Source organism: Protopterus annectens, chromosome 2.part0 (genome assembly GCF_019279795.1).
Source record: "Protopterus annectens isolate FY-2018-M chromosome 2.part0, PAN1.0, whole genome shotgun sequence".
In the NCBI taxonomy this organism is placed as follows: domain Eukaryota; kingdom Metazoa; phylum Chordata; order Ceratodontiformes; family Protopteridae; genus Protopterus; species Protopterus annectens.
Window position 1 is genome coordinate 1,469,935,009 of NC_056728.1, and position 72,089 is coordinate 1,470,007,097.

Consider the following 72,089-nt stretch of genomic DNA (forward strand, 5'->3'; position numbering starts at 1 on the left):
TGCATTTAAGTTACCTGTAACACATTGCATTTAAGTTACCTGGCACTTGCTCACTAAAGCAATTATATAAGTCAGCTCTAAAAAATTAAAAGCACTACACCCTCACAAACTCCCCTTGAGTACCTTGTTCCCCATTGGCCCTTTTTTCAATTATAAAGGAATTCCCAATACTATTCTAGCATGTCCAAAGGTCAGTTGTCAATCTCCTCTCTCTAGCTGGTGAATCAATCTTGAGGCAATGTTACAACTGCCTCATGTACACAGACAACCCTCTCCTCCTCCCAACAAATTCCAACACATGTGAGAGATGCAACCATATAGCCAAACTGGAGGCTAAGCTCTCTCAACTCAGTACTGGTGTAACCAGTCAGGAGGAGAAGGAAACCACACTCACTACAATTCCAGTCTCACATAGACCTACCATGACAACAAACCAAACACATAAACACACAAAACATACTAAATAAAATCTGCCTAAGCAGCAGAGACCTCCAAAGCAGACACAACAGTCACCTAAACAACACACCTGATACACTTGTAATAGGTGACTCTATCATCAGGCACACTGCACCAGGCTGAACAAGGAGAAGGACATAACACAAGCACTCAGGTCACTCCAAGGCAAGTACAAATATGACTCAGTCATTGTCCATGCTGGTGTGAATGACCTGAGAGGAGCTCTCTGAGCATGTAGCCCAGGTCACCAAGAATGATGCCACAATATGAAGACAAGATGATCAATTTCAACAATTGGCTTAAGTGTTGGTGTCATTCAAAGGGGATCAATGCCTGTCAGCCTGGGATGACATGTTGCACCTGTCACATTGGCAAAGGCTCTTGCTACCCCCATAGTGCCTTTTTGAAAGGCTCAAAAGACAAACCCACCTCCATAGGTATCACAAGGGATAAGAAACTAAGAGTAATGCTACTCAATGCCAGAAGTCTAAACCTCAAGATGCACACTCCAAACTCTCCTTAGCATGGAGAACATCGATATCTGTGCAGTAACAGAAACCTGGTTTAAGGCGAGCACCCCAGCACTACCAGGTTATACCTCATACCATGCTTTCCACAAAAGGAGGGGAGTATCAATATTTGTCAAAGATACCCACACCTCCAGGTTGGTGGCAGCATCAGAGACTATCCATGTGCAACTAACTGTGGGTAAAACTGCCTTCCAGTTTATAGCCTGCTACAGACCACCCTCCCAAACACAGGAACCCCACTTGGCCTTCCTGAGAATACTGGAAAATATGAAGGTCTCTCCAAACACCATTATATTGCAACTACCCAAACATATACTGGGAGTATTACTCTAGCTCCAACACCCTAGCCCAAAGGTTCCTAGAATTTATAAACTCAAATGCTATGGAACAACTTGTTACCACTCCCACAAGAGGGGAAAACATACTGGACCTGATCATCACCAACATGGGGACACTATGCTCCAGACCAGAAGTGTATCCCTCACTGGTAAGATCAGACCATAAACTAATCTCACTGGATATTCACATCCCGACCCCACCCCGCTGCCCAGAAAACCACAGTGAAAAACTTCAAATCCTTCAAAGCCCCGGCCTGTGGAAAATATGGCCCAGACCGCAGAATCCTTTATAAACGCATTCTATGAACACCTTCAGGAATGCATGGATCATGCAATCCCAAATAAAACCAAGACCCAATCCTCCAAAGGCAGACGTCCTGTCTGGTGAACCCCAGCCATAAACAAATTATACAATAGAAGGAGGAAGCTACTAAATGACAGAGCAAAATCCCAAACATCTCTGATCAGTATTAGCAAAACACTCATAAAATCGTCTAAGGCCAGCTTCGAGAGAAAAATTGCACAGGACACTAAGGATAATCACAAGGCTTTCTTTAGTTATGTTAGGAACCTGGGTGGGAATTCCCAGATATGTTCAGAATTAGTCCAAAATGACAAAAATACACCGAGCCCACAGACATTGCCAACATCCTGGCTGACAGGTTCAGTGCAAACTTCTCCCTCTCCCCACCAAAAGGACAAATATCTATCCCAACAGAGTGCTGCCCTGACATCTCAGATGCAAAGCAAAACACAGCATCAATGGGACCAGATGGTGTCTACATGAACTCCAAGAAGAGCTAAACCCAAACATAAAACTACTGTTCAATCTTAGCCTTACTACAGGATATGTACCCAAAGAGTGGTGTACAGCAACAGTGGTCCCTCTCCACAAAGGTGGTGATAAGCCTGACTAGCTTGGTCTGCAAAGCTATGGAAAGGATCATCATGGACCTCATAAATAAAGATATTGGGGACCTACAGACACTGGATCCTACCCAGTTTGGCTTTGTTAAGGGCAGATCCTGCCTCTTAAACCTGGTTGATTTCTTTGAAACAGTCACCAAGGCCATTGACGAGGGGAAGGTGATCCACACAGCCTACCTGGGCATTATAGATAAGCTCACCAGCTTAAATATAAACCCCTATGTCACTAGATGGGTTGCAAACTGGCTCAAGGACAGAACCTACATGGTTAGAATTGCTGGAGCCATGTCAGACTCCAAACCAGTTACAAGTGGCGTCCCACAAGGCTCAGTCCTGGGACCTCTGGGCCTCATAGAAACAGACAACTGGTGCCAGAGCCATGGCAAAAGTGTATAGTCATCCCTTTGGCAAAAACAAATTACCACATAGGTGGTAATCCATTAAGTACAGAAGAAGTCATTAGGGACCTGGGGACCCAAGTTGATGAAAACATTTTATATAGCCCACCTAATCATGAAGGGATTCACATCTAGATCAGGCTCAAACAGATGCCATAGAATTAATGGACATGCTGCACCTCAGAAAAAGACTTGAACCTCAGCACTGAAATAAATAGGACATGCTGGAGGGACAGATTCATAACCCAGAGGCTCCCTTCACTCTGGAATAAAATCCCAGTCCAGGTTAGGCAGAGTCCCACATTGACTCTCTTCTGTGTCACTGTTAGACAGAGGCACAGTATACTAACCTCAAAAAAAGGCATAGCAAAATTAATTTAAAATGGGTGGCGAAAGCCAAACACACTCTGGCTAGGCTTATAAATGCCCTAGGGCAAATAGCCTAGTATGAACCTATGAACCTATGAACTTATAACCATTGCCCATGACATTCCCTTTGCAGGTCATACGGGCATAAAGTCTACCAAGAATGATATTATGCAGAACTTTTACTGGCCTGGGACTAACAGAATGCCAGTGGTATGTTGTTTGAAGACAACAAGGGTACCAAACTACCACAAGAGGTTATATCCTATCTTAGTAGATGTGAAACAGGCCACTGCTAAGAGAGACTCAGCCTCTGACCAAACCATTATGAAGCCTGCAATGGCTAAAGAGGAGCACTACTTCCTTGGGCAGTCTACTCCAGTCAGAGCTTTAGAAGGGCATCCCATTCCAAATACCTTTGGCTAGAGTTAACATTGACTGGGAGGGTGGAAAAGGAAGCAAGCAAGTAGGTGTGTTTGAGGATATCTATACAGATGTCCTGATAGGGAATGATTTTGATAATGCAGTACCATGTGTGCATGCAGTTACATGCAGTCAGGCTTGGAAGAAATGACTGGTGAGGTGGCTACTTTGGGGAAGGAACTACCTTGTAGCAGTGACACTGAAGGTGAGCCACAGCTGCTGGTGGGTACTGATGTTCTATTGGACAGAGTGACTGCAAGGGCAGAGGTGAGTAGTAGCACCCAGGTTGACAGTGAGGCACCACTGTCAGAGGATACAGATGTCCTGTGGAAAGGGAGCTGGGAAGGCTTACAAAGACAGAGTTGAGACAGGCTCAACTCTAAGACCCTACATTATAAGTCTTGAGAGAGGTAGCTAGGGAGATGCCTAATTCTCAAGAAAAAGAGGATTCTGTGTACAGGACCAAAGGGTTACTGTATAGAGAATGGACTCCTGAGGGAGGGCTAGAAGATGAGAGAATACAGCAGTTGGTAGTGTCTAGAGCCTACCATCTGGCACTTATAGCCATGGCCCATGACATTCCCTTTGCAGGTCATACGGGCATAAAGTCTACCAAGAATGACAGTATGCAGAACTTTTACTGGCCTGGGATTTCCAGGGATGTAACAGGATACTGCAGCAACTGTGAGCAGTGTCAAAAAATAGGCAAAGTAGGAGACAAGGTCAAAGCTATTTGATGCCGTTACCTGTGATTAAGGAGCCATTTCAGAGGGCAGCTATGAAAATTGTGGGGCCTCTGAGTACCTCAAGTTCAACAGGGAAGAAGTATATCCTAGTGGCAGTAGATTATGCCACCAGATACCTTGATGCAGTGGCTCTGTCCTCCATCGAGGCAGAAAAGGTGGCAAATGCTTTGTAAGAGATTTTCAGCATTGTAGGTTTCCCAAAGGAAATACTGACTGACAAAAATGCCAATTTCATGTCAGACCTGCTGCCTTGTCTGTGGAAGCTAAAGACCACCCCCTACTATCCCCAGGCTAATGGTCTTGTGGAGAGGTTAAACTCTACAATAAAAAACATGCTATGGGCATTTGCAGACCAGTTTAAGAGGGAGTGGGACAAATATTTGCCCATCTTTTTTTGCTTACAAAGAGGGGCCCCAGGAATCCACAGGTTCTCACATTCTGGGTTGCTGTATGGGCATAGGGTGAGTGCACTTCTAGATTTAATTTGCGATGAGTAGGAGGGTTAATGTGAATCCCACAAGGAGTGTCTTGTGGCATATGTCCTAAACCTCAAGACAAGGCTTAGGGAACTCATGGGCTTGGCCAAGGAGATCCTGGCAGATGCCCAACAGCAGAAAAAGATCTAGTATGACAGGAATGTTTAGCCAGAGAGTATGCAGTGGGTCAGCAGGTTATGGTTCTCATTTCTGTCAGGCACAATAAACTGCAAGCAGCTTGGGAGGGACCTGTCAAAGTGGTAAGGAAGATCAGTGATCTTAATTACATGATAGAACCACTAGACAGGAGACAGGGTCACAAACAATACATTGTTAATGTCATGAAACCTTACCATGACAGGGAGGCCCAGGTGCTGAATATTTGCTGTAAGAGGCAGGAAGAGTCTGAGGGGGCTCTATGGCTAAAGGGAGACAGCAAGCAAAATCCTAAGTTACTATGGTGGAGCCTAGGGTTGCAGGCATATATGACAGTGCAACACTGTAATGGGGTCAGCAATGCCAAGGTAGCTGGGATCTCAAGACAGGGTATGTGTTAATGTGTTCCTAGATAGGTTCTTCCCTCTCAAACAACATTTCTCAAGGGGCACTTGAAAAACTAGTTTGACTCTTCGAAGGGGGGAGAGGTGTGACAAAAAGTGGTACTGCCAGCACAGCTAGCTGGAATTTTGTAAATATGTATATATAATTTCTGAATATCAAACTGATTTATACAAGATGCTTGAGTTAAATAAGTATTGGAACTGTATAACATACAAGATGCTGGTGTTAGAAATGTGTTAGAACTATATGTCATATGCATATCAAACTGATCTGTACATATGTTTGGGTTGAAAAGGTATTTGTAAAGTGTTTGTGTTTGAAATGTAGCCACAGTGTACCCTACTGGATAGAGAATATAAATGTAAATGCACTATTGTAACTGTTTAAAGGTATATGTTTTAACAGTGGAAACTGGCAGACAGAAGGTTAAACTCAGCCCAGCAAACTTTAAAAAATATCTGAAATTGAATCACTTTCTAGATCACATTTTAGGCTAGGCAATAAAGATGTTATCTCACAGGTTCCAATGCAGCCAGAGACACAAAGTCTGTACTAGGAAGCTTTCTGTATTGTCTTTGGGGTGAACTAATTACTAGTCCAGACTTATGTAGTTTTATGACTTCTAGTACCTGCCAAAGATCTGAGCAAAAGCCCTTGTGTGTGCATTTTTACAGGTAGGTGCTAAGTCCTGCCAGCTTCCAACAATGTGGGTTTTGCATGAAGACTTGTAGTCAGATGACAAGACGTGATGTTATTCTGCAAACTATCTCAGAAGTAATATTTTAGATATTATTTTGAGAAGTCTCTTTGCAAGACAGACAATTCTGTAGTCTGTCTTGGGGCTGACAATGAGAAGAGCCGTTCACCATATCATCTGCCTTGCTCTATTAAGTAAGTAGGGAATAGTAACTCTCTTAGTTACTGTCAGGAATATAGTGTACCTTAGTTTAGATATTGTTTTTCTTGATTTGTCTGAGCCTGTCCTTCAATGTTATTTTTATTTTTTTCTTTGGTTTTGAACCCTGATGTCACTGTGAATATATATTCAGTATTTTCATGTACTTTTATTATTTATTATTAAATATATTTAAACATTTCATTGTGGCTGATCTTTCTAGAGATATTTAAGTTTTGAGACTACTTGCATATTTATTTGGTGACACTGTATAGGTTACTCCTAATAGCTTTGCTCTTCATCAAACTATCATTTGTATTAATATTAATATTAAATTAATATTACACTGTAAAATTGGACACCCTTTGTTAAGGGCATTGAAGTAGCTGGTGAGGGGTTCTGGTGGCAGTGATGACTAGCTTATAGTCTGGGCAGAAGTGGCATAGCTTGTAAACCTGTGCCAGCCTTTCCCAGGTGTGTGTGTGTGTGTGTGTGTGTGTGTGTGTGTGTGTGTGTGTGTGTGTGTGTGTGTGTGTGTGTGTGTGTGTGTGTGTGTGTGTGTGTGTCAGCTACTTGAGCAGGGACACAAAGCACTAGTTGGACAGAGAGACTGTTGGAGAACTTGGCTTGGAACCCTGGCTAGGGATTCAGCTCTATAGCTGTGCCAGTGGGGAATCTGACTGGGAATCTGTGGAAAGAGAGAGGAATCAGCCCTTAGACTGACTGTGCTCCATGTGTGCTCTTAAGGGAAAATATGCTTGATTGTGCTTGATGCAGAGAGCTACATCTGGAAATACTGCGTGTGTACCTGTTATCCTCCCTGTGAATGTCCCCCACTGGTGCCAGGGGTGAGGATTGAGGCACCTTAATTACTGGTCCAGTGGTGGGTCATCACATATTGGTTGGCAGTGGTGGGATATCCACATGACATATTGGTTAGCAGTGGTGGGATATCAACATCAGAACTTGTTTGTGCAAAATATTACTTCTTTTATCCAAAGTTTGTTTTCTTTTGCAGTTATTATAATGTCATCTACAAAAGTTAATAGAACTGGAATTTTTAACCCTTCAATTGTCATATACCCGCTTCCTTCATTTTTTAATTTTTTTCACATACTATCACATTCATATCTAATGTAAAGAGTATCACTGAACATCCCTGTCTTACACCACTCTTTATATGTATCCCTTGGCTTAACCAGCCAATTACAACTATTTTTATTTTATTGTTACTATATGCTGATATACATAATTTCCTAGCTTTCTCAGTTATCCTGTCCCATTATCTCTAAGGAGCAAATGTTTAAACATCCACAATATAACTTTGTTTTTAAGCCTAAGGGTTATGTGGACTGTTACACAGAGTATGTTCTATATTTGGCTACCTGTATGTTGTGCTGTGGTTTCTATGTGGGTAAAACCAATAAGAAGTTTAAAGATAGAATTTTAAGCCACAGTAAAAACATTTATACCCTGACACAACCGGTTTACAGTCATTGTTCTTTAACTATGTTTCACAAACAACAGCAACATCAATCTTGTGGGAATATAGCAAATTTTCCAATAAAAAAGCACATTATTATTAATGCTGCTAGCATTAACAACCATCAAAGATGCATCAAATGTTGCTGTCTGTGAAACTGTTAAACTTTTGGCCTGGCAAAAATCCTGCCTTGTGTTTGTCAGATACTGCAAAATATTTTCTGCAAAAATTCTCTTCTCTGATCTTGGAAAATGCACACCGTCCTGTCTAAACATATGGGTGCTCAAAATTAAGCTCAGATGCTCTACACATTTCCATTTTTTTAAAACAGGACTTTTTAATAGGTAGGAATGTACCCCAAAAATCCTTTCATTCATGGTGATCTGTCTCTCATTTCTGTATGTGGTTTGTGAGAAATATCTTCTAACACCAGTACAAGTTATACATTCTAAGAGGGCTGTAAGTTCCCTGCTAATAGTCAGGGAGTCTTTGTGGATGAGATCCTTTGTACTGATGTGAGTAAAATCAGATCCATATTTCCAAACATTAAGGTATTCTAAGGCTTGTCTCACAGCCTATATTTTTGCTCCTGGCAAACATAATGCTATCCTATGTTCATTATATTCTCTGCAAATGTAAGTATCAATACAATAATATCTGCTCTATTAGTTGTTACAAAGGAATGATCTTCATCATCATTAGTCTAATTAATCTCATTGTATTCACTGTGTATTACATTTGCAAACACACAATTATCATACACCTGGCATTGTATATCCACAGCTTAAGCCATGTTGTGAATGTTTGTCTTTCTCCACTTTCTTTTACAGTAGAGTCCTTCAGTCCTTCCTTGTTCAGTTTTGATTTCTTCCTTTTCTCCTGCTCCTTGTCTTTTTTTTTCTACTGTTTCTTTTGAAAACGTGCTACCTTTTTCCTGTAGACTAAATTTTGGAATAGAAAAATGTTATCATTCCCAGTAATCTGTGTGTTACATAACAAAGCAATGTCCTTTTTAGTATGCAAAGTCCTAGATGCATCGGCAACATTCTGAGTTAATTTCATTGTGTAGCTCCTGCAAACATTATCAGGGCTGTTTGTTTAGGCAAAAAATACTCAATAAGTAGTTGCATATATTTGAAACTGCTTTCTATATTAATTGCTTACCATTTGGCAAATACGTCCAAATACTTAGAGCCATAGGTAGGAGCTACAAAATGAAATTATAGGGGACTATCAAGGAGTGAGATATACTGCAGAGTGGATATGCTGTTTTGCAATATCTCGCTGTATGATTCTAAATTACAATGCTTAAAAACTAAGAAGTTAGAAAGAGACTATATTGACTTTGTCAATTGCCATATCTTTGTATGGCATAAAAAGAATACAAAAGACACTGCTTCCAGCTCTAATTTAAGTCAAAATGTTGCTGATGTATCTAGGACTTTGCATACAGTCCCTAAACATACTAATTCTACACAAGGTAGGAACTTTGATATTCTGGATGGTAACGCACAGCCATCTGCACCAGTTATTGGTCAGAATTCAGTAGCTGAAGAGTATGTGATGTGCACGACGTCAGCGATTGACAATGGAGCACAGGAGGCAGAGAACGGCTTGATAACGATGGCCAAGGGAATCTCAGATACTAATTTTAGCTTTCCTGAACTAACCACTAAAAACATTGAATTGGGAGTGAGACTAAAGCCTAATGTGACTTTTTTACCACTTCTTACTCACTTGCCTTTGCAAGTAAAAATGCTGCAGAACAACAGGAGAAACAGGTTGCTCAGCAACAATCGCAAGAGAAGGAAACTTTCCTTGGACAGTCCTATAAAGAGACAACTAAGGTGGTATTTAATTTCTCTCAAAAGTGCCTGACTTATGTAGAAATTGTTGTTTTAAATAAGGGGTTGTCATTTGTGCCAGCAGTGCTTAGCAAACAGTGTGATGTGGTATTGGGTTTACGTCAGTTTGCTAGAAATGTTAATTTACATTGTATGTTTTCTGATGTAACTAATGGTACATATAACAGTTTTAAAAAACAAGTATGTTTATGCCAGGTTCACAACCGATTGTGGAAGCATTTTTGAAAGTATGTGAAAATGAAATTAACACACATTTTATGTCTCGACATAAACCAGGGCACTTTAATTTGAGTTTGAGAGAGAAACAAGCTTTAAAAAATCTTATAGCTGATAAAGATATCGTAATAAAACCTGCTGATAAAAGAGGTGCAATAGTGTTGGTAGACCACTCGCAATATGTAGAAATCATGAATAAAATGTTGACAGATGAGGCTACATACATAAGTTTAAATCTGAAAAGGGACAAAGAAATTATTAATGATGTAAAAAATGATCTTTTAGACTTCTTTTGACAGGTATTATTTCTAAAGATTTATATGATTATTTTATAGTTGAGTATCCCAAGATTCCTATAATTTCAGGCTTACCTAAAATACATAAGTATGAAGTCAATCCTCCATTAAGACCTATAGTTAATGGTTCAGGCTAGATTACAGAAACAATTTCCAAATGGGTGGAAGGGCAACTCAAACCCATGGTAAACAAGACTGTTACTGTTTTGAGGGATTCTGCACATTTTTTGGAACAGTTATGTGAATATATGGATACTACTGATACAAGTTTGAGTTTTATTTTAGTGATCCTGGATGTACATCATCTTTGTACAGTCATTCCCAATGATGTAGGACCAGATTATATATGTGACTTTAATGCAAGAATAGCACATATGGATAGATTTAGTATGGAACGTATATGTAAGCTAGTGAACATCATATTATATAATGATGTTTTTGTTTTTGAGGAGAAACTGTATTTACAACACTGGGGTATAGCCATGGGCACAACCTGCATGAACAGTTACGCTAATTTGGTCCTGGGTAAGTGGGAGATAAAATATGTTCTAAATGGTATGAATCCATGGTTGACCTATATAGGTCTATATTGCAGATTTGTAGATAATGTGTTTGTTTTGTGGAAAGGGGATGCACAACAATTAAATGTCTTTGTCAGTTATTTAGAAACAACTACATTTGTAAGGTTTACTACACATTCATCTTCAGTATCTATAGAGTTTTTGGATATTTTATTGAAGGTAGATGAAGAAGGGAAGCTATATAGTACCTTACACCATAAACCCTGTTGGAAGAATGCCCTATTAGAGAGAGGAAGTATGCACCCATAATATATTTTTAAGAACATCATGAATAATCAGTTATCGAGAACATCTAGACTTTGTAGAAAGAAGAGTGACTTTTTACCTCAGTTGGAAAAGACAGAAGTGCATTTAATAGAGGGGGTTATAGGACTAAAGATGTTAGGAGGGTGTCAGAACAAGTTAGATCTATGAGAAATGGAAAAGGCAGACATTTGTATACTAGAAATACCAGGGAAGTAAATAATGGTGGTTTGGTAAACACATCTAGAATTAGAATACCGTTCACATTTAGTACTGATTTTAATTACATTAAAGATATAATACAGAACAATTGGAAATTATTACTGTTTAATGATAGAATTAGGAATGTAGTGGGTGAGATACAGAGTTTCAGCTATAAAAAATCGTAACCTAAAAAGTTTATTATGTCATAGGAATACGCATGGTAAGTTAGGTAGATTATACAGCAATAAGCTTGGCCACATCCTTGTAATAGGTGCAAAGATTGTAAATATTTTCACCCCAGTAATGAATTTATACATCCCATTACACATAAGAAATATACTTATACAGGTTATGCATGTTGTTTAAATAAAAATGTGATTTATTTAGCTACTTGCCCACAATGTATGTGTTTCTATATTGGTAAAACAAATAGGATGTTAAAGGAATGTATTTTACAACATGTAGGTGATGTACATAAGAACAAACAAAGAAGTGCAATAGCACAACATATTAATACTTATCCACAATATGGCTTTAAGTTTATAGTATTGGATGTGTATACTCCCACCCTTAGAGGTGGTGACATAATAAATGCTACTGAGGTTAAAGAAACACACTGGATAGTTGACTTGAGGGCAGATATTCCACCAGGTCTAAATGGTTTTATACCTTTAAAACCTATTTTAAAAGCCAGGAGAAGATAATTGTTTTATTAATTACTTGAGTTGTGATGTAATTTGATTAGGTTAGGTGCATGTATTTAAATGCTTACTGTTTTACTTCTGTGTATTGATCTGAAGAAAGCACTCATCTTTTTATTATTTTAATAAATGTATGTGCTTTGCTGTGGTGGTCCCATTGTTGTTCCTGAAGTTCTTACATTAATTTTCCTCTACTGTGGGACTGGTAAACTCCTTGCTGTTGCTTGTTTGCTATAATACTTTTACCTGTATGATATGTCTCTGTATTATACTGCTATTATTGTTACTCTTAATCTAGCACACTTCATTGATCTGGTACTTAAAAAGCACAAGTAGTCCAGGTCATTTAAGGGTGAAATAAATAATGGTGAAAACATTGGTTCTAGGTGACTTGATTACACTGACAAATACTGATGCACTACCCCATCCCCATGTAAAGATTAGAAAGAGGGGTTTGATGATGACAATGACAATGACTGTCTGCTATACACCTTGGTAGCAATATTTGCCACATAGAAAGGTTTAATGAATAGTGACAATTGTGTTAGGGTGAGTGTCTTGTGTTTATTAAGATCCTGGTTAAATGATGGGCCAGTGATGAAAATTCCAGGGCTACTCACTTCCCTTTGGATTGGACTCAGTAGGAACACCGTCATGCTTCCTCTGGTCAGATGAATAGGAATCTGCCATGACCAATGCTTCTCAGAATCTATCAAAATTAGTCTACCATAATACCTAGAAGCCTTTGAACCTCTCATATATATCATTGTAACACTTTGATAGATGCATACATATAAATATAGATCATGATATAGATATAGTATAGCAACAAAAACACCAACTCCCTGAGCCATCTACATATCTGAAACAATCCAGGTGGGTTTCTTGCTATTCACATCCTGGAACATATAACTATTTGATTATGATTATTGAGTCAATCATAATGATCTGTATCTTGATTACAACAAATTGAAATAGCTGCACAGATGAGAGTTATATGATAATTATTTGCTTAGTAACAATTACTTTGTAAGCAATATTTTGTAATAACCATTTGATTATAAGACAATTCGGTGTATACAGATATTTTCCTTATAAAAAAAGTATCCAGGATGTTAAATTAGATTGAAAAAGCAGCAGATACACACACACACACACACACACACACACACACACACACACACACACACACACACACACACACACACACACACAATGCACTTTGGGATTCAGAAAGGCTTAATGTGATAGGGAAGCCTTTGCCTGCACATTTCACCCATTTCAATAACTCTTTCTGATTCAGAGACCATTCTACACATGCGGATGTACCCTTATAAGGGCCTCAGTGTGGAGGGTGATTTTGCAGGTAGAGCTGGATGCTAATGTGGCAGTCTTTTGGAGTAACTAATTCTGATTAACCATATGGTATCCTCTGGAAATGTCCATGGCTCACAATTTGCACGGAATAGTCATTCAGAGAGAATCACTCAGCTGAGTAACAGTTTAATACAAGCTTCCATTTCAGTACAAACCATGAACCTACCATCGCATTGATGCAGAGCTTGAGTCATGGCTTGTAGTGATATACTTAATTATTACTTAATGATACTTAATTAAAACAAGGTTTAATAACATATACACTTATTTAATAAATTAGAGTCTATGCAATCCTCATGCTTGGTGCACCAGATTTCAGTGCAATGACTACTATTGCAGTACTCTAGTTTGTAACTTCATTATAGCCCTTACTTTTCAGAGCCAGTGCTTACTAATAAGATATTACTATTTGAGTTTGAACATCTTGATTTCTCATCCTTTACATGTATTTCCCTATATAAAACATTTACAACTGTTTCTCTTATTGCCCTTCAAATAACCTTCAACTGAATTATCTACATAATAAAAAAGGAACCAGGTTAATTTTTCTTTTTAATCTGTATGCAGAGACTGTCATCAAAAAAAAAAAACATCTATTGCAGTATTTCTTTTAAGAGGAACTCCTTTTTCCCCCACATACAACGACTTTTCAAAAAGTATGTGGGGACTACAGATAATTGCTGGTAGTCTTTTTCCAGTCACTGTTTATCTGGAAACAGTAATCCCAATGATCTGAATATATATATATATATATATATATATATATATATATATATATATATATATATATATATTGTTCTTTTTTATTCTGATTAGATACTCCTGATTTTATATGGAAATCCTTAAATTTCAGGACCTTTTTTGTTGCTTTCAATATTTTGATGTTAAAAGGCATGATCTGTGTGTGTGCGTGTGTGTGTGTGTGTGTGTGTGTGTTGTGTGTGTGTGTGTGCGTGTGTGTGTGTGTGTGTGTGTGTGTTGTGTGCCTGTGTGTGTGGATAAATGAATATATTTTGTTTAGACAGCAGAACTGGAGATGTAATTAAAACAAACAATCAGAAGTTGCTACTTATATAGTAAAAGCATAGAACAGAACACTTCAGAATTTTAGTTTAGAACATAAAGCAATATATTGCTAGAAACTAATAATGCTGGCGTCCAGTGTCATTGGAACAAAATACAATAATATCAAACACCGCACTATACCCTATAAAGACCAGTCTGGATTATGTGATTTTTAGCAATTATTTAGTTATTTATTTGTTTGTCTGCTTATCTATATGTCTGTCTGTGTGAATGTGTTAATTAGGAACATGGACTGGTCTAAAAATCCTTTTCAGTCATAACTTGGGCTAGAGTCAAGGTGAGTAACAGTGATATGAAAAAATGAATACAATCATACAATCTTGAATAAATAAAAATAGCTGAGGGCTCAACAGGAGTACAAAACTAAATGACTGAAACATTGCACGTGTTCAAATATATGATGAAAAATAGTCTTAAAATGAAATAACTGGGAATGCTATAAACTTAAAGGTATATTGTAAGAGCAAAGATAATGTCCTGCTTATATTTACAACATACTCTGCTCTGTGTTCAACGTTAAATGGGATGGGGTCCCATGTATCTGTATCTATACTCATGCAGGATTTGCACACATACAAGAATATTGTCTGAGTAAACTAAATGTATGTTCTAGGCAAAGCAGCAAAGAAACACAGCTCTAAACTGTTCACTAATGACAGGTTATTTACACTTGGGCCAGCTGCAGATTACAATCAGTTTTATTTTTAGTCATTGGATACCTAGTTGAGCCTGATTTATAAAAATAAGGACATGTGAACGTTTGTATAATGAGCAGTTATTTGTTGCAAATGTTGACTCACACAAGTACAGACAGTGTCCATTTATTTGCAGTTTCTCAAAACAAAGATACAGGATCTTGGATTACATGCTGAGCAGTTAATTGTTTTCTTTGCTGACTAAGATCTGTATAGACAGAACTTGGAGTAAAAATCAATTCTTTTTTTTTTTTTTTAATCAGGACAATTGCTTGTTCAAAAAGCATTATTTAAACCATTTAATTTCCATAGTTGCACAGTGCTACAGCATATTCTTTTTATAGTCCCCATCTACATCTTTGAATAGACTTTCTGTCTCTTCATTCATTGTAATTTAGCCTGTCTCAAATTCTTATAGAAAGAGAAATCCCATTGAGATTAAGCCCTGACCCCATAGTCACACATAAGACTGAATACTTAAGGATTCAATTTTAGAGTCATATTTCTCCTTCATTGCAAACATCCTGGAAAAGGGCATTTCTTCAAAGTTTTAATTTAGAGCACAGTCAAGCATAAAAAAAAAAAAGAACCATTAACCAAAATGGTTTATGAAGTGAATTCTTTTTCCTGTGACAACTGCCCTTCATAGGCTTTATGAAGGAATGTGGAATGTGTGTAGCTGTAATGTCATGCAGAAAATGCATTTGAGGTTATTTTTTCCTACTAATAACAAAGTACAGCAATTGTGGTCTGCATTCCTCAAAATAGCCGCTGAATTTTAGAGATGTCACTTTGTCACTGATGTTTCTGCTTGACTTTAACTAAAGCTATGTTTCTAAAAATGAAATGCATATAGCACAGCCACTTCTTTAAATCATAGGTAATACTTAACTTCAAAAAATGTGCTGCTGTTGAACTATCTCTTGGTTCGTATAATTGTGCCTTTTGTTTCTAGGTTGCTTCTATTTTCATATTTAGTCAGTGATTTTTTTATTTTATTCTGCATTAGACTGAAGTGTAATATGTACTTTTATTTTTATTTCAAGTAGTTAATGAATAATTAAGTTACATACATAATATGATAAGTGTCAGATGGAAATAATGTCAAAAATTGAATATCTGCAGTCAGGCCCAACGCAAAAGCTAAACACATACAAATGAAAAGAGCAGTCAAAGACCGCTATTACAAGTAATGAAATGTGATAGCTGCATTCCAAATAAAACAACAAAAGTTTGTTATATTGTAGGGAACAAAAGAGCAAAGAAGAAGCAGGCTATAGAGCGTAGATCTTCTCATGGTCATTTTGGAGAGTATGACTAAGCTGTGTGTTTTTGCTTTGCTTTTAAATTATTCATCAGTAGCCCAGTCCAAATCACATGTTGCTGATTCCCAATCCACCAGATTTTGACTTTAATTCAATTCCACAAGAAAAGCTTGAGTACACAAAGACGTTAAGTGATTCCTAATGGGCAACAATCCAGGAGCTGCTGAGGGACACAAGCCAGTTTCCTTCAGTTTCTGAGTTTCATGCTTTGACCACAAAACCTCAGTGGCATGCTATGATGCATACTATACTTTACACTTATTTTTGTTCAGTTTGATGACTTTTGTTTGGATGTAACAGCATTATATTCCTCACGAGAAACTTTTTGTTTTCCAATCACAGCCACTGCAAGGAGCTCAGCATGCATCCACAGTTATGAGTAAGTCAAAGTTGGCAACAAGGACAAAAATATTGTCTAACTAATCTTTTGACTGCAGTCTCTGTTTTAAGTAGCATATCCTTCAACCTAACATCTGCTAACCATCAATTTACTGGCTATGTGGGCATCTGGGGATACTGCAGTAACTACTTTAACCCCAGATTTATTATACTAGCTTTGGTGTAAAGCAGCCTGCATGTTGTACTTCTGATCTTGTTAACTTTGAAAAAATAAATGAACTCTGCTGCCTGCATTTTGATATGCTTTCTGAATTCTGAAAACATTACTTCAAGTCATTTAGCCATTGCACCACTGACCTGGATCTAGTCATCTTCAAGATAATGACGTGTACTTTTCTTATTAATGAGCATTTAATAAACAAGATTTCTTTTTTTTTTTTTTTTTTTGTTTAGGCTCTTGCAGTACTATAGGATTCTATACTACTGATAGTTTAAAGAATATAGAATATTGAAAATATCTCAGTCCAAAATGTGAAAACTGTAGCTTTAATCCTCAGCTCTGCGGAGTAAGGAGGTGAGCATCACACAGTGCTCCTGAGGACAAAAGTTTGATTATCGGTTTGGGTGGTAGAAGAGTTGGGTGGGGGTGTTGACTGTGAATTGTTATACTGGCTTGCTTCTCCTATGGGGAAAAAAAGGTTACTTCTATTTGGCTGATTTTTCCATGCAAGCAGAAGCTTATGTGACAACAATTGCTGACAAATATGCTATGTGGGTTTGCTATCGCAAACCAGTGATGGTAGCAATCATGATGGTGTGTATGGGAGCATGCACATTCCCACAGTGATGTATTACTCTAATCAATTATCTAGGAGATGCTGGTCTACTTGAAAAATGTCTCCAGCTCCCACCCATCATGATGTGGCTGTCACTGAGAGAAGGAACATTATGTAGTTCCTTGGCAAGGGTGTGATTAGACCAGTGTTCTAGGGACAGTAAAGCCAGAGTCTCAGGGCAAAGACTGCATTTACTGCAATAGGATTGCGTTTTCTGTGTCTGTTTGGATGATGGCTTCCTCCAATCTGTGTTTGATCATAGACAGTAAAGTTCCCCCTGCACTTGAAAAGGAATGGGATTTACACTCATGAAGGTATGACAGTTGGCTGGTGGAAGATGAAAGGGAAAGGATTTAGAAAAAAATAATTGTTTAAAATACAGTGCTATATAAAGATGGAAGTAATATGAAACTTTGGTGTATATACTTTGTTTTGACATGGATGTTGTTATCTGTTGTCCTTAAATATCACTGCCAAGATCAGACATTTGCAGTTCATTCCAGTTCATTCCAGGAACTTGTGCTGTTCCCCATTTTGCTGCCCCCTAACCTTTTTTAAGTTGAGAAGCAAAAAAGATATCCTTTCATACTTTAGGACCAAAAATAAATACAAATAACAAAATGAAAAGTTCTTCTTTTATTTTTCAGTTGTAGCAAACTACTTACTACATTTCTCAAGCACTTTCTACAGTTTATACCACACACAGAACACTAAAGTGCTTCCATATTGACAGCGAGCACAATATCAGCTTTTATTTCTAAATATCCATCAATGCATTAAAGTCTGATTGGCAGCTGCTGATTGCTCCCCCACTGACCTGCACATGGGATGGCTGCACCCTTCATTTCATCCTTGCTATGACTCTGGCTAACATACGTGTATAATAGGTTCATAGGTATTTACTAGATATGCAGTCCAGAAAGGCTATTAAGGAGCCTATCTCAGATTCCCAATTTCCCCAAAGTGCTGTATGTTTAAGTGACATGATCAAGGTCACACAGTAGGTAAATGAACATGGAATGTTTCAAACCCTGTACACTTGCCACAGGAACCAGTTAATTAATAAGTCAGAGCATTAATTCTCTAAACTGTCAATACTAAAATTAATTCAACTAGCTGGTGAGGGAAAAGAACACATTGCTTTCTGCACAAAGCAAATGTTTTACCAGTTGAGCTTCCGAGTTTGCACAAAAAACACTGACATTCCCCTGACCAGAAGCTGAACCTTTTCCTTTTGTTAGGATGCTCAAATACAGTTAAAATATAATAAATGTAACTTCATATTTATGATGAATATTGTTACAAGAACAGAAAAAAATGTGTATTTGTGTGTGTAAGATCAAGGTAACTGTGGATTTTTTTTCTGTAGTAGCCATTAGCCAAATGCGCTGTATAATATCCAGAACCAGAGGTATCTCATGTAGTATCGTGTGAGGTTCCCCAGCCTAACACCCCCTGCATTTCAAAACAGAGAACCAAAAAAGGATGTTCTGAAAGCTGATGCCAAAAAAAAAATATCTTTTTGCATTATAAAAATGATAAGAATCTGCTTGACACAAAAGTAAAAACAGAGTTAAATAAGCTTAAATCATCATGCACACTGAGATCTTTGGACATAAATCATGACCTCAGATGCAATATTGCTGTTCACTTCATAGGTTCATAGGAGGTTACTAGGCTAACAGCCCTAAAGCCCTTAGAAGCATAGCCATAGTTTCCTTAGTTGCCCTAATTGCTGGTGGTTAGGTGAGTGAAGTTTGCAGAGGTAAGGATCTATGGTAGTTAATACTGAGTTCCTCTTAAGAAGCCACAATATACTTTCAGCTTCATAAAACAATGTAGGCACTGCACGTCTGCATCATCAGCACCTGCCAATCATCTGCCTAACGATTTGCACCCAGGGTACCCACCTCTCTCTCCCTGTCCAGATGTGGCACTGTTACTTTCAGAAAAAATCAGTACAATGAAATCTTTGAATTAGCATATCAGAGTATGAGAATAAGAGCAGATGAGATATAAGAAGTCAACACAATCAAATTATATGAATAGATAGATAGATGAATAGATAGATAGATAGATAGATAAATGTGTGTGTGTGTGTGTGTGTGTGTGTGTGTGTGTGTGTGTGTGTGTGTGTGTGTGTGTGTGTGTGAGAGAGACAGAGAGAGAATGTTTATAAAAAGAAATATATCCAGGAGTGGATTGTGAGACCCACCACAGTATGACCTTTTGCTGCCAAGCCAAATCTCATATAAAGAAAGATAGTTATGTAGATAATCTTGAACAGCCAACTCTCAAAGCACAAATGATCAAAAGCATTACTCAAATTCTGATTTTGCTGAAGCCTGTGTATTCCCTTCTTAGAAAAAAGGAAATACTTGATTTCTATAGAAAACTAAGAATTCTCCTGTGTTGAAAATTCATGGAATGGAATATTTATTCAATAGGTTAGTGGCGAAGGCTAAGGATAAGGCATATGAAGAGTTGTACGAAAGGTTGGACACTAAGGAGGGAGAAAAGGACCTGTACTGATTGGCTAGACAGAGGGACTGGACTACGAAAGATGTGCAGCAGGTAAAGGTGATAAAGGATAATGAGGGAAACTTACTTACAAGCGAGGAGAGTGTGTCGAGCAGATGGAAAGAGTACTTTGAGGGGTTGGTGAATGAAGAGAATGAGAGGGAGAGAAGGTTGAATGATGTGGGGATAGTGAGTCATGAAGTGCAATGGATTAGCAAGGAGGAAGTAAGGATAGCTATGAAGAGGATGAAGAATGGAAAGGCTGTTGGTCCAGATGACATACCTGTGGAAGCATGGAGGTGTTTAGGTGAAATGGCAGTGGAATTTGTAACCAGATTGTTTAATGAAATTTTGGAAAGTGAGAGGATGCCTAAGGAATGGAGAAAAAGTGTTTTGGTACCAATTTTTAAGAATAAGGGAGATATGCAGAGCTGTAGTAACTGCAGAGGGATTAAAGTGATCAGTCACAACATGAAGTTATGGGAAAGAGTAGTGGAAGCTAGGTTAAGAAATGACATGATGATTAGTGATCAGCAGTATGGTTTCATGCCGGGAAAGAGCACTACAGATGCGATGTTTGCTCTGAGAGTGTTGATGGAGAAGTACAGAAAAGGTCAGAAGGAGTTGCATTCTGTTTTTGTAGACTTAGAGAAAGCATATCACAGGGTGCCTAGAGAGGAGTTGTGGTATTGTATGAGGAAGTTGGGAGTGTCAGAGAAGTATGTAAGAGTGGTACAGGATATGTAGGAGGGTAGTGTGACAGCGGTGAGGTCTGCGGTGGGAGTGGTGGATGCATTTTAGGCGGAGGTGGGATTACATCAAGGATCAGCTCTGAGCCCTTTCTTATTTGCAATGGTGATGGACAGGTTAACAGACGAGATCAAACAGGAGTCCCCATGGACTACGATTTTTGCAGATGACATTGTAGTCTGTAGTGAGAGTAGGGAACAGGTGGAGGAGACTCTGGAGAGATGGAGATATGCTCTAGAGAGAAGAGGAATGAAGGCCAGCTGGACTAAGACAGAATATATGTCTGTGAATGAGAGTGAGGATAGAGGAATGGTGAGGATGCAAGGAGTAGAGGTGACAAAGGTGGATGAGTTTAAATACTTAGGATCTATAGTTCAGAGTAATGGTGAGAGTGGAACAGAGGTGAAGAAGAAAGTACCGGTAGGATGGAGTGGGTGGAGAAGAGTGTCAGAAGTTATTTGTGACAGATGAGTACCAGTAAGAGTGAAAGGGAAGGTCTACAAGAGAGTAGTGAGACCAGCTATGTTAGATGGGTTGGAGACAGTGGCACTGACAAAAAGGCAGGAGTTAGAGCTGGTTGTGGCAGAGTTAAAAATGTTAAGATTTCCACTGGGTGTGACGAGGGTGGACAGGATTAATAATAAGTATATTGGAGGATCAGCCCTGGTTGGACGGTATGGAGACAAAGCCAGAGAGTCAAGATTATGTTGGTTTGGACATGTGCTGAGGAGGGATGCTGAGTATATTGGGAAAAAGATGCTAAGGATGAAGCTACCAGGTAACAGGAAAAGAGGAAGGCCTAAGATAAGATTTATGGATGTGGTGAGAGAGGACATGCAGGTGGTTGGTGTGACAGAGCAAGATGCAGAGGAAAGGAAGAAATGGAAACAGATGATCCGCTGTGGCGACCCCTAACGGGAACAGCCGAAAGATGATGATGTGGTTAGTGGAGGTACAACTTGGTTAACAAGCTCCAAACACAAAAATGCTTGCAAGTAGAAGTCATCTGCACTTATTAACAATGCTGGTCTCTGACCAACAGCTTTCTTTATTTTGTTGTGAGGAACATTTAGTAACTAGTTAATGGCTATCCTACAACCAAGAAAACTACATAAAACTAAGCCTGAATTACAAATGAGTTGTTTCCACCTCCAGTTTTTACATTTTGTTATTCTATAACACACCGTGTTTGTTCACTGGAACCACTTTACATACTGCAAAGAGTTTCCTTTTTGCATTATGATGTCTTGCAAAGCAACAATATTGTTCTTAGCTTCACTCCATTTATTTTATTCTTCCATGGGTCAATCACCCTTCCTACACATTCATATTCTAGTGAAATGGAAGAAAGCTGGACTAATGTTAGAAGTCCGTGAAAGCTTTACTGGAAATCATTAATTAAATCTGACATTATTTCAAATAATCACCCAAGACTTGCTTATAACCAGAAAATTATTTCTAGTAATTAATTAAAGTGACCATAACTGTGTTTTCAGTAGGGCAAGGGATGACTGCAGGGTAAATTTCATATGTGTGCTAATTGTGAATGTGTCAGAATTTAAAATTGTAAAATTGTTTAAATTGCTTTTACTCATTGAGTCTAAGTTATGGCTGAAAAAAAGGTCAACAGGCCTGTCTACCTACCTAGATAATAAACAGTGACAGATAAAAGAATAAAAAAGTAAGGTTATTAAAAGACAATATATGTTAAAGCATATAATGTGTGGTTTTACATGGTGGTGTACCTTTGTTATATTAGATAAGACATATGAAAGACTTTAGGTCTGTGTTCTCCACCTGACTAGTCTGTACATAAAAGCAGCATTCATGCTGGGGTAGGATATATGTCATATAAGGTTATCTGCTGTAAAAAATGTTAAACCATGTCAACACATGTTTTTAATTTATCATGACTGAAATTGCCCCTCCACATTTCAAACTCTCCTTAATACCTTCATAAAATAAATTATCTCCTTCATAAAATTAGTTCATCAAGCAGTCTTAAAAATTATAGACAATTAAAGTCTTTAACCCGTAATAAAACATTTGAAAAAAATCAAAAAAGTAAACTCTAGCAACAGACAGAGCCAGGCATATGCAAGTTCCAAAATCCAGACAAGAACTCACAAAGTAAAACTGTAAGAATTAAAGTTCAAATTGTAGGCAAACTGCAGGCACAAAAAATCCAACTGGATACGAAACCATATAAAAATCTTTTATTGTAGTCGACAAGAGGTAAGCACTTTCACTGTTCAGCTTCATCAGACCATGAACCAACTACTAACATAACCACTATTTAAAACCCAACCAATTAAGCTGCATCCAATGATTAAGTCACAGTTTAATTTGTTTAATTAATAAAAAGCTCAATGCCATCTCCTAGCATTAATCCTCTCCACTAAACTGCAAAGATTGTTTAGCCAGGTCTTCCAAGGGCAAGTTGGAGGATTGGGTAGTTGAGGAGAAAAGGGCATGTGATCAATGGGGAGTTAGAATGGTCACGGGGATCGCAGAGGCACAAAAGGAAGTGAGGAAGAGTTAAGTATTAGAGAAATGCATAGAGTCCCAACTATTAAGATATACACCTGAAAGCTCTCTTTTCTCCTCAGCACAACGTACATTTTGCCACCAGCATAAAACCATCACTGCTCTTCTTAGCATCATTAACGCAGTCAGTAGTAATAGGAATGTAGGCAGCCTGGATCCAGCTCTCTTTCTTGATTTATCCAATGTCTTTGGTACCACCACAATCTCTTGTCTCTCTGTCCTTAGATTAAGCAGTAATTATCTCCTGTTTCCAAAGCTGCTCTCCAATAGTTCCCAAACAGTTAAGTGGTAGAATTGCTTCTCTTACTTTCTTCCAGTATAATATCAGGTAATATTCCACAAGAATCAGTCCTTGACCCCGTACTTTTTATTGTCTTCATCAATGATTGCCTGACAGTCACTAAAGGTGAAATCCTTGCACAAATACAAATGACTCAGCCATCATCTGCCCTGCAAAAATCTCGACACCCTACAGAAACTCATGCAAAAGTCCTTTAGCTAAACAGTGACTTGGCTATGTAACTGTCAATTATTTCTTAACACCACAGCCAAAAAAAATAATGCTTTACACTCCCAAACAGATTACAACCCAGAAACGTTCTGTTTACAAAACTTTTTAAACAATACTCAGATAGACCTCATCCAATATATTGAATCAACCCTCCAGCTCCCAACTCTTCTACATGCTAAGCAAGCTAGATCAATGCTATAATAAAGTAACTAAATTTGTTGCCTGCCTCCCCAAAAGGACCCCTCACTGTCTTGATCTCAAAGAGATGCAATGGCTAGAATTACCACACTAATATGCACCTTCCTTCGTTGAAGGTTGTGCGTTACGCCTGGCAAGCCAGCACATAAAAATCTACTGCCAATCATTAGCGGACCAGAGTTCCGCTGTGGCGACCCCTAACCGGGAAAAGCCGAAAGACACAAACAAACAAAACTCAAATAGACCTCATCCCACTCAGAAAGTTGTTATGTAAACACATGAAATTTGACTTCCACATGCAGGAAGCAATAAAAAAGAAAACTCACCAAATGCTAATTTTTTTCTACAGGATTTAACCTTACCTGACTGATTATTCAAGAAAATATATTGAATCAACCCTCCAGCTCCCAACTCTTCTACGTGCTGCTCCCATATTTAACAATTTATATTCTACACAGCTAAGCAAGCTAGATCAATGCTATAATAAAGTAACTAAATTTGTTGCCTGCCTCCCCGAAAGGACCTCTAACTGTCTTGATCTCAAAGAGATGCAATGGCTAGAATTACCACACTAACATGCACCTTACTGATCTCAATACCCAAACTCAAATATTTATTTTATTTTACATTTGTTGACCGGGCTAGTCTAACTGGATACATGTCCATTTTCAGTAGAGGCCCAGGAGAAAAGCTCCAAGACACTTACAAAATACAATAAAGAAGGAAATAACAGTAAAGATGCATACAAAATACAATATAAAAAGTAGTAGGAGTTACTACAAATAAAATGTAGTTAGAACAAAAAAATAGCAAATAGTTAAACATTGTTAGAGAAATACTAACTACCCTACTCCAACTGTGCATAGCAAGAACAGTAAACAGCAAGGATAATATCAATGACAGGATGTTATATGCATATATTTATGAAATTCAATAGCAGTTTCATGGTAAAAAGAAACTATAAGGGTAAGACTATGATGTACGGTAGTTATTGGTGAGAAGTAAGAAAGTGAGTCAGGATTAGTGCAGGAACATAACCAGTGTGTATTGAGGTATAGTTTGAGTTTCTTTTTAAAAAGTGTAAGAGAAGACAGAGTTGTGAGTTCAGTGGGTAGTAAATTCCATAGCTTTCCAACAGTATGAGGGAACAGGGAGTCACCTGCTGAGTTGTTGGATCTGCAAGTGTTAAACAGTAGTTTGTTTGATGAGTGTACATTTTTTTTGGATTATTGTAGGGGGTAAAGAGGTTTGAGAGTATTGGAGTACTGGTGGGTTGATACAGGGTCTTGTGGGCTATAGTAAACTGTAGAAATTGGAGATGGTGTAGAAACTCTAGCCAATCAAGTTGTTTTAGATTAAGGCAGTGATGAGTTCTGAAAGGAGAGTCAATAGCAAATCTGGCAATATTGTTATAGGATACTGCCAGTTTGTTGAGGTTGTTTTTAGAAAGATTCATATAAATGGGTGAAGCATAGAGTAAAGCAGAGATTAGGTGAGTTCTGGCTATAGCAGTCCTGGCTACTGGTGTAAGAAAGGGTTTGATTCTATAGAGGGATCCCAGTTTCTTGTTGACCTTTTTTATTGTACTGTTAATATGTCTATCAAAGTTGAGGTTATTGCCTATTGTTATTCCTAGGAGTTTGGTAGTAGGGTCGGAAGAAATAAGAGTACCATTGTTAGATGTAAGTGTGAAATGTATGGGGGTGGACTTACGGGTTGGTGAGAAGAGTAGCAGTTTAGTTTTTTTGGGTTTAGGAGGAGGCAACGGTTTGGGAACCATTCTTCCACAGTATTACATGCTTTCTGGGTAAGGGTCTGTCGTTCGGTTTGAGAAGTGGCCGAGAAGATAATAGTAGAGTCATCTGCATATTGAATGCAGGTAGTATGTGGAATTGCTGACTGAAGGTCATTAATAAAAATGGAAAATAGGAGAAGACCTAATATGGAGCCCTGAGGGACACCAAGGGAGATGGGAAGGAGATTAGAAAAAATGTTGTGCCAGAGTACAGCCTGCTGTCTATTTTTTAGGTAAGATTTGAACAAATTTTTGGCTAAGGGATCAAGTGATAGAGATTTCATTATATGTAAAAGAAGTTGGTGATTAACCATGTCAAAAGCTTTGGATACCCAATGAATACTGCAGAGAAAAGAAAAGTTTTGTTACGGTTATTGTTAATACAATCTGTGAATGATAACAGGGCAGTGGTGGTACTATGATAAGGTCTGAAGCCATGTTGACAGTTGGCAAGTAAGTTGTTTTGAAGAGGGTGGTTAAGAAGTTGCGTATGGATACACTTTTCCATAATTTTTGCCAGAGGAGATAGCAGAGCTATAGGATGAAAGTTAGAGATGTCATAAGAATTTCCACCTTTGTGTAGTGGAATAATGTAAGACATTTTCCAGATGGATCGGATATTTCCTTCACTTATGGTTCTATTGATCAGAATGGATATGGGGTAGGCAATGGCTTTAGCTCCTTTTTGAAGGTATTCTGCTGGGAGTTGGTCAGCTGAAGGGGTGGTAGGTTTTAGTTTTTGGCGAAGGGAGCATATACTGGAAGTAGACACAGGTTGTAAGTGAAATGATGGGGGAGGGTTTGAAGATGGAGTAGGCAGATTTGTGGTATCTGGAGATAGGTGGGTAGCAAGAGTTTGGATGGCATTGGTAAAGAAAGAATTAAAGGCATTGGCAGTGTGAATGGGACTCTCGGGGTCGGAGCCTAGTGGGTTGGGAGTGATAGATTGTCCTGGGTAAAGAAGTTTGTTAATGGTGTTCCAGAACGTTTGAGGTTTCTTTTGATAGGTCTGCTGTGCCTGGAGGTAAAAGTTCTTTTTGTCTAACACAATGGCTTTTTTAGTGTAATTTCTAAGTTGCCTAAAGGTTTGGTGATCTATTGGATTTTTAGTAGTATGCCATTTTGTCCAGGCTTTGTTTCTCAAAAGGATTTTTTGCCTAGTAGCATTGGAGAGCCAGGGGGCTGGTTTAGCTTTACATCTAACAGAGCGTGCTGGGGCATGGTGGTTCAGGATGGCTAGGAATGTGGCATTGAAATAGGCTACTGCTTCATCAAGTGGGAGAGATTTTAGTGGTGACCAATTACATTGATTAAGTTCTGTCTGGAAGAGTTGAAGGTTAAATTGCTTTTTGTTGCGTACTGTTATGACAGTGTTAGGGTGAGATAGGTAAGTTTTATATCTGATAATATAGGTTAGGGAGTGGTCACTTAGGTCATCTGGGAGTGTTCCTACTTTGTAAGTTTGATGAGGATTATTAGTAAGTATCCAGTCCAAGGTACTTTCTTTGTTGTTGGGTTTATTAGTTCTGGTAGGGGAGTTAACAGTTTGTGAGAAGCAGTATAAGTTAATATGGGTGGTGGGGTGTGCATTACTACAGGACTGTCAGTCGATATTAAAGTCTCCTAGGATTATGGTTTCTTGTGGGAGATTAATAGAAAGCCAAATTAAGGATATTTTCAAGGGTATTGATGTTGTTTCCTGGAGGTAGGTATAAACAAATAACATTTATAGCTTTGCAAGAGTTGACCTGAAATTTAGACATAAGTATTTCAGCTCTGTTGTCTAAAGGTGGATCAAGGTCTACAGTGTTAACTTTTAATTCTGCTTTATAGAGGATTGCGACCCCACCTCCCTTTTTGGTGGTGCGGTCTTTTCTAATGATATTGTAACCAGGTGGGGTTACTTCATTGTCTTTAACAGTAGGTTTTAGCCAAGTTTCAGATAAGCATAGGATATCAAATTGATGGACGTCTAGGAGGGTGTGTAGATGAGGAATTTTATTGTTAATACTGCGTATATTGAGATGTGCTATGAGGAGAGAGTTAGAAGGCTTGGAGGGGGCTATGGAGCTAATAGTGTTTGGATTCCATTTTTCCGTGGTAAAGGTATGGTTTGGGCCAGGGTTAGGATGTATGTCCCCATATAGTAGGGCGTGAAGGTATATAATGTGTTTAGGGTAAAGGGGGTTCCTAAAATAGTCAGGTAGTTTTTTAATATTTTGATTGGTATATTTAATGGGTGCTAGTCTATGATATTTGGGAAGTAGGTAGCTGGGTTTGGATATGATGTTTAGGAAGTTTAGAGAGGTAGCTAGGGGTGGTGTAGAAGTGTGTTTGGAGAGGAAGGGAAGGGTGGAGTATAGAGATTGTTCATAGGAGGTTAGGAGACAGGCAGTTGTAAGAGAAGGAAAGAGTGAGAGCAAGAGAAGTAATTGAAATAGGTGTGTGTGGGAGATATGGGCATAGTGGGATTAATAAGTGGGAGGAGAATGATAGGTGCGGTTATTAGAGAGGCACAGAGATGAATATGTTGGTGGAATTTTATTAACAGGAGGAATAGGAGGTAGGTAGTGCTACATATATTGTGTTAAGGGAGGTGGGGGGGTAATGAGTAGATTAGTGTGATTGGAGCAAAATCTTATGGGGGTGTGGCTTTGGAGGAATAAAGGTAGGAGTACTGGGGGTATGTGGGAATTGGGGGAAGGGAAGGGGAGCGGAGTGAGCCCACAGGCGAATGGAGTGGGAAGAGACAAAGAAGTGGTCTGTCGAGAAAGACAATCAGTGAAATATAAAGACTGCAAGTGAGTCTGAAGGTAAGAGGTGTAGGAGAAAGATAAGAGACTTAGCAAGTATAGATTTAGGATGTAAGAGGAGTAAACAGTGATGTAAGATGCCTTAAGGTAAAGAGGATCGGGAAACCAGTGAGTCAAAAGGAAGCTGGAAACTTAGTTGGGGAGATTAGATCAGGAAAAGGTGAAGTAAAGGACAGAAAGCTTAGTTAGGGAGATATGGCAGAGAGAGGATGAAGAAATTAAGGGCAGAAAGTTAATATTAAGGCACCACTTGGTGGTCAGACACCTTATTGCATTAAATAAGTCACCTTAGGGGGTATCAGGCTGAGGGAGAAGGGAGATAAAAAAGTATGGGGAAAGTAGGGTAAAGAAAAAAACTAAAAGTAAGGGGTTAGAAGAGTGCTGTAAGAGGGAAGTAGTTTGGCTGCTGGCTAACCTGACTGGGAAACTTGCCTAACTTAGCAGTGTATTTAATTATTGTTATAGATACAATCTTTCAAGTAGCTGTAGCAACACATACTTTCACTGTCTTTTTTCAGGGAGGTCACACAGGGAGCTGGTAGGTAAATTCTTTACACAGGATTATTTCCCTTGGGCATCAAAACAGGGCACATTCAGCTGTTCAGGTGCAGGGACGTGCAGGAACACAAAGGCTGGTACATATAGAGAGAGAGAAACAGGTACTGAGGCAAACAGTACAATAGGTAGACAGCATAAGCAAAAAATTTACACAGACACAGTAACATGTACTGACTCAGCAGGAAATCACAATATTCTATTTGTGTGTTAAGACATATTAAGATACCAACTTTTAGCAGATACTGTAAAGGGATTAGAGAGTTCTAAAACTATAATGCATAGCTTAATTCCCTTCTTATCGGGTCCTGTACAGATACATTAAGAACAGTATAGCAGGGAGGAGATAAGCTAAGGGGAAGCTAGTAAAAACAGCAATAGTAAATTACGCTACAGAGCTTAGTTGTACAGATACAGCTATTACACGAACAGAGCACAATACTTTAGATGATTATTCTTCACTGGTGGGGAAAAAAATCAAACAGTCGGCTATATACTAATAATTTGACAAGTGTCCATATATGAGTCGCTAAGAAGGATTACACTTTTACAAGGAATACATTGTACTGGTTTTAATGATTATTAGCACAGAGGTAGTATGGACATTTAGTCACTATAGTGGGTGTAAAATAGGTACAACGCGTAATGCTGAAGGCTTGCTAAGTTCTGCCCATAGGACAGAATAGTACCAGAAGGTATTCTCAGCTCCATGGCAATGGAACCGTTTGTAACAGTCCCTTGTGCACTACGCCAATAGGTTCTAGCATATGCAGTACAATAAAGTCTACAAAAAACAAATATCTTTCTTAAAAGACACTAAAATAAAAATATTAGGAAGTTCTAGTAGTCCCATAAAACAGAGCGGTATTCATAGCTCCGCGGCAGTGTAGCCGCTTGTAATGGTCCCACATGCACAACTCTAGTTGGATTTAGCGTGTGCGGCAAAAATAAAGTGTTGAAACAAGTATTTAAATATAAACCCTATAACTGTCTCTCCCCTACCAATACCATCCATTTTTATTTTCCAACCAAATCGCTGTGCTCCACTAACAAATTTCTGCTAACATATCCAAATAAAAAAACTCTGATGATATTGTGTAAAGAGAGAAGAGAACAGAAGAAGGACAGGTGATTTTGTTGATGAAAGGAGTGATTGATAAGATGACAAAGATGGGTAAGGAGGATTAGTATTAGTACAGTGAAGGATGGGGAGAGGAGGAATGTATTATATTATGTTCCATAACTGTTCTGGAGGCTTGAGGTGCTCTTGCAACTTGAACACATAGTTTGAGTAAATACTGAAACCTGGTTTGAGTGTAAGGGTAACAATCCCTCCAGGTCTGTGCTTTATACTTTCCATGATTACAGGCCTGAAAGAAACTGCTGGGGTATTTCCGTATTTGTCAGGGACCATATCACCTCTAGGCAAGATTCCTAGAGGCCTCAACTGAACTCATTGAGCTCCAGTTTTCCTGAAAAGACAAATTATCATTTTATAACCTGCTACAGGACACTCTCCATGCTCCTGGATGATCATGGAAGGTTACTAAATGCATTTGAAAGAGACTTAAAACAAAGAACACCTTAATGATGAGATACTTCAACTACCATCTATAAACTGGAGAAGCCGTGCCACCAAAATCAGATATGCCCAGACATACTTGAACGTAATAAATTACTTGGAACAGAGTATTAATAAACCACCCAGTGGATATAATGTTGTTGCCATGGTACTAGTAATATAGTAACTTCATGTTCCACCCCTCTAGTTTTTTTTCCATCCTTGGTTAAGTCTGACTGTGAACTTGTAACATTCTCTTTCAAAATCTCAGTCAATAATTCTGAACTCTAGGATTTCAAATGGACAAACCTCCTCAAGCTCTATGACAAGCCATCCCTTCTCACTTGAAACAGTACCAAGCCTGACAACAGTACAGTTGCTGTTTAGATAAATGACTTCTGTTTCTACAGGGATAAGTGTCTGGCATTCAATGCCATTGCTAGAGTCAAATATATGGGAAGTTTAAGAACAAACCACCCTGGTGAACTATTACATTTAATAAACTCCCTTAACAAGAGAAGAAAACTTTTAAATCATACAACGGATATAAAATTCCTTATATTAAAGACTGATTCCAGTATACTAGTAAGGAATTAAAAGCTACTACCAGGGCTAGTAAGGCAAATCATGAACTTAAATTAGTTTCTGAAGCCAATGATAAAGTATTTGCCTGATTACATAAGGAAACTAAGAAGTACTACTAAGCACTGTTCTGATCTTTTCCAAAATAGCAGCATGACCTCAGACTCAGTAAACACAGGAATTAAGCTGTAAGACAAATTTAGTATACAATTTACCATCAATACAACTATCTTAATTCCACAAATTCCCAAATGACTTGCACCTCCCAATATCACAAAGGAACACCAACTAAAAGTGCTCTCTTAAACCAGAATTACTAGCTCCAAGGAGTATGATAGTTTACTTGGATGCCAGATAAATAACAGCAATCATGCCCTTGTGGAACCCTTCCTTAAGCTGCTTCACCTCTACTTAGGTACAGGATTTTTCCCTCAAGTCTGGGGAACTACAGGGGAAATGCCCCTACAGAAATTAGTCCCTATAATGGATCCAGGAAACAAAAGACCCATTAGCCTGACTAGTCTAATTTGCAAAGCATGGAATGAATCATATATGTCCTCAGAAACAATAATATCAATAACATTGGTAGAATAGACCCATATCTGTATATTTTTCTCAAGAGGGGATTTTGTTTATTAAATTAAGTTTATCTATTCAATAAAGTTGTACAGGCTGCCATCTGCAATCATTCTGTTATGTCTTATTTGAATTGGTCCAAAAGCATTTGACAATATTTCTTATACTAGCATTGCTAATATACTAAGAGTCTTAAAAGTGGACCCATATGTGGTTAGGTAGACAGCCAAATGGTTGGAAGGTAGAACCCTCATATTTAAGATGGCTAGCGCTTCCTGAGGAAGTATAAATTATTGAGACCCTTCCTTTTCAGCATCTACTTCTCTGATCTCCAGGAATCATAAAGTTTGTTTAACTAAGTTTGCAGATAACAGCAAATGGGAATTTTCATCAACTCTCCTAATATGTATTAATTACAGCAGGAACACGCACTGGCAAACACATGGTATAGAGAAAAATGGCTAAAAGTAATCAAAGTAGTACAGCATTATCACATTTGGAAAACAAATATCTTATGCATGCAAACTATAGCTAATACTCCACCCCAAATTTATGATATACCTACGGATCATGGAACATGGGTCAAAATATCTTATCTTTTGATCATCATGTAGCAACAGGGCTCAGAAAATCATTTCTATTTAGCACAACTATTATCTAAACAGATATCCAGAAAAAATGGAGTTATTATTCCTCTGTGTGAAGCCATAATTATACTGATTATTAAAGGCTTTGGTTAATAGTTTCATATGTGTATACAAGGCTAAGGATCACAAGAGCCTTTTTAAGCCTAACCATGCATCCCAATTGTATCCATCAAGTTCAGTGCCATAGAGGTTACTTTTAGGGATATGTGTAAGTTAGGTTATGTGTAGTCAAACATTTCATCCTGTTGTATCCAGAGAAGGGTCCAATGGGGGATTGTAAAATCATGATAATATCCTATGCTCATAAACTTTTCAAACAATTGTATGACACAAGAAGAAGAAGTAAACTAGACATAGTGGAAAATAAAGTGAGATATTTGGAAACAGAATGTATAAAATAGAAGAAGCAGGGTTGCAAAGATTTTCTTTAAGTAATAGAATCAACAGTGAAAAAAGACTTTTAAGAATTCTGCACTATCAAAGAATGCAAGAAAATTGAAAAAATATAAAACCTTCTGCTGAATGCAAGTAATAGCCCCACAAAACTAATTATCAAAAAGACTTGAGGAAAGGAATAGAGAATTTTATTACAGCATTAGACATAAATAACTCATTAACCACTGATCCTGTAGGCAGAAATAAAACTGTTACTCAAGAATATATAAAACATAAACTACTTAATAATTAAATGTAATTTGAATGTAATATTAACTTTCTGAGCAACTCTCGAGATGAAACAGTTAATGCATAATGAATCTGAAAAGTTAAAAGAGTCCAGTTCCAAAATAGAATTATTATTTCTAGTGAAAATGTATCCACAGGGAAAGCACCAGAACATGATGTTCTCAACCTAGACTTCCATAAAGAATTCAAGGGTTGATTAGGTAAAGCTCTCAAACCTTTTGAGAAATGTGACTTATTTGGAAAATTTACTCAAACATTCTTTACTGGTAAAATTAGTAAAGTTCCCCAAAACTCACATATATAGAACCTCACCAAGTAGCTGTAGAGCCATCTCTTTACTACAGTTAGATACAAAAATATTCAACTAAAATTCTGGCTAACAGGTTAGTAAGCATTATTCCTAACAACACATCCATTGTCTCAACAGGGTTTTATAAAACATAGAACAGGAAGCCCCAAAACATATCACAGTTTGGTTTAACATGCAGACTCCGTATGTCACCAAAACATAAATGCTGCAGCAATTTTAATTAATTTTAAGAAACCATTTAACTCAATAGTTTGGAATTGTCACAGGTGGTTAGTAGATTTCTTGCAATTTTCTAGCTCCTGTATCTCTAAATGCAGCCTATTATATAACAACACCTCTGCCCATGTTTACAGAAATGGGATATTATCACAAGCAGGTATTCTGAGAAAAAGGTATGAGATAAGGATTCCCACTATCCTCATTTCTACTTATCCATGTCACAGAGGTATATATCCAGTATCTACAACAAAGTCTAACTCAATACATGATCAATATCCATACAGTAGACAGTCCTGTTGTAACTTGGTTTGTTCATGTTTGTGTAATTTGGCTCACATAGCCTCAAGTTAACTATAGTAAACCAATCTCTTGCTTTAGATATTTAGAATCCCTTACAGGTCAAAAATAGACTTACAGAAATCAGTCTTATTCTTACTATCAGAAAAATTGAAGAATATCTTGGATTTAATTTTCAAAAAGAACAATGTAATACGCTATTAGAATGAACTGTGAATATGGTTGACATTTGATGCCTTGAAAATCATTGAAATAAATTGTAAAACCTCATATCATCTGCTTTACAGTAAAATAATCTGATAAAAGAAATCAGTTCTCTCATTTTAATGAAAATTCAAATTATTAAGATGTTTATACTTACAAATTTGTTTTTTTTTTACAATCAGGCATATACTGTATTTGTAAAAATGTATTTAACCTAAAAATTTTAAATATTAATGGCTATTTTTGTCTGAGATAAATCCCATCCCCAAATAAGTAGGAGATAACTTTTATTGCCAAAATAATGGAGGGGGTTGGGTCTTCCCAACTATAACAAATATAAAGAGGCTCTGGTGAAATTCCAATTTAGCCATTTCAAAATGTATCCATGTCTAATTTGGTTATCAATCAAAATAGCTATTATTGAGAACATGCAAAGAGGATAGACATTACTTGTTTGGTAATAGAGTCTGAGGCCCAGGAGGTTGGGAATTATTGTTGAGAAAATGTTAAGTGGGATAACCAATTACTTAAAGGAGTGCTATGGATTAGAATATGGGGCCTACATATTTCTTAATAGAAGGTGAACCAGAATGTTTGATTAATTGTGTCAGATTTGGTTTTATATTCTTGATGTACATGTACAGTATACATAAACATAGGATCATTAATTTCATACCGCTACAATCTATATTTAAGAATGAAAGATTTTTGTGGTGGCAATACTTAAAATTGCAACATATAATATATATATATATATATATATATATATATATATATATATACATATATATATATATATATATATATATATATATATATATATATATATATATAAATATATACTAACCATAGTTTAATGAACAAAAGGCGATGAATGTATTAAGATGATCAAAAAGTAGAAGATCAATATTTAGGAATGGCTGGACAACTTAAAATTAGCCATTTCTATAAAGTATCTACCTTAGTATATTGTGATACTATTAAGGAAATAACTGATAAGGAGGTACTAATTGGAGGAGACATACCTTATATGCATAAAGGATTTAGCTTTATAGAGACAAGCAGCTATCCTAATGTTCCCACAATTCATAATATCACAGTGCTCAAACTATTACATCACTGTCAACATCACCTCCTTAGACTACTCAAATGGTGCCTGAAGTCTTCTACTTGCAATTTGCATTGAATTTCCCCTCTACAAATTATTCAATTATTCACTTATGATCTGGTCTTGTCCAACCATACCAAAAATGTGGATGACTATTATAGAAGGGTCTGTATCAGTTGAGCGAAAACCCCTTTATGCGAATACCTAAACATCGACCCCTATACCTCGAACCACGAAAATCCTGAACGCACTAAACCGCGAAAAATAAAATATTGAACTGTCATAGTCGGCCAACCCCACCACCCGCTACTTAGTACCTACCCAAAAAAAGTAAATAAACCACATACATACACTAACCAAACCCTACAGACATACACCCAAACAAAATAAATAATCCACATAAATACATTTAACAAAACCCTACTTCCAACACTACACTAAACCCCACATACACAACTATCTATGCACTATCCTTAACCTGTCCCTAACCCTAAGGTCTGTAACTACCGCACACTTCCCCTGCAGACATACACCCAAATAAAATAAATATCACACATACATACACTTAAAAAAAAATACATATAACACTGCACTAAATCTTGCATACATTACCTATCTATGCACTTACCTTAACCCAAATCCTAATCCTAAAGTCCTATCTATCACACACTTACCTTACGGAGCTATACCACAGACGGGCCAACCAAAACAAATCGACATTTTGGAATTCGCGGATTTGACCGTTCAAGGTTTACGTACTCTGTGCAATGTGGTTTGATGTATTTGTATTTGCGTAAAGGGGTTTTCGCTCAACTGATATAGACCCTTATGGAAGCTTGTCAATGAACTACAATAATTAACTTAACACACCATGATGATTCCTCATTCTGACTTTTTGGAATCACTCATCCTGGCATCTTCCATTGCAAATGGATTAGACAGATTTGTATTTACAGGATTCATTTTTAAATGAAGGAAGAAAATACCATCCTCTGGTATGATCATCTTCTAAGATTCATAAGTATTTATTACAGTTGGTATCCACCAAAATTAGAGCTGATGGCAAGGGATTTTTATGCATTTAATATCAAACAACAGTAACACATTTTACCTATAGGGTTGATTTAGATAAACACACTCGCTATTGCTTTTCATTTAACCAACAGATTAACTTTAATATAGAGACTTGATTTCTCATGTAGACACTTTAAAGGCCGAAGTCTCAAGATGGTTAATTGTTTATTAATGTTTGCAGTACGACACATCTTTAAAAACAGTCTGTTTGTATTGATATATTTTCATGATTTGACTTAATAAGCATGAAATTATTAAAACATTTTATATATTAGCCAGGTTTTTACTTGTTATGATTGAGCTAATGACCTACCTAATGACTGTCCTCCTTTTTCCTAGATTTAATTATGTCATTCTTGTTTTGTTTTTTTCATAGCCCAATAACTTTATTATGCATGCAGTAATTTTTAAAAAAATTTCAATAAATAGGATATGTTTTAAAAATGTCTTTGTATTTTGCTTGATCTTAGTGAAAAATATAAATTATTCGGAGTAATTTCAAATACTTAGGCTAAGAAGGCAAAACAAAAGAAGGTATAAAGTTACACTAAAAGCTTATTTTTGCCATAAGCAAACTATCACAAAAAGCTATGCTATCATAAATGTAAAACCTAAAACATTTTACTGTGAACAGTGTCTCTATAGCAACCAGATATTTTGGAAAAACTTACTTGTGAGCCCTTTCATGCATATATCTATATCTATTTCTATATCTATATGCATGTATTGTTTTTAACTAAACTTTATTGAATTGTTTCAACAAATAATACAGACAACCATCAACAAAATGCATAGCAACTGAGTGATAACTCTTAACAAATTAACTTGTCTGTAAGTCTGAAGGATTCATGGGATTTTTTTATAAAGTGAAAGGGATAAACAGATAACCAGCGATGTCATTTTATTACTATTGATATGGTTGACCTTTTCACTTCTATTACTCACAAGACTGGTTTGTAGTGTTTTTTGAAGAGATTTTAAGAAATGACAAGAATTCTACTGAAAAGGAGATTTATGTTTTCACTGTCTTGATGGAATTGGTATTAAACAACAATTTTCTTTATTTGAAGGGGAATTTTTTCGACAGTTGAAGGGAGTGGTCATGGGGCCCACTACTTATGTAAATTTAGTGATGGCTTGGTGGGAGCAGAAATATGTGTTTAATTCAATGTCTAAGGAATGTTCAGCACTATACAAACGTTTCCTGGATGTTGTTGTCTTTCGGCTTTTCCCAGTTAGGGGTCGCCACAGTGGAACTCCGGTCCACTAAAGATTGGCAGTAGATTTTGACGAACGCCGAGGTGCCAGCTCAACATTCAACCTTCAATGAAGGCACGCCCATTTACGCATGTCTTTCGAATGCCCACCCAACCGCGGGGAGGACATGCAGACTCCACACAGAAGGCACTTCCTGTGCTCCAGCCGAGAATTGAATGGGAGACCCTCTTGCTGTGAGGCAACAACGCTACCGCTGCACCACCGCAGATGTTATGACATCTGTATGTTTTGGACAGAGAGTGAGGATACATTTATGGATTTCTTTGAACATATTTCCAATAGCACTGATTTTTTTTAGATTTTCTTATAAGATTGGTTATGACAGTATTGATTTTTTTGGATGTCAATATTATGAAGAGTAACAGTGGTTTTGAATCAGAACTGTACAGGAAGGAGATGTATTGTAATTAATTTCTGCCCATCCCCACTTTCAGAAGAAAGGTATAGTGAAGGGTCAATATGTATGTGGTAGTCGAATGACCTCTGATAACAAGGACTTTATTAATGAGTGTGACTTGTTGAAGTGTATGTTTCTGGAAACAGGATACCCAGAGATTTTAATTAAGGAAATTCAGGAAGAGGTGTTGCAGTACAGGAAAGAAAGATTCACACCAATTTTACATTCTGTTGACACATATACAAAGAAGGGGGGATGAGCAATGGGGAAGATGACACATGTGGTAATGCTTTTATTGTGGATTTTAGTGGAGACTCCCAAGTTATTAGAGACATTGTCCAAAGGGAATGGGACAGATTCTCTAAGCTTTCTGACTTCAACTTAAAATTTGATGTCCCATTAAAGTTCATTTTCAGAAAAGGTAGATGCATTAAGGACCTTATGGAAAATAAACTTAGGGGTGAGTCTGTTAGAAAAGTGGATACCTTCAAGTGTGGAGGATGTCAGCAATGTCTCTTCATTACTGACACTTTTGAGATTATTGTTAGTAACAGGAATAGACATATAATATCTAAACCTTACATCAATTGTGAGAGTAAAGGGTTTGTTTACATTGTGACCTGTAAAATATGTAAAGATGGAAAGATGTCTAAAGAGAAGGATTTACGAATATCTTTATGACATTAGGAGAGGTGACAATAGAAATGCATTATACAATCACACATTGAGTTGTGAAGGTGCTTCCTTTACTTTTTTGTATTGGATGAGGTAGTAATGGATGGAAGGGTAGGTTCCTGGGATACCATGCTGGAATATAGGGAGATTTACTGGCAAATGGTGTTGGAAGCCAACAAGTGGCCAGGTTTGAATGAATGCAAATGCCCATAGCATGGACTTGATTGTAGAGTTTAACCTCTCAACAAGACCATTAGTCTGGAGATGGAAGGGGGTGGTCTGCAGGTGCTTCACCCCACAGTACTTCGAAAGAGAAGCCAGCAGGTCTGACATGAAATTGGCACCTCTGTCTGTCAGTATTGCTTTTGGGAAATCTACCCTGCTGAAAATCTCTAATAAAGCATTGCCACCTTTTCTGCCTCAATGGAGGACAATGCCACTGCCTCAGGGTATCTTGTAGCATAATCTACTACCACCAGGATATACTTTTTCCCTGTGGAACTTGGGGTGCTCAGAGGCCCCACAATATCCATAGCCACCCTCTGAAATGCCTTCTCAATCACAGGCAAATGCATCAAAGGAGCTCTCACCTTGTCTCCTGTCTTGTGTACATCTTGGTACTGCTCACAGGTCCTGAAGTACCCAGTTACATCTCTGGTAATTCCAGGCCAATAAAAATTCTGCATAATGCATCTCTTTGTATGTTTTATGCCCATATGACCTGCAAAGGGAATATCATTAGCTATGGCTAGAAGCCCCAGATGGTAGGATCTGGGCACTACCAACTGCTGTATCCTCTCACCTTCTAGCCCTCCCTCAGGGGTCCACTCTCTATACAGTAACTCTTTGTCCCAGTATACAGATTCCCCCTTTCCTTGAGAATCAGGTGGCTCACTAGCTACCTGCCTCAGGCCTTGCAATGTAGGGTTTGAGACCTGAGCCTGTCTCAACTCTCTATTTGTAACCCTTCCCAGTTCCCCTTCCACAGGAAGCCTGACATCCTCTGACAGTGGTGCCTCACTTTCAGCCTGGTTACTACTACTCACTTCTAACTTTGCAGTTACTCCATCCAAGGGAAACATCAGTACTAACAAACAGCTGTGGCTCACCTTCATTCTCACAGTTACAGAGTAGCTCCCTCACTGAAGTAACCACCTCACCAGTCCTGCCTGCAAGTATGCAGTCTATCTGGGTCTCCCCATGCTACCAGATGCACATGCTTGTCTTGACGCCTGACTGCATGTAACTGCATATGCACATCCTTCTCTATCAGGGCATCTGCAGTATGGTAGTTTGGTACACCTGTTGTCTCAAGACAACCTACTATTGGCATTTTGTCTTTCCCACTTACTGACTCTCTCACCTTTTGTTTCCCACCTTGCCTCCGTGGACATCTGTATGCCACGTGGCACCACTGGTTGCATTCAAAACATTTAACCCTAGGTCTTGGATGTGTACCTTGACTAGTGGCTTCCCCTGCTACCGCCAGATTCTGTTGGGGCAGTCTGGGGTTGCCCAGACTAAGTTCCTTTAGACCCATGAGCAGTACTGAGTGTCTCTTTCTTGTGCAGGGATTCCCTGCTTGCTAAGTATAGGTCTCCCTTCTTCCCCAACTCATCTGAAGTAGCACATTGTCTATCAGTTAACCAGATCCTCATGTCCTCAGGCAAAGTGCTAAGGGCTTGTTCCCTCACCAAAAAGTCTGCCAGCCCTTCAAAAGTGGTGACCTGACATCCACTCACCCACCTATGAAAATAAGTGCTCAGATCAGCAACATATTCACACACATTTTCATCTGGCTTACATCTATGCTCATGAAACTTTTTACTATAATTTTCAGGTGTTAACAAAAAATTTTAACAAACAATTCTTAACAGCAGTATAATTAAAACAGTCAATGTCAGACATTTTGGACAAAATAATTACAGCTTTACCATGGAGTAAGGGGGTCCGGAACCATACCCAGAGCCTTTGGTCAACATCATACTGTTTACATATCCTCTCAAACATATGAATGAAACTATCAGAATTATCCTCTTCTGCAAACAGTGGAAGAAATTTACTGACCGTTTGTGCTTCTGGTGTCCAGTTACTCCCTTCCCCATTACCTCCATGACTCTTGTAAAGAGTCAGCATCTCCTTTCCGTGCTGCCTTTGCCTTTCCTTCTCCTCAGCTTCCAGGCATAGCTGTTTCTCATTCTCCTCAGCCTGTAGATGTCTCAGTCTCCCTGCTGCTTCTGTTTCCAAATACCTGGCCTCCAACTCAAGTCTCTTTAGCAACAGATGGATTTTTAAGTCCTCTGCAGAAAAGTTGAGCTGTCCATTCTCTGAGTATTGTACACCTCCACTGCCAGTCTGATCATCCTCCTGATTGCTGTTTTCTGATGCAGCTGTAACCAAAGCTGCAATCATCTCTGTCTTAGTCAGGTTTCCATGCACCAGTCCCTTAGCCAGGCACATCTTGCCAACTGGCTACTTGACAGTTTACCATACTCCTCTGCTGACATGCTTGCCTGCTCTCCCTCACTAACTAAGCTAACAAAAGAAATAAAACAATTGTGATCTGAACTCTGAATATTCACTGCGTGGCTGATTAGGAGTACAAAAACACCTTCAGTGATCACTGTACACAAGCTACAGGTATTCACTGTCCACACCTCTACAAGCCAATTGCCAACCAATTAATATGTGGTGTGGGTATCCCACCACTGCCAAGCAATTAATATGTGATGCCCGTGCACTGGCCCAGTAATCAAGGAGCCTCAATCCTAACCACTAAAACCAGTGAGGGGCATCCACATTGGGAAGGATAACAAATACACACACAGCAAAGTACAATTTCCCTTAAGAGCACACAGAGATCACAGTTAGTCTAAGGCTGGCTTCTCCCTTTCTCTCCAGATCCCCAATAAGACTCCCCACTGGCACAGCTGTAGAGTGGAGTCCTTAGCCAGGGTCCCAAGCCAAGTCCTCCTAGCACTCTCTCTGTCCAACCAGTGCTTAATGTCCCTGCCCAAGTAGCTGACACACACACACACACACACACACACACACACACACACACACACACACACACACACACACACACACACACACACACACACACAAACACTTTAAGATATGAGTTATATACAAACACACGGACACTCCTGAAGAAGGCTGGCACATGTTCTCCAGCTATGCTCCTTCCTACTAGGCTATAAGGTAGCAATCACTGCCACCACCCACTAATACCAGCTACTAATAAGGTCCTTACTAAGGGTTGTCCAATTATTACTGTGCAATATTATTATCCAAATGGTAAGTGTAGCTGAGCAGGAAGGCTTATTTGGAGTGACTGTACAGTATCACTATATACATACAATATACGCTAGAGCTTAAATTATCTCTACACAAAACAGCCACAGTTGAAAGGTTTAAAAATATTTAATTATATATAATAAAAACACAAGACAATACTTCTTACTACACAGTGTTAGTCAAGAATTCAGAGATCACAGGAAAATACTTAAAAAATAATACTGTAGAATAGTCTGACATAAATATGGAAAACAGCTAGACTAAACTTACTATTTTCTATCTATTTCTAGGAGAGATACTAAAGTCTAAGATCCTATTTATATATAGACAGAGCAAAGCAAGTGCTGGTGAGTGGTCAGTTCTGAAGGCAAATGCAAAAATGCTCCCTCTCTGTCTCTGAGAAAGTCCTTTAAATTGATAATACATCCTGCTGACTCATTTTAGATTACATCATTCTTAACAATTCTCTGGTTTCCCAGGCTAACAGAAACTCTACATTTACATTTCATAGTATGCTTGCACCTGGTCAGGAAACTACAGCAATTAAAGTCATTATATATGTAAAATCTAGCAATTATCCCTAGTCTCAAAACAATAAAATGAATCTGCTGGTTCAGACACCATGGTTCTAAGCCCAGAGATCAAAACAGTCATAAAATGCTTGACTTATCAGCTTTCTTACAGCAGAGTGCACTGTTGTTACATTTTTGCAGTTCAACATCCACATGACCAGATGAGGGTAATACCTTACTTTTCCATAGTCTACTACTTAGTTTCATTATACTAACCAAAACCCATGCTATTTCCAGCTGAGGTTTATAATTGGGTCCCCTCTTCAGACTAGTTCCAAGCATTTAAAATTTCCATTATAAAAGAAGAGGACGTTCTTGAATGCCTTTCAACTTCTGGGATAGGTAGGGCCACTGAGTTTGCATTATGGGCAGCCCTCCAACAAACATATGTAAATTGTCAGCACCATCTTCAGTTAACCTTCAGCACCTGAAATGCTTTGCCAACCATATATCCAATTGCATACAAGGGGGTATATTGACATCTAATCAAAAGCTGAAGTTGCTGATATTAATACCTTGGTTATCTACCTATTTTCTGAAGAGCATTCCAAATTGGAATGCTTTCCTGGGAGGATAAGTCCATTCATTCTTGACCTTTCCAATGGCTTGATGTTAAAAGCATTGTAGCTAATGCTTTAGTTTTTCACAGATCTCTGTATATCAGCCCAGTTATTCTATCAGTAACCCCACTCCACTTCCTCCAGGGTAAAACTGTCCTCACCTTTTCTGATGGGGTGATCACTCTTTTCCATATCTACCATATCTGATAATAAACTAACCAGTCATTTCACCTAATTTGAAATATAATCTGGACTTCACGAAACTTTTCAAAGATTTAGTGGGTGTGATCTGGTCTCACTCTAACTCATTTTATTTACCCATCTAACCTAAGTTTCTGTACTCAGAGTTGAGTATACGATAGGATGATGCTAGACATAGTTTATGGGGACCCTACTCCAACTAAGTCCACTGAGTTTCAAATTCTCTGTATATAAATGACCTATCCAGTCATGGAGTATAACAAAAAAGTAATCATACTGGAAAGTCCTGGAGCTCATGCACTGAGCAAAGCACCTTGCAATATCATAAAGAATTAGATTAAGTTGATATGCCAGGGTATTAGTGGCAAAGTTGAGAATACACAACCATTCATCAGTCAAGAGAGATAGAAAATATACTTTGACACTTTCCTTCTGAATTCCCCCAGTATTGCATTAAACACTAGATATGGAATCTGAGCCATTTGGGGTGGTCTGGAAAAATAGGAGATTTCTGATTGTATATAGAACACAAGTAAGGAGTGTAGTCTGATTTGCTCTAGTTTTACCTAAATGGTTCTAAAATTGCTTAATCTAGGTATCAGTCTTGCAATTTTTTTCATTAAATCTAATAAATTGGCAATAGTACTCCCAAAGTGGGTTTAACAACTAAACCAAGCTACTTGACTTTGAAACACTGCAGAATATCCTCAGTATTGTGTGCATGATTCTGTTTCCCACACCACATTATGACTGTCTTAGAGAAATTACAGTGAAGGCCAGAAGAGGCAAAATATATCTAGGACTTTCTCAAAAACTGAAAGCAGGTTGGAGTTCAGTAGAATGCAGTCATCTGCAAACAATAAAAAGGTCTAGTAGGAGCCATTTCCAGCTGACTATGCATCTAGAATAGCCCTCACTCAAAATGCTAATTCTTATATGACTAGAATGAAAAGACTCAATGAGAGGGGGTAACTGCAGCTTGTGCTTCTACTAATTGGACCTAAATGGAACAAACTTCCATTGGTCATTACTCTGAAAGCCAGATCATTATAGAGCTATTGGATTCACTGGGAAAACTGTGGCCTAAACTTCCTATATTGGAGGACAGCAAACAGGAAGTCCCAATCTATAGTATCAAAGGTTTTCTTAATGTCAAAAAGGAAGACACCAGCCTTCTTCTCCATGTCACTAAACCAGTGTAGAAAGCAGACCAATTCCATCCAATTATTAACCCCGTTCTGCTCTTGAAAAAAAAAACACATGATCCTTGCAAACCACTTTAGCCATGAGTGGTTCAATTTACCCTACAAATATTTTTGCAAAAATCTTTGTATCAATATTGATAAGAGATATGGGGCAGAAATCACCTAGATAATGCTCTGTATCCATATGTTTAGGAATCATAATAATGGCCTGATGAAAGGCTGTTGTCCCTTTCACTGCTGAAGAGTCACATAGGACATAAGCTAAGTCTGTTCCCTCCACCTGTAGAATTCTGCAGCAAAGCCATCAGAACCTAGAGCCTTATGAAAATGGCTGGTTACCCATATCAATTCAACAACCTTAATAGTCCCATCTAAAGTAATGGAGTCCTCTTTGGATAGTTTGAAGACCTGCACAGCTTCAAATATCCAGGTATCTATGGACACACCTAAAGCTGGAACTACATGAAGTGCAATAAAATGTATTGAAGGCCTCCTTCAGTTCTTTTTCTGCACTGACAATAATGCATTTTTGCCATTTAGTTTCAGTCCATGATTTTGGCACCAATTATTTAGTTGAAGCAAATCTTCCTGCAGGATAGCTAAGTCATTTATGGATTCAATTACTGTTCTTAGCTTGCAGCCATCTGCTAGTTTAGTCAGCCAGAGCCTTTGAGGTCAGCCTTTACTTCAGAAACATAGATGCCAAACAGGAGAAGTCCTACCACTGAACCCCGCAGGACTCCATTAGTGACTGATCTCATTGTAGAGGTGACTTCACCTATTTTGATTATCTACATCCTATCTCTGAGACAGTCGGCAATCCTGTGGATGGCATAGGGCTTTATTCCCAGTTTATTTAGCTTTTCATCTATCCTGAGTGGAGAATTGCATCAAAAGCTTTAGCCAGATTGAGATAAGCAATGTATAACATTTCACTTTCATACATTGAATCAGTGACCTTTTCAAAAGAATCACCAGGTTTATTATGACTTGCCACTGATGAATCCAAACTGAGATGGATCCAGGTTCTGGAGGCTCCCTATGCTCTGATTTATTAATTCTAAAGTCTTTTCATGGCTTTGCATATGAGGCTGGTCAGACATATGAGTCTGTATTGGAAGATCCTCCCTTATGTAGTACATAACCTGTAGGGAGGCTGAGAATGAACAGTGTTGTTAGGGGATCTGCTAAATCAAATATGTGGGATGTCTCAACAAGTCACGTTATTCAACCTATGCAAAAACGGTGAGAGCAATTGCTCACATTAAAGGCCATTTGGCATTCAAGCAGTGCTGAGGATTTAGGTATTGCACAATAACTGTTTAACATGATGTCTATTTATTTATTGATTTATTTATTTACTTATTTATTTGCAGTTTGATTACCGGGAAGTCCACTGGGCCAAACTGACCCATTTTCAGTGGAGGCCCGTGGAGAAAAGCTCCAAGATGCCTTATACAATTTAGATACAACTGATAGTTAATATTAAAGATAATATTATGTAGAATAGTTACTCATAAATGCATTCAATATCATACATAGTTAACAAATTCATTAAGCTTGAAGGTAGGGATCATACAGTTTCATTTGAGGAAAACAGATATGTGCTAGGTGTGGAAACAGTTTACATACAAACATTTTAAGAAAATGTAAATACGCTTTACATGCACACATCAATAGTAGAATGCTATTTACAATATTTACAAGGTTGGGCTGTGTGAGAGAAGCTATAGAAATTGTTGAGAGCTTAGATAGGCTTATAGGAAGATAACTATGAGAGTTGTAGAGCTTGGGAACCAGAGAGAGAACCCCCTTTGATTAGGTTGGGTGAAGACAGGTACATTTCCATTTAGTGGACAGGTGTTTGTATAGTTGGGTTTTGAAGTTTTTTGAGTTTGTTATGGATCTTAGTATGGAGGGAAGGGAATTCCATTTTTTGCCTAGTGAGAAAGATAGGAGAAGTTGGCCAGCAGGACGTTTAGGTTTATGGATATTAATTAAGTTCTGATTTTCAGATATGAGAGTACTGTTGGGTATATAAGGGGGAAGGATATTAGTTAGAGCGGGACATTTTGCTGGGTGAAATATGAGTCTATATGCAGTAGTGAGTTGGAGATAGTCTAGGTAGCTTGGGAGTTCAAGCCAATTCAAGGATTGTAGGGTTAGGCAGTGATGGGTGGTATTTTTAGATTTAGAGGCAAATTTAGAGATTTTGTTGTAGCAGTTTTCTAGTTTAGAGGTGATAGAGGACAGGTTGGTCTGGAGAGGGGCTCTGTATAATAAAGAAGGAAGAAGATAAGTCGAGGTCAGAGTTTGCCTGGTAGAGTTGGAGAGAAAGTGATTAGTCCTATACAGCATACCTAGCTTTTGGTGGGTTTTCTTAACATTTTGTTGAATATGAATATCAAACTTGAGGTGTTCAACTACAGTAATGCCAAGTAGTTTGGCAGAGGGGGACCACTTCTATAGGTGAGTTGGTTTGACTATAGACTTTGAAGTTGTTCTTATCATAGGAGAGGGTCTTTGTGGGAGGGAATAATAGAATCTTTGATTTATTTTCATTGAGAGAGAGGTGATTTTGGTACATCCAGTTTTCAGTTGTTGAGAAGGCAGTTTGGGTTTTAGTCAGCAATTCAGAGAGGTTTGAGGCAGAGCAGATTAAGGTTGAATCATCTGAGTATTGAATGATTTTAGCATCAGGAATGGCAGTGTGAAAGTTATTGATGAAGATGTTAAAAAGCATTGGCCCAAGGATGGCCCAAGGATGGATCCCTTTGGTAGCCAGTTGGGGTAGGAAGAAAGGAAGAGATGGAGTTCTTCCATTTGACTGCCTGTGATCTGTCTGATAGACAGCTGGAAAACCAGGATAAAGCATTATGTGAGAGTTTAAGGTTTGAGAGATGACAGAGAAGGTGCATGTGGGAAACAGTATCAAAGGCTTTAGACAGATCAAGTAAAACAGTAGAAACTAAGTGTCCTGAATCTCGGGCTTAATTGAGAGTTTCTAGAAAAGAGAGTAGAGCAGTTATTGTGCTATGGCCTGGACAGAAGCCATACTGGGTAGGAGTGAGAAGATTTTTTTGGGTCAGGAAAGGCATAAGTTGGAGGTGGATGCATTTTTCTAGGATTTTGGAGTTTGGTGAGAGCAAAGTGATAGGGCGAAAGTTTGAGATGCTGGTATTTTTGCCTCCTTTATGAAGAGGAAGAATATACGCTGAGTGCCAGAGCTTGGGGACGTATGATTCTTTTATGGATCGGTTAATAATGATGCTGATTGGGAGAGCAATGCCAACAGCAGCACATTTTAGGAAGGAAGAGGGAATATTGTCGGGAGTGTTAGAGCAAGGTTTAAGTTTAGACAAAAGTTTTTTTATAAAGTTAGTGGAGATGGGTTTGAATTCAAACAGATGAGGTGAGTTAGAAGGGGGAGAGTGTAGAGCAGTTGGGTTCTTATTGGGAAATCTCTTGGTGAGGGTAGTAATAGATTCTATGAAAAATGAGTTAAATTCAGAGCCTAGTTCGAGGTCAGATTTACTTGGGTCAGGACAGGGATTATTCCTGGCACCTGGATTGAGGAGTGAGTTTATTGGGTTCCAGAATTTTTGGGGGGTTTTATTGTTATTGGAGTGAAGTTTGATATAGTAGGATTTTTTTGCCTTTGGTAATTAGTCATTTTGCACAGTTGCGGAGCTGTTTATATTGGAGCAAGGTATTGGCCAGTTTATTGTTTTGGTAAAGGTTCCATAGTTTGTCTCTGTAGTGCATAATCTGTTTTGTCTCTTTGGATAGCCAAGGAGCAGTTTTAGTTTTTATCCTTTTGTTTCTTAGTGGGGCTAGTGAGTTTAAAGTATCAAGGAAGACAGAGTTGAAGTATTCTATAGCCTTGTCAAGAGGAAGGATGTTTAGAATTTGCCAGTTCATTTGTTTGAAAGTATTTGAGAAAGTAGTTGGGTTGAAGCTACTGAGGTTACGAGTTTGAATGTATTGATGCTGGTGTGGGGAGGAACTAGTTGAGCGATGGATAAAGGCTGGGAGGTGGCTGCTAAAGGTATCAGGAATTGTGCCAGAATTGGTTATTTTATTTGGATCTGAGACTAGGATCCAATCTATAGTGGATCTGGGAGGGTTTATTTTGTTAAGTCGAGTGATGGAGAGGATTATTTGAGTGAAGTTACAGAGGTTAATGGATAGGGAGGGAGAGGGGCAATTAGTTTTATTCCAGTCAATATTCACATCACCAAGGATATACGTTTCATAGTTAATTTCAGGAGAGGCCCATAGGAGAATATGTTTGAGTGTAGAGATATTGTTACCAGGTGAGATATATAGGGCAATGATACAGATATTTTAGTTTTAGAATTCCAGCAGTTAGTTCAGAGTTCTGGAATTGAAGAATTGGAATTTGGAGGGGAATTAATGTAAGAAGGTTGGAGTAGACTAGGTCAGTGCCTCCACCTTTTTTATTTAGTCGGTCATTTCTGAGACAATGAAATCCTAGAGGCATAATCTCAGAGTTGGAGATAAAGGGCTTGAACCAGGTTTCGGAGATGGCTAAGATATCTGTTTAGTTATGGCTTAAGCAAGCTTGAAATTGGTGTACTTTGTTGTTTAGACTTTGTGCATTCATTGTAAAATCTTTAGGGTGTTGAGATAGGAGGAAGAGGGTAAGGGATGAGTGGTGTTAATAAAGGATGTAGGACCAGGGTTAGGATGGGTATCACCAGCTTGGACTAAGTTGTTGAAGGAGATATCCTTTAGCCATATTGGTCTGTCAGGCAAGAATTTTGGTAGATTTTAGATTGGAGCAGGTGACAGTGTCTTGACTTTAGAGGAGAAGACACAGTCCATAAAAAATACTGCAGAGGCAGGCTGTAAACGGCTTCAGAATGGCTTCAGAATAAAAAGCATCTCCAATTCAGTAAAACCAGTACTGTCTTTAATGCAACACAAGCGCTTACACTCACAGCTTCTTCAGGTGTATATACATAGCATTAATACCACCTTCTTATATACTCAAATAAAAGCACATGACCAATTAATTTAAAGTCATATAGTCACTAACTACATTATAAAACATGGCATTAACAAATAACATTTAAAAATACATCTGAATATATATATATATATCACTATTGCATCAAATACGCTCTCAAAAAGAGAATAAATAAATGAATATATATACATATATATATATATATATATATATATATATATATATATATATATATATATATATAAACATTACACTCAAATAAAATCATAAAATTCATTTCATCAGGGCTATCTACGTAGTACTCTCTTCTTCAGTGCCGGTTTAATGGGCACACTATCATTAAGCCCATGACCATAATTTGCCCTTAACATAATTATCCATTTAGCCTCCACTTCTTCCGTCCTGTCCCTAATGTCATTATATCTATCATTTACAAACACCTTAGAAATTACCATAAACTTAAATTTATGATGCTGCCCTTTATCCAACACATGTTTGGACAAGGCATTAACTCTAGAGCCTTTACCAATATGGTAAATATGTTCCCTAATCCTCTCTCTCAACATCCGGTCCGTCTTGCCTACATAAAAACTATTACAGACCAGGCACATAGCAAGATAGACAACATGAACAGTGTAGCAGGTGGCATTCACCCTCACCTCAAAAATCTTGCCAGTGTCCGGATGTTTAAAACATGTCCCCTCCTTGATGTATTGACATTGTGCACATTTACCACAAGGTCTGGTTCCATGAATGGTTTCCATTTCTATGTGCCCCTTTTGTGTACATAACCTCCTTTTTAAGTTCTTTTTATTCTTAAACGTGAACTGAGGTACATCTCCTATTATTTCACTAATGACAGGATCTGTTAGCAATATCTTCCAGTGTTCATTAAAAATATTAGTGTATCTCCTTATGTCCCTCGTATATGGAACACATACACTTAATCTATTACTATCTCTACTCAGCCTATCCCCCTTCCGCATATTTTTTGAAAAATAGGGTTTAGCCCTAGAATGTCTCAAGTGTTTAACTTCTGTCATACTGTTCTCTATAATATTCTTCTCATATCCCCTATTCATTAAATCATAGCTAGTGATTAACAACTGTTGCTCAAAGTCCTCATTCTTAACACTTAATCTAGAAGCCCTAAAAATTGATTTTGGGCTACATTTTTGAAGACATACCTAGGATGCATACTATCTCTATATAACAGACTATTTACATGGCAATCTTTTCTATATAGTCTAGTGGATAAAGCTCCATCTACTTCTTTCACTACAAACACATCTAGAAAACTGATGCCCTTGTCAGAAAAATCTAAAGTAAATCTCAGAAACCTAGTTGTACCATTAATATATTCCACAAACGCAATCAACTCAGTCTCAGTACCTCTCCATAACATGAAGAGGTCATCAACAAATCTTCTATAAAATGCTATCTGATCTTTGTAGGGGCTATTAAACACATAGTCCAACTCCCAAGCTAACATAACCGCGTTGGCATAACTGTTGAAGCATGAGCTCCCCATAGCTACCCCATTCTTCTGATGGTATACTTGGCCATCAAACATAAACACATTATTCATCAAAACCAATGTCATTAGATCCTGCATCAAAACAATCTCATCTCTAGTATATAATCCACAGTTACACATCAATTTTTTCAAAAATTCAACACCCAATGTGTTAGGAATAACTGTGAAGAGAGAAACCACATCAAGTGTAACCAAAATTAAATTACAACCAACAACTCCTCCAGCGGTACACTCGTACAGATCATGTAGAAACTGTTCAGTATCCCGCAAAACAATCCTATGCTCCTCAATCATGGGTTTTAACTTCTTATCTAAATAAATTGGGATAGACTCAGTGCACCATCCACTACCCAAGACTATTGGTCTCATGGGGGGGTCTAACGGAGTTCTTATGTAATTTAGGCAACCCTTGTATCTGTGGTATAGCATACTTAGTAGTTAAAAAATACTTAACCAAATCACTGTTTAAACTGCCTTGTTCTCCCATATATCTAATCCTATTACTTATAGATGACACCATATTATCTACACTTAATAGAGTAATTTGTTGATAAAAGCTGGTATCTAGCAACATCTCATTCATTAAATTAATATATTCATCTTTATCAAAAATAACAATCTGACCACCTTTATCTGCTGGTCATATGACCAAGTCAGTGTTGTTTTCCAGATTATATAGTGCATCAAATTCATTTTTACTCAAATTATGTTTACTATAATTCGCCCTCCTCTCATTATACACTTTATAGATATCAGATAGACAAATCTGTTCAAACGCATTAACAATAGCTATAGGTTTGGGAACAAAAGTACTTGGTCTAGTAAACTTGGAAACATCAGCATTATCAGTTTGATAGTACATATATTTTAACATCAAATTCCTAGTAAACATCTTAACATCAAGGACTATATCTGTAATGTTCATGTCTGTGGAAGGTATAAAAGTTAAACCTTTGTTTAACACATTTAACTCAAACTCAGTCAAAATATGACTAGATAAATTAGTTACAAGGATCTTACTTGTTGAAAAGCTTTCTTTATTGTCCACTGATTGTCCATATTGTCTTCGTTCTTTCTCTTGTAGCGAGTAGTGCTCCTGCCCCTGTGTTGGCTCATCCGCCTTACTGCTCCCATTCTCTTGGCGGAACTGTCCCTTACTGGTAGAGGAAAATTTAAATTGTAGGAGCGTGTCTCATCTGCATTCTGCTCCATTGGAGCTTGTGAGTTCTTCACTGGAACTAACTCAGCAACATCGTCAATTCTTGGTTGACCCAGTGCAGGGAAATGTGAAAAATCACTCCCTGCCCCCCTGTGTACCTCCGCCACAGTCACAATTGTTTTCTTTCTTGTACCTGTACTATCATCCTTACCAATGGTAGGATGAACCAGTGGCAACGTAGCATTGGTATCCAAAAATAGTCCCTTCTCGTTAACAGCCATGGACTCTACAACGCCAACATCCGAACGTCGCACTCCCACGTCATCGTGATATTGTATATTCGCATCATCGCGTCGCTTCCCCTCCAACGGTTGCTGTACAGTGGTAGTCATCATCACCTCACGTGTCCAGGAAAAGATATGGCCCAATCGGAAATCCTGGCGGTCTCTCTGAAGTTTCTTCATCTTAATTTGTAGCAATTTACGTTTATAAGAGGAAACATGTTCAATGGTATCAGCTAATAACTTGCAAAAGGTTTCACTCACATATTTCTTATGCAATTGTAGATACTTGTTTTCTACCTCGCCAATCAATACCAACTCTTTCCTCTCAGCTGCTTTAACCAACAATTTAAGGTATTCAATACTGGTGGCAATATTCAACTTCTGCCATTCAGTTAAAAGAACATTGTCCCCTTCTGCTATGTGCCTGGTCTGTAATAGTTTTTATGTAGGCAAGACGGACCGGATGTTGAGAGAGAGGATTAGGGAACATATTTACCATATTGGTAAAGGCTCTAGAGTTAATGCCTTGTCCAAACGTGTTGGATAAAGGACAGCTTCATAAATTTAAGTTTATGGTAATTTCTAAGGTGTTTGTAAATGAGAGATAATGACATTAGGGACAGGACGGAAGAAGTGGAGGCTAAATGGATAATTATATTAAGGGCAAATTATGGTCATGGGCTTAATGATAGTGTGCCCATTAAACCGGCACTGAAGAAGAGAGCACTACGTAGATAGCCCTGATGAAATGAATTTTATGATTTTATTTGAGTGTAATGTTTATATATATATATATATATATCTATTCATTTATTTATTCTCTTTTTGAGAGCGTATTTGATGCAATAGTGATATATATATATTCAGATGTATTTTTAAATGTTATTTGTTAATGCCATGTTTTATAATGTAGTTAGTGACTATATGACTTTACATTAATTGGTCATGTGCTTTTATTTGAGTATATAAGAAGGTGGTATTAATGCTATGTATATACACCTGAAGAAGCTGTGAGTGAAAGCGCTTGTGTTGCATTAAAGACAGTACTGGTTTTACTGAATTGGAGACGCTTTTTATTCTGAAGCCATTCTGAAGCCGTTTACAGCCTGCCTCTGCAGTATTTTTTATGGACTGTGTTTTCTGCCTTTTTTATCTGTGGAGGTACTTGGTGTTTATTGGGCATTTTTTCTCTATTTTAGAGGAGAAGAGTTTAGGCTGAAATAGGTGCAAGAGAAGAGGAGATAGAGTTGAAATGGGAGTAAGATTGAGGGAGAAGGTGGGTTTGTATGGTAGCTGTCTTTGTAGGTGGTATTGGACAAGCATAGGTGGAATATGAGGTAGCATAGTATAAGGGAAGTAGGAACATAAAGAGGAGGCTGGGGGACTGGAGGGGGTGATAACTTGAGGAGAGCATGTTGGAGGAAAGAGACAGTGGTATTAATGGTTAGGAAAATAGAGAAGGCTATGAAGAAGAAAGGGTTTAAAAAGTGATGGAGGTATTCTAGAGATTTAAGGAAAGAGGAGGGGACTATAATTATTGGGTGGAGTACAGATTACAGAGTTTAAGAAGGATAACTCTAGGTGGGAGGAGTAATGAGGGGGGAGCTAGTATTGGGTAATTAGGCTGAGAAGGTGGGGTAAGATAGGAGTAAGTCTAGGAGCACTGTGGGGTAGGTGGGATTGGGGGCAGGGTAGGGGAGCAGAGTGAGCCTATAGGGCAAACGGAGCGGGAAAGAACACTAGAAGTGAGTATGGCAGAAAAAGTATCAGCAAAGAACAGTTTAATGGATATAGTTAGAAGGTATGAGCTAAATATTTCCAGCCAGAAAATGAAGGCTACCTTTGCAGAGGGTGGTTTATCGGAGGGGGGGATATTTACAGTCTAAGGATATTAACTCACAACCAACTGTTGTGAAAAAATAAGACTTGTTGGGATTATAAAGAATATCTAGGATTTATTTTGGTAAATGCTGCCACCTAATGGTAGAAGGAGATAGCAAACAGCAGGGATAGTTGGACCAGTATTAGGTTTAAATATATTCTAGGGTAGTGATAACAGGAGGGGGAGAGGGCAAACGGTCTGAGGTAGGCTGCTAGAATGCGCACACGGGAGTGAAGACTAACTCTATAGATAGTACATCAAGTCTACATTTAATTAGGGTTAAGCAACATACATTTACACAATCTTGTTGGGGGGGGTCTTCTCAGTAGTATTTTTCTAAGCACCAGGCAATCTGGCCAAATCAGGGTGTCTTCAGGTGATGGCCGGAGGTATTTCTTTTGCGTTTAAAGCAGGGAGGGAGCACCCAGGATGGATTATGGGAGGCGAAAACAAGCAGCCTAAACCGCAGGACCAGCACAGAGGAGCTGTGGATGCTCAGGACAGGATTTAAAAAAATTCCTTCAGAACTGAATATACCACTGAGAAAGCTACTTGAAATAACATGTCAAGGCACTGGAAGTTAACAAATTAAAACATTCACAGTCCAGACACTGCCTAATTGATTAGTAGAGAGATCGAGAGCGATAGTTATATAAACTTACAATAACATTAGAAGGAAATATGCTGCTAGCCTGAAGCATGATTGCTGTTTAATTTTATTTGACTACAGAAACAACCCACTAAAACCTGTTGAATAATCAGCTTCTTATCTCTTTATAACAAGAATGTTGAAGACAAGATTCTACAACCAGAGCAAATATCAAATGTTGAACCAGCTTGACAACAAGCTCAACAGAAGGAGATACCCCCCTATGATGAGGCATTCAGCTCATTACCTACACTCCATATAGTGGAAACAATGGCAGTGTAAAACCCAAATGACAAGTACTCAGAACAGCAAGGAGCTATCATTCATAAACCAGTAGGCTACCTGAGATCCTATATAACCCAGACCAAAGAGGGACACTTTGCTGAGACATTATGTGATTAGACTTTATCATTCCAAGTGCATGGTAAACTCATGGAAACTAAGATTTCACAACTGAAAGGGGATTAGCTCTTAAATCAACTCACTTTTGAGGCATGAAAGGCAATTGCTATAAATATACTGATTCTTAGATTAGGCTATACATTATCACGCCCCTTTGTGATCATGATACAGCTCTACATCAGACCACTGGAAATGACCTGCAGTCAGCTATGAAAAAGGCCACTTTGGTCCTATGGAACTGAATCCTGATAACATAGTGTGGGGCAGTGAGTGTGATGATGTACTGAGTGTGGGTAATGAATCAGTTTTTAATACAGAGTTTTCTTTGATGAGAGCCTGAATTCCTCTAAGGAATGGCAATGCACAAGATGTCAAAGATCCAGAAAGCCAAACACAAATGCCCAAAATATCAAAAAGGCTAAAACACAAACAAACAATACACATTTTTGGCAGGGGGCAAAACTTCCCTGTATCTCGATATGATAGCAAAGCCCCATGCCCTCTGAAGTTATATACACCAACTTCACAGTTCCGCAAACATGCAGAAGGGAGAGTTCTCCCAAAACAAAGGAATCACTGCTGGATCACACATAGAAACTTTTCTATCAATAATTTCCTATGAGAAGCAGCATTGACATTCTATTTCTTGGCATCCTGTGGTTTGGGCAATTGACACTATGGAAAGCTACCTGTTGATATGCCAAGAGACTGTAATGCAGAAGAGAGAGTCTAAAGTACTAGTGAGCCAAGAATCATTGCCAGAAATCCAAATAATAAACGGTTAGGAAAAAACATCTTACCTTCTTTCCCACTGACTGGTGAAGTTAAAGACCACAACTAGCAAAAACTGAGTGAATATATATTTCTGTACTGGTAAGTGTTTTACACACATATATATATATATATATATATATATATATATATATATATATATATATATATATATATATATATATATATATATATATATACATATATATATATATATATATATATATATATATATACATACCATTTCATTGAAACCCATTTCACTAAGAGTCAATTTCACTGACAACTACTACTTGCAGGAATTTAAGGCAAGTAACAGGGATTTGTCCCTCTCCCCAATGTAGTGTGACCCTGGAGTTAGTATATATAGTTGGGGGGTGAGGGGGGCAAAGCCCCCCCCCCACCTATTTTGGTTTAAAAGAAGAAAATAACATAAAAAGTACAGAATTTAAACCAAAATTGGTGCAGGGCTTTGCCCCCCCTAACTATATATACTAACTCCAGGGTCGCACTACATTGGGGAGGGGGACAAATCCCTGCTATTCACCTTAAATTCCTGCATTTACTAGTTGTCAGTGAAATGGTCTGTCAGTGAAATGGGTTTCAATGAAATGGTCTGCCGATGTTCTGACGGTAACCCATATATATATATATATATATATATATATATATATATATATATATATATATATATATATATAAAACAGGTAAGTCATATTTTTTAACATGAGTGGGGATCATGGGAATCCATCTTTAAGGAAGGAAATATAACTGGAAAACAAATGCTGTGTTTAGACTATAGCTGTCCTTTTATTGCCATGTTTGAACTATGGGATATATAGAGCTAACTGCCTCTATCAGAAGTTCCTTCAATAAAGGACTACATGCCAGTCAATTATTAAACTGGTATAAGCTGTAAATGCTTGGATGGCAGGGCATATTGGGAGTAGACAAAGCTTCATAAATCAGAGTCTACACGTGCTATATAGTGCAGTTAAGCATGTTCATATTGCTCAGCCTGAGCTTAGTAATCTCCCATGGATTTAAGCTATTCTCATTACCATCTGAGGTTCTTCTAAAGTGCATAACATCTACAATGGAGCAGCTCAGAAAGCTCCTGCCTGGTGCCCTGCAGTGTTCTCCAGCAGCAGAGAGACAAAAGAGAGACTTTGAAGTGATTAAGTATAATTTTCTGCATTTTCTTGCTGCCTTTAGATACTTCCGCATAAAATGCTCATTTGTTTAGAGCTTCTGTAATTTACAAAGCTTGTTTCAGCTACATATTGTACTTATTTTACTGCCTGCACTTTAACAAAGTTATTTCTGTGTTTAAAATACCTGTTAAACTGTTGTAAATTATTCACTCAAGTGTGATAGCCATTTCTGTGTAAAGTGTTTTTTGATTGTATCTGCGTTATTTTATGAACAAAAAACAAAAAAAAAATATACTTGTTTTCCTGCCTTTCTAAGCTAGTATAGCCCAGTTTTCAGGTTAGAGCTGAATTCAGGGCTATTTTACAAGTTTATGTGTTTGCCCATACCTTACTTGGATGGAAGTTTCTCTGTTCACTTGGGAGAGAGGGAAGCTTTGAGCAGCCTATCTGTCCCTGGAGGAGTGGTTTCAGCCCAGAAATTAGTAGTTTATTTGCCATTTTGGGCTAATTTCTATCTCTTTCATTTCCCTGCTATAAAACCCACATTTGCAAGGTTTTTGTGCTTGTATACAGCTCAGCAAGCTCCTGCCTGGTGCCCTGCAGAGTTCTACAGCAGTAGAGAGACAAAAGAAAGACTTTGGAGTGATTAAGTAACATTTTTCTGCATTTTCTTACTGCCTTTAGCTAATTTCGCTTGTTTCAGCTACACATTGTACTTATTTTACTGAATGCACTTTAACAAAGTAATTTTTGTGTTTAAATTACCCATTTAACTGTTTTAGGTTACACACTCAAGTGTGATAGCCATTTCTGTGCATTTAAAGTGCTTTTTTTTAATTGTATCCGCTTTATTTAAAAAAAAATACTTGTTTTCCTGCCTTTCTAAGCTAGCAGACTCCAGTTTTCAGGTTAGTGCTGAATTCAGGGATGTGTTACAAGTTTCTGTGTTTGCCCATACCTTACTTGGACAGAAGGAAGGTTTTCTGTTCACCTGTGAGTGAGGGGAGCTTTGAGCAGCCTATCTGTCCCTGGAGGAGTGGTTTCAGCCCAGAAATTAGTAGTTTATTGCCCATTTTGGACCGATTTTTATCTCTTTTATTTTCCTGCTATAAAACCCACATTTTCAAGGTTTTTGTGCTTGTATGCAGCTCAGCAAGCTCCTGCCTGGTTCCCTGCAGAGTTCTACAGCCGCCGAAAGGCAAAAAAGAGACTTTGGAGTGATTAAGTATATTTTTTCTGCATTTTCTTGCTGCCTTTAGCTAATTCCGCCTAAAATGCATTTTTTTAGAGTTTCTGTGATTTAAAAAGCTTGTTTCAGCTACATATTGTACTTATTTTCTGCCTGCACTTTAACAAAGTTGTTTTTGTTTTTACATTACCTATTAAACTGTTATAGGCTACACACTAACATGTCATAGTCATTTTTGTGCATTTAAAGTTTTTTTTTATTGTATCTGCTTTATTTTTTGAAAAAAAAAACGCAAAAAAAAATTTTTCATGTCATTTCATTTGGCAATGTAGTTGACTGGGATTTTCTGTATTTTCAGGGCAGGCATTGTTTGAGCATTTAACATCTATTTAATTTGTGATTTTATGATGTATATCCAACTTGTTATTCATTCATTATATGTATCCTCATTGTAATTACTTCTTTGACCACTAGAGGTGATCATACAAAAGAATCAGTTTATGTTTTCTTCATTGCAATTACTTGTTTAACCACTAGAGGTGATCATATAAAAGAATCATTTTAAGTTTTTATTTATTTTAATTTAGATCTGAAGAAGCTGTGTTAACAGTGAAAGCACTCATCTTTAAATAAATATTCATTCTTTTTACATAGTTGGTCTTGAGATACTCTTCATTTTTTGGACCTGTTTTGCTCCTGCAACCTCCAACTTGATTTTACTTCTAAGAGCTTTTTAAACTGGGTGACAGGCAGCATTCATCTGGTGTATTCAGTGGTGTGCTGTTTTAAGTTTACTTATTTATTGTGTTTATACACCACTGATGACCGGAGCAGTTCCATAAAGCCTCTATCATGGCAGATATCAAATTGGATTATATACCGTGAGGTGAACACTGGGAAAAAGAATTCACTGTTCTGAGCTTTTGATTATATCAGATTTCGACATTCCACATTTGAGGTTATGGTGTTCGATATTTTGGGATTTCAATTATGTGATATACACCCATTTTCCTGCTTTTCTAAGCTAGTATAATCCAGTTTTCAGGTTAGTGCTGAATTCAAGGATTTGTTAAAAGTTTCTGTGTTTGCCCACACCTTATTTTGACAGAAGGAAGATTTTCTGTTTACCTGTGAGAGAGGGGAGCTATGAGCAGCCTATCTGTCCCTGGAGGAGTGGTCTCAGCCCAGAAATTAGTAGTTTATTGGCCATTTTGGGTTATTTTTTGTGCATTTAAAGTGTTTTTTTGATTGTATCTGCTTTATTTTCTGAAAAAAAAAAATACTTGTTTTCCCACCTTTCTAAGCTAGTATAGTCCAATTTTCAGGTTAGTGCTGAATTCAGGGCTGTGTTACAAGTTTCTGTGTTTGCTCACACCTTTCTTAGATACAAGGAAGTTTCTCTGTTTACCTGTGTGTCGAGGGGAGCATTGAGCAGCCTATCTTTTCCTGGAGGAGTGGTTTCAGCCCAGAAATGAGTAGTTTATTGGCCCTTTTGGGCCAATTTCTGTCTCTTTTATTTCCCTGCTACAAAACCCGCATTTGCAAAGTTTTTGTGCTTGTATGCAGCTCAACAAGCTCCTGCCTGGTGCCCTATAGAGTTCTACAGCAGCAGAGAGACAAAACAGAGTGATTAAGTATAATTTTTCTTCATTTTATTGCTGCCTTTAGCTAATTCCACCTAAAACACTGATTTTCTAGAGTTTCTGAGACTTAAAAAGCTTGTTTCAGCTACATATTGTACTTATATTACTGCCTGCACTTTAACAAAGTCGTTTTGTGTTTAAATTACCTGTTTAACTGTTGTAGGCTACATACTCAAGTGTGATAGCCATTTCTGTGCATTTAAAGTGTTTTTTTTATTGTATCTGCTTTATATTCTGAAAAAAAACAAAAAAAACCCCCAAAAAAATACTTGTTTTCCAGCCTTTCTAAGCTAGTATATTGCAGTTTTCAGGTTAGAGCTGAATTCAGGGCTGTTTTACAAGTTTCTTTGTTTGCCCATACCTTAATTGGTCTGAAGGAAGTTTCTCTGTTCACCTGTGAGAGAGGGGAGCTTATAGGGTTGCCACCTTTTCAACTGTCCAAAGTGGGACAGTTTTTGTAAAAATGTGAGATTTTGTAGGATAAAACCTACCCACGGCCAGTGCAAAGGACAGAACTTCACTTTCTTGCTAAAATAAAAGGTTATTTTTATAGCATTTGAATTGCTTATGCTATGTCATATAATGTTTATGTGATCCAGATACAAAATAACTGTTTCATGCAACTATTAAAGAAAACTTAAGAAATATATTTTGTCTTAAAATCTCTGGACATTTGCCATTTTTTTAGGGTTTTTAGCAGGACACAACTGCCCTGTCTCACTCAGAGAAGGAAATGTGGTTACCCTAGCAGCCTATTTGTCCCTGGAGGAGTGGTTTCAGCCTAGTAATTATTAGTTTATTGGACATTTTGGGCTAATTTTTATCTTTCATTTCCCTGCTATAAAACCCACATTTGAAAGGTTTTTGTGCATGTATACGGCTCAGCAAACTCCTGCCTGGTGCCCAGCCGAATTCTACAGCAGCAGAAAGACAAAAAAGAGACTTTGGAGTGATTAAGTATCATTTCTCTGCATTTTCTTGCTGTCTTTAGCTAATTCTGCCTAAAATGCAGATCTTTTAGAGTTTCTGTGATTTAAAAAGCTTCTTTCAGCTACATGTTGTACTTATTTTACTGCCTGCACTTTAACAAAGTCATTTTTGTGATTAAATTACCTGTTTAAATGCTGTAGGCTACACACTCAAGTGTGATAGCCATTTCTGTGTGCTTAAAGTGTTTTTTTGATTGTATCTGCTTTATTTTCTGAAAAAAAAAAAATACTTGTTTTCCCACCTTTCTAAGCTAGTATAGTCCAATTTTCAGGTTAGTGCTGAATTCAGGGCTGTGTTACAAGTTTCTGTGTTTGCTCACACCTTTCTTAGATACAAGGAAGTTTCTCTGTTTACCTGTGTGTCGAGGGGAGCATTGAGCAGCCTATCTTTTCCTGGAGGAGTGGTTTCAGCCCAGAAATGAGTAGTTTATTGGCCCTTTTGGGCCAATTTCTGTCTCTTTTATTTCCCTGCTACAAAACCCGCATTTGCAAAGTTTTTGTGCTTGTATGCAGCTCAACAAGCTCCTGCCTGGTGCCCTATAGAGTTCTACAGCAGCAGAGAGACAAAACAGAGTGATTAAGTATAATTTTTCTTCATTTTATTGCTGCCTTTAGCTAATTCCACCTAAAACACTGATTTTCTAGAGTTTCTGAGACTTAAAAAGCTTGTTTCAGCTACATATTGTACTTATATTACTGCCTGCACTTTAACAAAGTCGTTTTGTGTTTAAATTACCTGTTTAACTGTTGTAGGCTACATACTCAAGTGTGATAGCCATTTCTGTGCATTTAAAGTGTTTTTTTTATTGTATCTGCTTTATATTCTGAAAAAAAAACAAAAAAAACCCAAAAAAAAATACTTGTTTTCCAGCCTTTCTAAGCTAGTATATTGCAGTTTTCAGGTTAGAGCTGAATTCAGGGCTGTTTTACAAGTTTCTTTGTTTGCCCATACCTTAATTGGTCAGAAGGAAGTTTCTCTGTTCACCTGTGAGAGAGGGGAGCTTATAGGGTTGCCACCTTTTCAACTGTCCAAAGTGGGACAGTTTTTGTAAAAATGTGAGATTTTGTAGGATAAAACCTACCCACGGCCAGTGCAAAGGACAGAACTTCACTTTCTTGCTAAAATAAAAGGTTATTTTTATAGCATTTGAATTGCTTATGCTATGTCATATAATGTTTATGTGATCCAGATACAAAATAACTGTTTCATGCAACTATTAAAGAAAACTTAAGAAATATATTTTGTCTTAAAATCTCTGGACATTTGCCATTTTTTTAGGGTTTTTAGCAGGACACAACTGCCCTGTCTCACTCAGAGAAGGAAATGTGGTTACCCTAGCAGCCTATTTGTCCCTGGAGGAGTGGTTTCAGCCCAGTAATTATTAGTTTATTGGACATTTTGGGCTAATTTTTATCTTTCATTTCCCTGCTATAAAACCCACATTTGAAAGGTTTTTGTGCATGTATACGGCTCAGCAAACTCCTGCCTGGTGCCCAGCCGAATTCTACAGCAGCAGAAAGACAAAAAAGAGACTTTGGAGTGATTAAGTATCATTTCTCTGCATTTTATTGCTGTCTTTAGCTAATTCTGCCTAAAATGCAGATCTTTTAGAGTTTCTGTGATTTAAAAAGCTTCTTTCAGCTACATGTTGTACTTATTTTACTGCCTGCACTTTAACAAAGTCATTTTTGTGATTAAATTACCTGTTTAAATGCTGTAGGCTACACACTCAAGTGTGATAGCCATTTATGTGTGCTTAAAGTGTTTTTTTGATTGTATCTGCTTTATTTTCTGAAAAAAAAAACAAAGAAAAAAAGAAATACTTATTTTTCTCTGTTCACATGTGAGAGAGGGGAAAATTGACTAGCCTATCTATCCCTGGAGGAGTGGTTGCAGCCCAGAAATTAGTAGTTTATTTGCCATTTTGGACAAACTTCTGTCTCTTTTATTTTCCTGCTATAAAGCCCGCATTTTCAAAGATTTTGTGCTTGTATGCAGCTCAGCACACTTCTGCCTGGTGCCCTGCAGAGTTCTACAGAAGCAGAAAGACAAAAGAGAGACTTTGGAGTGACTAAGTATAATTTTTCTGCATGTTCTTGCTGCCTTTAGCTTATTCTGCCTAAAATGCTAATTATTTAGAGTTTCTGTGATTTAAAATGCTTGTTTCAGCTACATATTTTACTTATTTTTACTCCCTGCACTTTAACAAAGTTGTTTTTGTGTTTAAATTACCTATTAAACTGTTATATGGTATACACTAATGTGTCATAGCCATTTTCTATCGCTTTCATTTCCCTGCTATAAAACCCACATTTGCAAGGTTTGTGTGCTTGTGTACAGCTCAGCATGTTCCTTCCTTGTGCCATGCAGAGATCTACAACAGCAGAAAGACAAAAAAAAAAGACTTTGGAGTGATTAAGTATCATTTTTCTGCATTTTCCTGCTGCCTTTAGCTTATTTCACCTAAAACGACACTTTTTTAGAGTTTCTGTAATTTAAAGAGCTTGTTTCAGCTATAAATTGCACTTAATCTACTGCCTGCAGTTTAACAAAGTCATTTTTGTGTTTAAATTACTTGTTTAACTGTTGTAGGCTAAACACTCAAGTGTGATAGCCATTTCTGTGTATTTAAAGTGTTTTTTTGATTGCATCTGCTTTATTTTCTGAAAAAAAACAAACAAAAATATATATACTTGTTTTCCCAGGTTTATATTATAACATCAAAGTAGTAAAACATTGACTGTTATAATATCGAAACCAAAACAGCGAACGCTGAAAATAGCGAAGCTGCAGAACATCTAATTTTTTCCTAGGGAAAGAATTCAGTGGGCTGTTTCTACCACTTCACTATTTTCTCCACTGTGGTGTGATGGTTAAAGACCGGGTTAAGGTAAGTGTGTGAATGGACCGGGTTAAGGTAAGTGTGGGAATGGGATTGTTAGTGACCTTAAGGTTAGGGAGCAGGTAAGGTGAGTGTGAGATAGTTAGGGGCCTTAGGGACAGGGAGCGGGTAAGGTGAGTTTGCGGGAGTTAGGGACCTCAGGGTTAGGGAGCGGGTAAGGTGAGTGTGCAATAGTTTGGGACCTTAGGGTTTGGGAGCTGGTAAGTAGAGTGTGCAACAGTTACGGGCCATAGGGTTAAGGAGCGGGTAAGGTGAGTGTGCAATAGTTATGGACTTTAGGGTTAAGGTTTGGGTTAAGGTAAGTGGATAGATAGTAATGTATGTACAGTTTAGTGTAGGGTTAGAAGTAGGATTTTAAGTGTATATGTGTGGATTACTTTTTTGGGTGTGCTTGTGTTGTGTATGCGTGTCTCGGAACAGCATTTTTTTTCCTTGGGAAAAAATTCACTATTCTGAGCTATCGATTATATCACATTTCAATATTCCAAGTTTGAGCTTATGGTGTTCAATATTTTGGGATTTCAATTATGTAATATACACCCATTTCCCCGCCTTTCTAAGCTAATATAGTCCAGTTTTCAGGTTAGTGCTGAATTCAGGGATGTGTTACAAGTTTCTATGTTTGCCCATACCTTACTTAGATAGAAGGAAGATTCTACGTTTCACCTGTGAGAGAGGGGATCTTTAAACGGCCTATGTTTCCCTGGAGGAGTAGTTTCTGCCCAGACATTAGTAGTTTATTGGCCATTTTGGGCTAATTTATGTGCATTTAAGGTGTTCTTTTTATTGTATCTGCTTTATTTTCTAGAAAAAACAAAAACAAAAAAGAAATACTTGTTTTCCCACCTTTCTAAGCTAGTATAGTCCAGTTTTTAGGTTAGTGCTGAATTCAGGGCTATGTTACAAGTTTCTTTATTTTCCCATACTTTCTTTGATAGAAGGAAGTTTCTCTGTTCACCTGTGAGAGGGGGTGCATTGAGCAGCCTATCTGTCCTTGGAGGAGTGGTTTCAGCCCAGAAATTAGTAGTTTATTGGCCATTTTGGACAATTTTCTGTATCTTTTATTTTACTGCTATAAAACCCACATTTTCAAGGTTTTTGTGCTTGTATGCAGCTCAGTAAGCTCCTGCCTGGTGCCCTACAGAGTTCTACAGCAGTAGAAAGACAAAAAAGAGACTTTGGAGTGATTATCATTTTTCTGCATTTTCTTTCTGCCTTTAGCTAATTCCACCTAAAAAGCAAATTTTTTAGAGTTTCAGTGATTTAAAAAGCTTGTTTCAGCTACATATTGTACTTATTGTACTGCCTGCACTTTAACAAAGTCATTTTTGTGTTTACATTACCTATTAAACTGTTATAGGCTACACACTAACGTGTCATAGCCATGTCTGTGCATTTGAAGTTTTTTTCTATTGTATCTGCTTTATTTTTTGAAAAAAAAAACACAAAAAAATCTTGTTTTCCCACCTTTCTAAGCTAGTATAGTCCAGTTTTAGGTTAGTGCTGAATTCAGGGCTGTGTGGTAAGTTTCTTTGTTTTCCCATACTTTCTTGGATAGAAGGAAGTTTCTCTGTTCACCTGTGAGAGAGGGGGGCTTTGAGCAACCTATCTGTCCCTGGAGGAGTGGTTTTAGCCCAGAAATTAGTAGTTTTTTTGGCCATTTTGGGCTAATTTATGTGCATTTCATGTGTTTTTTTTATTGTATCTGCTTTTTTTTATGAAAAAAAAACAAACAATAAAAAAAGAAATACTTATTTTCCCGCCTTTCTAAGCCAGTATAGTCCAGTTTTCAGGTTAGTGCTGAATTCAGGGCTGTGTTGCAAGTTTCTTTGTTTTCCCATACTTTCTTGGATAGAAGGAAGTTTCTTTGTTCACCTGTGAGGGAGGGGAGCATTGAGCAGCCTATCTGTCCCTGGAGGAGTTGTTTCAGCCCAGAAATTAGTAGTTTATTGGCCATTGTGGACCAATTTTTGTCTCTTTTATTTTCCTGCTATAAAACCCACATTTTCAAGGTTTTTGTGCTTGTATGCAGCTCAGCAAACTCCTGCCTGGTGCCCTGCAGAGTTCTACAGCAGCAGAACGACAAAAAAGAGACTTTGGAGTGATTAAGTATAAATTTTCTGCATTTTCTTGCTGCCTTTAGCTAATTCCGCCTAAAATGCTAACTTTTTAGAGTTTCTGTGATTTAAAAAGCTTGTTTCAGCTACATATTGCACTTATTTTACTGCCTGCACTTTAACAGTCATTTTCTGTGTTTGCATTACCTATTAAACTGTTATAGGCTATATCCATTTCTGTGCATTTAAAGTTTTTTTTGATTGTATCTGCTTTATTTTTTGAAAAAAAAGAACAAAAAAAACTTGTTTTCCCACCTTTCTAAGCTAGTATCGTCCAGTTTTCAGGTTAGTGCTGAATTCAGGGATGTGCTACAAGTTTTTGTGTTTGCCCATACCTTTCTTGGATAGAAGGAAGTTTCTCTGTTCACCTGTGAGAGAGGGGGGCTTTGAGCAGCCTATCTGTCCCTGGAGGAGTGGTTTTAGCCCAGAAATTAGTAGTTTATTGTCCATTTTGGGCTAATTTATGTGCATTTAAAGTGTTTTTTTTATTGTAGCTGCTTTATTTTCTGAAAAAAAAGCAAACAATAAAAAAAAAAGAAATACTTATTGTCCCGCCTTTCTAAGCTAGTATAGTCCAGTTTTCAGGTTAGTGCTGAATTCAGGGCTGTGTTACAAATTTCTTTGTTTTTCCATACCTTTCTTGGATAGAAGGACGTTTCTCTGGTCACATGTGAGAGAGGGGAGCATTGAGCAGCCTATTTGTCCCTGGAGGAGTGGTTTCAGCCCAGAAATTAGTAGTTTGTTGGCCATTTTGGACCAATTTCTGTCTCTTTTATTTTCCTGCTATAAAACCCTCATTTTCAAGGATTTTGTTCATGTATGCAGCTCATCAAGCTCCTGCCTTGTGCCCTGCATAGTTCTACAGCAGCAGAAAGACAAAAAAGAGACTTTGGAGTGATTAAGTATCATTTTTCTGCATTTTCTTGCTGCCTTTAGCTAATTCCACCTATAACACCAATTTTTTTTACATTTTCTGTGATTTAAAAAGCGTGTTTCAGCTACACATTGTATTTATTTTACAGCCTGCATATTAACAAAGTTGTTTTTGTGTTTAAATTACCCGTTTAACTGTTGTAGGTTACACACTCAAGTGTGATAGCCATTTCTGTGTATTTTAAGTTTTTTTTAAATGTATCTGCTTTATTTTCCGAAAAAATATATAGTTGTTTTCCCGCCTTTCTAAGCTAGTATAGTCCAGTTTTCGGTTAGTGCTGAATTCAGGGCTGTTACAAGTTTCTTTGTTTGCCTATACCTTACTTGGATAAAAGAAAGTTTCTCTGTTCACCTGTGAGAGAGGGGGAGCTTAGAGCAGCCTCTCTGTCCCTGGAGGAATGGTTTCAGCCCAGAAATTAGTAGTTTATTGGCCATTTTGGGCTAATTTCTGTTCATTTTAAGTGTTTTTTTTTTTATTGTAACTGCTTTAGTTTCTGAAAACAAACAAAAGAATAGCAAAAAACACTTGTTTTCTTGACTTTCTAAACTAGTATTGCCAGTTTCCAGGTTAGTGCTGAATTCAGGGCTGTGTTACAAGTTTCTGTGTTTGCCCACACATTACTTGGATAGAAGGAATTTTCTCTGTTCACCTGTGAGAGACGGGAGCTTTGAGCAGCCTATCTGTCCCTGGAGGTGTGGTTTCAACCCAGAAATTAGTAGTTTATTGGGCATTTTGAGCTAATTTCTGTGCAATTAAAGTGTTTTTTGATTGTATCTACTTTATTTCTGAAAAAAAAAACAAAAAGTCAAAAATATACCTGTTTTCCTGCCTTTCTAAGCTAGTATTGCCAGTTTTCAGGTTAGTGCTGAATTCAGGGCTGTGTTACAAGTTTCTGTGTTTGCCCACACATTACTTGGATAGAAGGACGTTTCTCAGTTCACCTGTGAGAGAGGGGAGCTTTGAGCAGCCTATCTGTCGCTTGAGGAGTGGTTTCAGCTCCAAAATTAGTAGTTTATTAGCCATTTTGGGCTAATTTCTATCTCTTTCATTTCCCTGCTCTAAAACCCACATTGCCAAGGTTTTTGTGCTTGTATACAGCTCCGCAAGCTCTTGCCTTGTGCCCTGCAGAGTTCTACAGCAACAGAGAGACAAAAAAGACTTTGGATTGATTAAGTATAATTTTTCTGCTTTGTCTTGCTACCTTTAGCTAATTCCACCTAAAATGCCATTTTTTTAGAGTTTCTGTGATTTAAAAAGCTTGTTTCAGCTAAATATTCTACTTATTTTACAGCCTGCACGTTAGCAAACATTTTTTGTGTCTAAATTGGCTGTTTAACTGTTGTAGGCTACACACTGAAGTGTAATAGCCATTTCTCTGCATTTAAAGTGTTCTTTGATTTTATCTGCTTTATTTTCTGAAAAAATATATACTTGTTTTCCTGCCTTTCTAAACTAGTATAGTCCAGTTTTCGGTTAGTGCTGAATTTAGTGCTGTGTTACAAGTTTCTGTGTTTGCCCATATATTACTTGGATAGAAGGAACTTTCTCTGTTCACCTGTGAGAGAGGGGAGCTTTAAGCAGGCTATTTGTTCCTGGAGGAGTGGTTTCAGCCCAGAAAGTAGTAGTTTATTGGCCATTTTTGGCTAATTTCTATCTCTTTCATTTCCCTGCTTTAAAACCCACATTTGCAAGGTTTTTGTCCTTGTATACAGCTCATCCAGCTCCTGCCTTGTGCCCTGCAGAGATCTACAGCAGCAGAGAGACAAAAGAGAGACCTTGGAGTGATTAAGTATCATTTTTATGTATTTTTCTTGTGGCCTTTATCTAATTCTGCCTAAAACACCATTTTTTTTAGAGTTTCTGTGATTTAAAATGCTTGTTTCAGCTACATATTGTACTTAATTTACTGCCTGTAATTTAACAATGTCATTTTTGTGTGTAAATTACCTGATTAACTGTTGTAGGCTACGCACTCAAGTGTGATAGTCATTTCTGTACATTTAAAGTGTTTTTTTGATTGTATTTGCTTTATTTTCTGAAAAAAACAAACAAAAAAATATATATACTTGTTTTCCCAGGTTTATATTATTACATCGAAGTAGTAAAACATTGAATATTATAATATCGAACCCAAAACAGAGAACGCTGAAAATAGCGAAGCTGCAGAACATCGAATTTTTAACTAGGCAAAGAATTCGGAAGGCTGTTTCTGCCACTTCGCTATTTTCTCCGCTGTGGTGCAAAGGTTAAAGACCGGGTAAGGTAAGTGTGTGAACAAACCGGGTTAAGGTGAGTGTGGGAAAGGGATTGTTAGTGACCTTAGGGTTAGGGAGCAGGTAAGGTGAGTGTGCAATAGTTACGGACCTTAGGGTTAAGGTTTGGGTTAAAGTAAGTGGATAGATAATAATATATGTACAGTTTAGTGTAGGGTTAGAAGTAGGATTTTAAGTGTATATGTGTGGATTACTTTTTTGGTGTGCTTATGTTGTGTATGCGTGTCTCGGAACAGCAAACTTTTTCCTTGGGAAAATATTTGCTATTCTGAGCTATCAATTATATCACATTTCAAATTTCCAAGTTTGAGCTTATGGTGTTCAATATTTTGGGATTTCGATTATGTAATATACACCCAGTTTTCAGGTTAGTGCTGAATTCAGGGATGTGTTACAAATTTCTATGTTTGCCCATACCTTACTTGGATAGAAGGAAGATTCTCTTTTCACCTGTGAGAGAGGGGATCTTTAAACAGCCTATCTTTCCCTGGAGGAGTGGTTTCTGCCCAGACATTAGTAGTTTATTGGCCATTTTGGGCTAATTTATGTGCATTTAAAGCAGGGGCGGCTCGTCCTATCGGACTGCTGGACTGCAGCCCTCCCACCTAGAAAATAAAAAAGAAAATCTGTGAAACATAAAAACAAAGACTGCCTCCCATCTAGAAAATAAAAAAATAAATCTGTGAAACATAAAAACAAAGACTGCCTTTACCAGCCGTCCTGATATGGATACATAGGTACCCAGCAATCATTGCTGTGAGGTACCAGGAATCTGTGCGGTGACGACGGCACAGAACAGAGGAGCTCTGGACTGCTTCAGCTGCAGTCAGGAGGAGAGGAGGACTGAGCTGCGAGCTGCTCTCGCGGGACTGTTTCATTGCGCGGGCTTCGGGTAGGTGTTTGGATTGTGGGCTGTTCAGTCGCTTCGTGGATCGGTCGCTTGGATCAGTCTGTGGACTTGCTGTTCTTCAGGTAGGTGGGTGAAGGGCTGTGTGTTGGTGGGCTTTGGATCAGTGTAGTGTGTGTGTTCGGTCGCTGGGCTTTGGATCAGTGTAGTGGGTGTGTTCGGTCGCTGGGCTTTAGATCAGTGTAGTGTGTGTGTTCGGTCGGTCACTGGGCTTTGGATCAGTGTAGTGTGTGTGTTCGGTTGGTCGGTCGGTCGCTGGGCTTTGGATCAGTGTATGTATGTGACTCAACTTGAACTGATAGCAGCAGAAATTGTGTCCAAGAGTGAGAGAACATAGGAGGAAACACAAACTCAGAAAAAAGGAATGAATTATCAATATTTCATATCTTAACTTGGGAAGTTGGTACTGTAGGGTTGCAGTTCAAACTGTTTATTTATTTATTTATGTTCTTTACAGAGACGGTTATTTACTTTCTTACTTATTTATAGTTTAAGCCTTGCAAATGTTTTTAGACTTGATCAATGACTTTAGTTTTATTAAAAGGTTTGTTCTGAGTCACTCACAGTGTATAGTCACATCACAATCTCTATTACTTCTCATTAGCACACTCCATTTTGCTAGATGATGCTTACCTTACTAATCATGGTCCCCTATACAGTAGTTACACAACACAGTGCTTTATACACTGCTGGCAGGGCTTGGTATGTAATATCGTACTACTCAGATATACTACACATGCTGTAAACATGCAGTCTGGGTGAAAATTTGTAGTGAGATGATAACCTCAAAACCCCTGCAGTACTTTACAACAAAAGCAACCTAAAGAATAAGTACTTTGCAGCATTTATTCAGAGCACTGCAGTTACTTTCAATGGAGTACTACATACAGTGTACCGCTACAGTTCTTATTAGTACAACCAAAATCTGTTAGCTGTTCTTCCTTATTGTGCAGTATCTGACACACCTAACTAAAGTATTCTATTGTGGTAATTACACTTTATGCGCTATTTCCAGCAGCTGCCAGGAATTATGAAATAAATACTGAAACATTTTCTGGAACACTGTAGCATTTATAATCCATAACTGATGGATGGCTTTATTTTTATACCTAGCGTGCAACACAGTTAAATGTAGATGCCATGTCACACATAGCCTTTACTTATACCTTGCAGAAGATTTCATGTGTAATGAACATGATAAGCATTACATGCTGCATGATATATTACTAATGGAGCAGCATAGCTAGACATGGGCAGTTTGTGTTCAACAACTGCACAACAAATATCACATTATTTTGCAGTACTATAAGCACTACATAATCATTGCATACATTTATTGTTGTTAGGGTATAGCATCTCAATATTCTATGTGAGAAAGACCTCCTCATTTAGTAGTGACTTTCTTAACCCCTAAAATGTCAAGCAGCTTCCACTATGAGTGGACTAAAGCAAATGCACCAAGGATGGTAATCCCTGAACTGTGTTCACCAAAAACATCTTGCCAAAAAACACTTTTTAAAGTGTTTTGAAAGGAGCAGGCCCCCCAACCTCCTGAACTTGTACATACCAACTCCATGGTTGCACCAACTCGAAGAAGGAGAAAGTTTTCCCCAAAAGGGAATCTCTGCTGGCATATCTCACAGACAGTGATTTCCTTTGGCTTAACTCTGATCTTCAGCGAGTTGAAGTTTGGGAAGTCGAAGTTCGAGAGTTCAAACTTCATCCACCAGTGGGATAACACATCAAAAACTACAAAGAGGATGTTTGTGATAGCAGGATCACTATAAGTGATGACAACAGA